Below are 72089 nucleotides of genomic sequence, written 5' to 3'. Positions count from 1 at the left end.
CCAGCAAAGTTAAGTACAATCTTCAATAAAAAAAAAAAGGATATTCGATGAAATGACACTTTGAGGATTTCTTGCAAAAAGACCAGAATTTGGCCTTTGTTTAGCTTCTTGCTAAATCTCAGGCCTGCGGATCTTGCATTAATAAAGCTCCCAATGGCTACAGAGAAGGTCTAAGTGAATTCATTCACATTTTGAACCAGCTCTCCCATCTCTCTCTTCAACATTATGGCTACAAAAACCCGGGAGTCCAAATATTAATTGGACTCGATGGTCTTTTCCTAGCCACAGGGATAAGATGTAAGATCCCTTTTCTTTGCTCTCTCTCCCCCAGACCTTTCTGTTCCCACTGTCTCCCTAGCAGCAAGACCCCTGCAGTGCCCGGACACTGCCAGTGGTGTCTGTAGCTCCACTGACTTTCGGGCAGCCAGTCAGACTGTGGACCTTCATGTAAGGGACGCCCTTGCGCTCGGTTGGTCACATTTTTTTCTCCCCTCTTCCTGGGATGCTGGGAAAAGTAGTGAGAGGCTACTTGGAGACTGCTGGGAAGGGTATTCGGGGAGATCTTAAGGAAAAGCTACTAGTGTTCCACTGTAACACAGTCTGACCTCAATATAATCTAGAAAAGTAATTTGTGAAGGGGATTTCTAAACAAAACAAGCTTAGTAAGAAATCTGATCTCCAAAACGGAAAGAAAAGTCACCTTGCTCTGCTTGAGTGGACTTTTTACCCTGTCTTGTTCCCCCTGCACCTTGGTTTACCCTGTATTGTTCCTTCCCCTCCCCTGTGGAACATTGGGGGAAGTGAGTAGGTGGGCCTCTGCACCTGGTTTTCTTTGCAGGTCCCTGCACTCCAGTTTCATGGTCTCTGTGGCCTGTGTTGCACCCTTCCTCTGGCGGACTTTGGAGGAGGTGGGTCAGTGGGCCTCTGAGCCTGGAACAGCTGCCTAGATGTAAGCCCTCTCCCTTTCTTCCTATCCTTTTCTTCCCCTCCACTGTGGGATATGCATTTTCTAGTCGCTAAGTCTCAAAGGTAAAAGAGACAAGGAACTGCAGCTCCTCTCCAGCCAAGATTGGAAGGCCATGGACTTGGGCAGAACTTCCAAAGCCCTATCTGGTAGGGTAAGTCCAATTCCCTCATTTCTCTCAACACTAGGGAATTGGGAAAACTGTGGGGGTTCCCTTCCCTCTGCCCCCCAATACTCCCTGTCCCCATGCCTATGCCTACAGGATAGCCCTTTTCTCCTGGACTATTAGCCACCAGATCCTGGTAGCTGGACTCAGCAAGACTTCCCTGTGAGTTGCCCCTAGGTTAGCAAAAACATGAATTTATGGATAATAATCTTTTCTTGTAAAGTGCTGAGTATTGGACCTCAAAAATCAAAGTATTACCACTAGTGATTATGAATCCAGATTTGATTTGCTCATTCAACTAAGTTATGGTCATCTGATCAGTAATGAATTGGTTCTGTTTCAAGTTTTAAATACATGCTTGTGGTATGGTTATATTTCTGAATTTTCTTATATTGTGCAATTTGGTATTGCCTATGTTGTTAGAAAAGCAATTTGTCTTATAATCTAGATGTTGTTAGATTAAGAATTGTACAATCAGATTATGAGGTTGTTAACTAAAACAAGGATTTTTGTAACCATCTAGTCATAAATTCTTATCAAGCCTGTACAGTCTTCTGTGTACCAGAATTCCTACTGAGTAGTCATGGAATTCCTAAAGAAGGAACTTGTTTTGATGAGAAGTTGGAAATATATAGAAATGATCTCTACTAATTAGCTTTTGCACCAGGACAAATTTAAAATTTGAGATGTGACTCCTGGTAAATTTTTGTTTAGGGAAACTTGCTATCTGAGGTAAAAGCTCTTGGGATTATAACAAATTATAACGAGCTCTTGGATCTTAAAAAATCCATCAATAACCAATAATCCACCATCTGATAGAAATGCCCCAAGCTACCCAGAGAAAATGTGATTACAAATGGAGATTTTCCTCTAAAACAGCTGAGAGGACAATTCTAACCTCTGCCTAGGATGGGATCCTCCTGGATCAGTTTCTCCATGACATTACCATGATAAAGCCAAGTTTTAACATGTCCTACTGTGGCTGATCACACCAATATGAGCTCAGAATGTTCTACCACAGATTGGGCATAGATAGTCCAAGTGAACATTTGGGGGTGGATACTCCAAATTTGCACAACCTACATTTCCTTTGTGCTGTTTCAATTCTACTTTGCTCATAAAGCACAGCACCCTTTTTGATGGGAGCATGCCATGCTGAGCGATCCTGTGCTCAAAGTTCTTGAGAAAGACCTTGAGAGTATTTTTGTATCACTTCTTCTGACCACCATGTGTTCACCTGCCCCATGTGAGTTCTCCATAAAATAGTCTTTTTGGCCAGCATACATTTTGCATTCCAACAATGTGGCCAGCCCATCAGAGTTGCACTCTCTGAAGCATAGTTTGAATGTTTGGCAGTTTAGTGCAAGCAAGGACCTCAGTGTCAGGTACCTTATCCTGCCAGGTGATCTTCAAAATCTTCCTAAGACATTTCAAATGGAAGCAATTCCATTTCCTTGCATGGTGTTTGTAGACTGTACGTGTTTCACAGGCATACAACAATGAGGTCAGCACAACGGCTCTGTAGACCTCCAGTTTGGTAGTCAGTCTAATACCTCTTCTCTCCCATACTTTTCTTCAGAGCTTCCCAAACACTGACCTAGCTCTGGCAATGCATGTGTCAACCTCACTGTCAATGTGTACATCCCTGGAAAGTATACTACCAAGGTAAGTGAAGTTATCCACAGCATTCAAAACTTCTCCATTTTTACACGTATGGATGGTGTGGTGGTGGCTGATGGAGCACCTGTGTTTTCTTGGTGTTATTATTAGGCCAAAATTAGCACAGACAGCAGAGAATTGATCCATATTTTCTTGTATCTCAGCTTCAGAGACTGCATTGAGTACACAATCATCTGCAAACAAAAAAAAATCATATACCAACACTCCTTTCACTTTGGTCTTGGCTTGTAGCCTTTTCAAATTGAAGAATTTACCATAAAACAGTAGCTGACCTTCATGCCATGTTCATCCTCAGTGAAAGCATTTGACAACATGACTGAAAACATCATGTTAAAAAGCATGGGAGCAAGCACACGTCCTTGTTTCACTCCACTGATAACTGGGAAGGCACGAGAACATTGTCCACTATTCAGAACCCAGGAAAACATGCCATCATGAAATTGATGTACAGTACTGATGACCTTCTCTGGGCAACCAAATTTTGACATAATTTTCCATAAGCCCTCACGACTTACAGTGTCAAAGTTCTTGGTCAGATCTACAAACATGTATACCGATCTCTGTTGTGCCCATGGCCTTTCTCCTGGAGTTGTCAGGAAGCAAACACCATATTGACAATGAAAAGACTTGAACTTATGAAGGAAGATGCTATCCACCTTCAGAGAAACATATGACAAATGGAAATAAGAATAATATGGTCTTACAAAAGTATGTGTTTGAGTGTGTGTGTGTGTGTGTGTATTCTGACTTAATTGTTTCCTTCTGGGCGTGGGGAAAGGGAGGAAGCAGAAAAAATAAAGTAAAAAGTATACTGCAGAGGACAACACAAAACCTACAAGGAAGCAAAGAAAAGATAGACAGCTTTGAAAATAATGCATAATATTTATTATATAGGTTCTCTTGAAATGGAAATTTATTGCTTTATTATATTGAATCCTCTCATGTTCTGCTGTGTACATGGCAATGTTTTTTTTTCTTGCTTTGTATTTAATTTTAAAATAAATGTAAAAACTTTTTTAAAAAGATCTCATTTTATGTTCCCTTCTACATGAAACCTCTCCTGCTCATTGCCAATACCAACCCAGTTACAAGAACTTTCTCTTTAAAGATTCCTTAGTATTTCTTTTGAATGTATTTCACATATAACAATTATCTTTCTATCTATACCACATATGCATATGTACATATGTATCCATACGTAAATCTAAATATATATACATACACATCTACTCAGGGATGTTCTAAGATTCTTGCAGGCAAGTGCTGTTTAACTTTTTTATTTATATCTTCCACTTGTATCCCCAGCGCCCAGCACATAGTAGACAGAATAAATGTTTGACTGATAACTACCTTCTGTCCTTAAACTCTTTCTTCATTGATCAAGGTTATTTCACTTTGCTTGCCTCCCTACCCTGTCTAGAGTTCATAACCAATCATTCTAATGATGAACGCTTACTGACACCTCAGAATCCCATGGCTCCTTCACTTTTTGAAGTACTTATTTATTGCAATAAACAATCTAGTTATCTACAATGTCTCTTTTCTCTTCCAACTCCTCCATGACCAAGGATAAAACTCAAAGAATCATATTAATTGGTTTTATTATGAATTAATGCTATCAAACCTTAACAGATCATTCATTTTTTTCATTCCTTATATTCACATCTTTTTGACTATTTCATTCCTCATACCAACAATGGCAAACTATTATCCTTTCTTTAAGCCTTCTGTATTGTTTTCACCCTCTCCACTTTTTTGTCAACATATGACTTTTACTCCCTAATATGAAATTGAAATCACTTTATATTAGGTATATCCAGTTATTTCAACTTTACTTCAATGTCTTTTTCTATATATTTGTCCACCATCTCTTCCTTTGGTTTTAACTCTTGGGAAGAAGTGTCTGTTCACCTTTTTATGTTAACTAACACCTAACTGAATTCTACACCTCATACTTTTTTGCCTCCTCCAGGACCTAACTCTGACAATCCATCTCTCTAATGCAACTTCAATATCACTCTACCTAATGCTTCCTTCCCCACTGCCTGGGAAAGTGGCAAGAGAGTTGGTCTCAGATTCTGGAAGATGGAGAATTAAGTCCTACCTTCAACATATATAGACCAACACTAAACAACTCATCAAATTTTTCAGTGTTATAAGCGACTCTCTAAGACTAAGCTACAGAGAGGATTCCAGTCTTCATTGTTAGATGATGTTCCTAACTATAGTCTTTCTACACTGATAAAATCACAGATGCAAAAAAAAAAAAAAAGAATTCCTTTTCTTCTACCTTCAAACATATTCTTGTTCTCATTACCTTCTCTCTCCCTAGGTTTTCATATCACTGTTCTTTCTTGCATCTTCTCCTAATCTGTCTGATTACTCCTTACTCTCCCCTGCTTCATCTGTCAGGTCAGGTCACTTGGAGATCTCAACAGTTCTCATGGTTTCAGCAATCACCTCTCTGCAGATGAGTCTCAAATCTGAATGTCTGGACCTAACCTTTCTTCTTGCCTCCAGTCTCACATCTCCACTATCCACTGGATGTTTCAAATTAGCTATCTTAAATTCAACACATCTAAAATGAACCTCATTATCTTTTTCCCAAATCTCCCCCTCTTCTTAACATCTCTATTACTGTTGAGGGTACCCAGGGCTCACAACTTGTTATTCTTGACTCTTTCTCTCTCATTCCTCATACCATAGCCAACCATTTGTCATATCCTGCTTTTTCTACCTCTGATATCAATCTTGAACTCCTCCGACATTGCCACTAATTTGGTTCTGATTGTCATTATCTCATTCCTGGGCTATTGCAATAGCAACAGAGGTTTGTCTCCCTAGCTCAAGTTTCTCCTCACCCTGGATCATCCTTTACTATCAATTTTATATTATGAAAGTGAATGTCTGGGCATGCCACTCTCCTATTCATTAAACTCAAATGGTGATTCACTATTTGCTCCAGAATAAAATTTTGAATGCTCTGGCTTCGTAAACTGACTCCTTTCTACCTTTCCAGTCCTCTTACATCCTTCTCCTCTATACATAATGTACAATCAAATTATGATACTGACCTCCTTGCTGTTCCTCACATAAGATACTCCATCTCCCACTTCTGGGCATTTTCAGTGACTGTCCCTCATGCTTGAATTCTCTTCCACCTCATCTCTGTTGCTTTGTTTCCCTAGTTTCCTCCAAGTCTCAACTATCAGGTATCTCCAAACATCCTCCTCTATTAGCCGTCTACCCAACATGTTGAATGTCTTCATTTAGATTTTTTTAAATTGTGTGGTTACTAAAGAATTTTGCCAGTTACCCATGAATCTATTTCTCTTTCTGTGATTAGAAGTGTACCTGTATACATTATTTTTGTCATTAGCCTACTAAAACTATATTTGCTAAATATGGAATTGGCTCTTCACTGACATAATTGTGGATGGGTTGTGCAAATAATTTATTCTAATGGTATAAAATTGGAGTTCCTAGAGCTAGATGACTTCTTAGAAATAGAGACTAGAGCTGTGGTTTCATTAACATAGAGAACTCACAAGAAACTGCATCTACCAATACCACAGAAACTGGGTTGTTAAGTGACTTACCTAGGGTTACATAGCCATTAAGTGTCAAGTTAGAATTGAACACTAGCCTTTCTCATTCTGAGACCATGTCTCAATCCACTGTGCCATGATGCCTAATTTAGTTCATTTTTAGACATGAGTTGTTTATTTCTTTTAAGATCAGACCTGTGACATTAATTGATATTAGCAAAATTGTACTGAGAAAACTCACTCTCTAATGACTAATTTCTTAAAAATGTTTTCACAGCAAAATTCAAAGTTTTTTTATATAAGAGAACTTATAATCCTTTAAATAATATATTTTATTTGCAAAAATTAAACCATTTATAAAGTTTATAACCTTCTGCTTCAAAAGGGCTGAAGAGTAACAATTAATCTATATTGGGTTTATGAGATAAGTGATACATAACTAAAAATACAACTATGGCAGAGTTCCAGGCAACTGATCCCCTAAATATAAAAAATAGACACTTTGAAAATAAGATCATAAGGTCAGAAATGGAGAGCTGGCACAGACTTTCTAGATGATCTAGTTCAAATCATAGTTTTGTTTTAAAGGAAACTAAGACCCAGAGAAGTTAAATATCATCCCCAAGACCATGTAGATAAAAGTAGAGACAGAGTGCCTTATGTGAGAAATAGCAAAGAGATCAGTTTTGTTCATGGTAAGTACATGGATGGAAAGCAAAGTCTGACAACACTGGAATAGTAGTAGAGGCTAGGTTATGAAGGACTTTTAAAAATCTACCCACAAGTTGAACCAAATTTGGAGGAGTCTACTGTGTCCTTCCTAATTGAAGGTCTTTAACAGAATGCTGATTCAGAATCCTAAATTTTGGAATAGCAAAAATGCATGTCAAATACAATTTATCACATTAATTTCCAGTTTCAGTAAAATAGCCTATGTAAGTAGAATGGGGGAAAGAGATAACATGACATAATAAAACAGTGCAAATTGCAGTCATCCTTTAGTTTCTTGTTTTTTACTTTGAGGACTGATTAATATCATTGGATAGAAAAATGTCCTCCTATGTACACAATTTTTAAATAAAATTAACTAAATAAATCCCCATTGAAAACAAGAAAAATAACACTGATGCCCTTTTCTTATATATTATTTTAATAAACAAAAAGTTTAAAGAACATATGATTACATGTAATGCTGAATCAAACAACTTTAGATTTTGATATTATCTTAAAGAAATTCAAAGAAGACAGTGGGATTCAAAATTTCTCTTTGAAGTGAAAAAAACTCACAAAAATGATCAGATTTTTATCTCTGAGTGATTTTTCTTTTAAAAAAAAGTCACTAGTGCCAATTTTCTTATTAATCTCACATGAATATCAACTGTTAGAAGGACCTTGTTTGGATTTAATCCAACTCAACTCTCCTATTTAGATAAAAAAAAGGAACAAAATTAAACAACAAAAATAAATTTGCTGCCAAAACTAATACTAATTAAAAGATGTCAAAAAATGAACTACCACCTGATCAATCAAAAGCATGCAATTTTGGTTTCTTTCTACTTTGAGACCTACTCATTTCTTTTTTTCTTTTTTGAGATTCTTTCCATCATGCTCAGGCAGAAATGCAACATACACTCATGGGCTTGACCTCACTGCCAATTAGAAGAGAAACTTTTACCTAGTTTATATTTTATCTAGACTAGTTCACTCTTCCTGGTCTTCACCCTCTCTTCTATTCCTTCCTTAATCTCCTCACCCACTTTCCCACCATGACATTCCACCATATTGTTGGCAATCCTTAGGGAAAATGTAGCCCTACTACAACTCAGAATTAATAGTTCAAGTGATCCTCCATTGTCATCCTACCCAAGAACAGAGATTACAAGATTCATTACATGATTCATACATCATACCTGAAAAACCACCTAGCAGAGTTATTCTGCTTTGGTCTAATACCTCCTAAAGAAGAGAAAATAAGGTGGGCTACCTATTTACCCAAGTCTTCTCTCATGACTGCTACATCAATTTCAGGAATGAGGGGACAGATATATTGAAACTTTATTGAATCAGTGAGGGTGTTGGTGTGGAGGTTCTCCCCAATGGCACAGATCACAACACATTCATACAATCCATGAAGTGACAGAGAACTAATAAGTACTTCCAAATGCAGTATAGGAAATACTGCAAGTTATAGTTAGCCACATGGCTAATAAATCATGGAATTTCCTAATTACGTACAATAAAATGAACTTTAGGGGTAGATCATCTAGTCTAACCTCCTAATTAATCCCTTTTATCTAATCCCTTCTTAACTCATCCAGTCTCTAAACATGTTCAGTGATGAGGAACTCACTCTTCTCAAGTTTTTCTATTTTTGAGCATTTCTAAACCACTGGACAGATTTTCCTTACGTTGAGTTGTAATCTCTCTGTTCATCCTAATTCTGCCTCTTGAACAAAGAATAAATCTCTCTTTTACATCACAAATGTTCAGATATTTTAATACATATCATTTATGTACTCCAGTGTAACCATTTCCAGTTTCCTGAAACATTCTACACGTGACACGCTTTTTAAGTTTTTCATGTTCCTGGTTTTCTTCTTCCTAATGGTGCATTCTAGGTTTTAATGCCTCTTTTGAGATATAATAACACCCAGAAATGGACATTGGATAAAAAATGTGGTATTGCCCAAAAAAGAGTACAATGGTCATATGATCATTTTTGTGCTCAATACTGTAGTTTTATTAATATAGCTTTGGACTCAAATAGATGTTTTAGCAGTTGTATCATACCAATGGCTCATATTTAGATTTTTATTAACTACAACCTTTGTTACACTAATTCCTCAAGCTAAGTCTGCTCCTTTTTCTACTTGTTCAACTGAATTTTTAAATAGAGCTTTACTTTTATCTCTTTTAAATTTCATACTGTCAATCAGCCTATATATTCAAAAATCATGTAATCTTAGAGATGGAAGATACCCAGATCCATCTGGCTTAATCTATATCCAAACACTAATCCCAACTGCAACCCTTCCAACAAGTTTTCATCTAGTCTACAATGATGATCTTTAGTGAGGGATCCCATGACTTTCCAGAATAGTCCTTCTTACTCTTGAAAAGCTCTAATTGTTTGGAATATTTCTCTTTACATCTAGGCAAAATATGCCACCCTGAAGCACCTGTCTATTATCCCTAGTTTTTTCTTCTAGGGACAAACAAATTAAATATAATCATTCCTCAAGGTAGAAGCACTTCAGATATTTAGAGACAGTTTTCATGTCCCCTGCAGTAATCTTTCCCATGCTAAACATCCATAGGCCCTTCAACTGATCCTTATATGACATGACCATCATACTGGTGGTGCTCTCAATGTTATACTCCCAGAACTGAAAACAATATTCCATATATAGTCTTTCAAGGGCAACTTCAGAGAGACTTTCACATTAGTGGCTCTGAATATTATGCCTCTCAATATAGTTAGCTTTTTGGCTTAGTGTAAGAAACTTTTGATATTTTGAGGATGTAGTCCATCATCTAGACAATCAAACTCTCTCCAGTCTATTCAAATTCTCTTATATGTTTATTCAAAATTTTATTTTATTTTTCAATTAACAATGTATTTTCTCTAGTAATAAGACCCTTGTAACAAATATGCACAATAAAGCAACACAAATCTTCATATTGTTCTTGCTCAAAAATATATATCTCATTCTTCATCTTAGAATCCATCACTTCTCTTTTAGGATGCAGACAACAGAGATCATGATCAATCATCTGGAACCATGGTTGTTCATTAGATTGATCAGAGATCTTAAGTCTTCCAAAGTATTTTTTTTCAATTTACAATGTTGCTGCTATTATCCAAATAGTTCTCCAGATTCTTCTCACTTCACTTTGCGTTGGTACACACCAGTGTTTCCAGGTTTTTCTCTGACCCCCATCTCTTTTTTAATTTCTTACAGAAAAATAGTGTTTCATCATGGTAATTACCACTTTTATTCAGTTATTCCCAAAATTGATGGATATGTCCTTAATCTCTAGTTATCATTCCAAAAAGAACTATTATAAACTTTATTGGATATTATCTCTTTCTTTGATCTCTCTATGATCGTCAGCAATAACACCTATTTCTGGGTCAAAGAATAAGCAAAATTTTGTGACTTTTGGAGTATAGTTCTAAACTGTTTTCTAGAATGGCTGGACCAATAGCTCAACAGTGTGTTAATGTGCTTAATTTCCCACATCCCTTCCATTATTTGTCATTTCATCTTTTGGGGGAGTTGGGGGAAAAGGGAGTTTCTCTTCAGTTTCTCATCTTTGCCAATTTTTTGCCAAGGTGTGGGGTGGAGCTTCAGAATTGTTTTAATTTGTATTTCTCTCACTATTAGTAATTTGGAGAATTTCTTCTTAAGGTTGTTGACAGTTGTGATGTCTTCCTTTGAAAAATTTCTTTCCATGTACTTAAAATGTTTATTACTTGGAGAATAGATCTTATAGTACAAATGTGAATCGATTTCTCATCTGTCTTAGAAATGGGAACTTTCTGAAAGAAATTTGCTGCAATTTTTTTCTCTATGAATTGTTTCATCATTCCTAATCTTACTGCATTATTTTTTTGTCCAAAATTTTAGTTGATCAAAATTGTGCAACTTATCTCCTTTGATTTTACCTTTCCCTCATTTAGTCATGAATCCTTCCCATAGCCAAAGATCTGAAGGGGAATTTCTTCCTTTTTGGTTTGTTTATGGTGTCAGTTTTTTATACAATAGCAAATAAATAAGTTAGCTTAGGTAACACCATTATTTTTCTATTGACTAGCTGCTCCCTATGAATTATTATTTTTCCTCTAATTATTTAGGTCTATGGTTATTTCCACAAAGAGTATTTGATAATTCTGTTCATGTAGTTCCTTGTGCCTTGGTAAGTAGACTCTCAAGTTTTATTCCTGCCAGTTTTTTGTATTGTATGAATACTTAATAAATAGGCATTTTATTCCCTTTTTTCAAGCCACTGATAAAAATTTTTAAGACAAGAAAGAGAAAAAATGTATTTATTAAATATCTATTATATGCCAGGTACTATGCTAAGTGCTTTACAAATATTTTCTCATTTGATCCTCAGAGTAATTTTGGGAGACTGGCACTATCATTATCCCCATTTTATAGTAGAGAAAACTGAGATGGGTGGGTGAATTGATTCGCCCACGGTCACCCAAGCTAGTGTCTGAAGCTTATTTTTAACTGAGATGTTCTGTGACTTTAGGCTCAGCATTCTGTCCTCTCTGCCATGTAGCTACTAGAGTCAAGTATGAGAGACCTCTGGAATAAAACGATACACTTCTCTCCAGATTGAGAACAATTTTTTATTACATTTTTTGGGATTTGGTTTCTCAGGCAATATCAATAAAAGCCTAACTGCTAGAATGGAGTGTACATTTCTTCATTTTGTCCAAAAGGCTCTTGTGAGAAATTCTGTCCAATGTTTTGCTAAAATAACAATACTCAGGTATTTTCTGGGTATGTTAATCTAATACAATGATGTATCATGCTCTCATTGATGTGAGTATTCCCTCCACTACTGCAGATTTCTATCCACCTGAGCCTACTCATTGTGTGCTTTCCTTATTTTGATAGATCTTACATACACATACGATGTTCTGGATACCATATTGTAGTTCTTTTAATATCCCAAGATATCGGTGCATCAGAGTAAGTGAGGTTGCTGTACTTCATTCTTATTCTATTACTAACCTACAATTTTTTCTGGTTATACGTGTTATTTTTTGTACTACTGCTTAACCCCCTATAATAATTCACAGATCCTGAGAGTTGAAAGAAGCGTTACACAGGCTTTTTAATCCAAATAATAACTAATAATCTCTTCTAAAAACAATTGCCCCCAATTGGTTATCCAACCTTCATTTGAAGACTTTTTAAAGGAAATTCTTTATGTCCTAAGGCATACTACTGTACTTTTAGGAAGCTCAAATTCTCAGGAATTTTTTTCTTTATACCCAACAGATGTCTTCCTCTCTGTGGTTTCTACCCATTTCTAGCTCTTCCCTTTCTTCCCAAATAGAATAAGTTTAAACCTTCTTTCACATGACAGACCTCCAAGCATTGAAGCAAAATATCAGGTCTACTCTAAATCTTTTCTGCTCCAGGATAAACATTTTCATTTCTGCCAGTTGATGCTTACAAGGCATACTGTTCAGGCTCGTTAGCATTCTGGATATCTTTCTTTGAATACTCTCCATCTTTTCAATGTCCTTTCTAAAATGAGGTGCTTAAGATTGAATATTGTAACTATATGTTGTCTAACAAATTTAGGCTGCCATATCAAACTGTTGACTTATGCTAAATTTGAATTTCATTAAAAATGTCAAATCTTTTTCAAATAAACTACTTTCTAGGCATACTATCCTCTTGTATTTGTCAAGTAGTCAAAAAAAAAGCAAGTACAGGATTTTACATTTTCCTTAGTAATTTTTTTCTCTTTGAGTTTAACACTGTCACATTTTGAGATGTTTTTTGGATATTAATTTGTATCCAATGAATTAGTTTTACCTCTCTGCCTTACATCATCTTTAAATTTGAGAGACATGCTATCCATGCCTACATCTAAGTCATTGATTATAATGTAAAATAGCACAGGGTCTAGGGGGGATTCCTGATCTATTTGACTAAAAACATGCTTATAAGAGTACATCGACCTGTTAAGTGCTACTTTTTGAGCCTGATCATTCAACAGATTCCAAAATCATAGTACTAACATTTATTCTATATTCTTCCATATTGTGTACAAAGATGGTAAAAGGAACCATGTCAAATCATTTGTTGAAATCCATGCAGAATATATGTAAAATATATATATATACATAAATATATATATATATATATATATATATTTAAAATACCAGCATAACTTGTTCTTGACAAAGCTATACTAGGTATTAGTAACCACCATTTCTCTTTCTATATGCCCAAAAACACTCATTTACCCATGGAGAATTTTTCTCAAGAAATTGAAATAATTTCTTTGGCTTACATTTTGCAGAGTTCAGGTTTGTTAACAGGACATTGGCCTTTCTTTAATCTTGAAACAATTCTGTCATTCTCCTTGATCTTTGAAATGTAATTGGCAGCATATTGGATTGCATCCAGCAGTTCTGTCACTCTTCTTACCTGAACCTCAGCCTAGTGGCTCAAATACAAATGCTAGCTGTTCTTTATTTTTCTTGGGTCTCAAATTCCCACTATCCATCTTTTTTGTCCTTCCATTTCCAGTGCAAAGATCATTTTTTCTTTGCAAAAAGAAAAATGAATTATTGTCAATATGATATAACGTGCTGACAACCATTATGCTTCTCAGTGACCTACAACTCTAGATTGTTCTGATACTATGATGTTTCATATTCACAGACATAGAACAATTTCAAGAGGGCATTCATATATTTTTAAATTTATTTTTAGAGTTCCAATTTTTCTCCCCATCTCTCCCCTCCCCTTACCCCATAATACCTTGCATTCTGATTACCGCTTCCTTCAATCATACCCCACCCTTCCCTTATCCCTATCTTCTCTCTTTTCTTGTAGGGCAAGATAGATTTCTATACCCCATTACCTATATTTCTTATTTCCCAGTTATATGCAATAATAATTCTCAACATTCATTTCTAATACTTTGAATTCCAACTTCTCTCTCTTCCTTCCTCCTCACCCATCCCCACTAAGAAGGCAAGCAATTCAATATAGGCTATATATGTGTTGTTTTGCAAAAGACTTCCAAAATGATCATGTTGTGTAAGGCTAACTATATTTCCCTCCATCCTACCCCATCCTTCCTTTATTCTATTCTTTCATTTAACCTTGTCCCTTCCCAAAAGTGTATACTCTGAGATACTCCTTTCTCCCATTTGCCCTCCCTTTTATCATCCCCCTCACCCCACTTGTCCCCTTCTCCCCTACTTTCCTGTAGTGTAAGATAGATTTTCATGCCAAATTGAGTGAGCATGTTATTCTCTCCTTAAGCCATATGCGAAGAGAGTAAGCTTCACTTTTCCCCTCTCACCTCCTCCCTTTTCTCCTCCATTGAACAAGATTTTTCTTATCTCTTTTATGAGTAATAATTTGCCCCATTCCATTTCTCCCTTTCTCCTCCCAATATAGTCCTCTCTCACCCTTTAATTTTATTTTTTTTATAAATATAATCCCTTCTGAATCAATTCAACCTGTGCTCTGTGTGTGTGTGTGTGTGTGTGTGTGTGTGTGTGTGTGTGTGTAATCCTTCTACCTACCCAAATACTGAGAAAAGTCTCAAGAGTTACAAATATTATCTTTCTATGTAGGAATGTAAACAGTTCAGCTTTAGAAGGTCCTTTATGATTTCTCTTTCCTGTTTACCTTTTCATGCTTCTCTTGGTTCTTGTGTTCAAAAGTCAAATTTTCTCTTCAGTTCTCATCTTTTCATCAAGAATGCTTGAAAGTCCTCTATATGATTGAATGACCATTTTTTCCCTTGAAATATTATACCTAGTTTTGCTGGGTAGGTGATTCTTGGTTTTAATCCCAGTTCTGTTGACTTCAGGAATATCCTATTCCAAGTCCTTCAATCCCTTAATGTAGAAGCTGCCAGATCCTGTGTTATCCTGATTGTATTTCTACAATACTTGAATTGTTTCTTTATAGCTGCTTGCAATATTTTCTTCCTGACCTGGGAACTCTGAAATTTGGCCACACTATTCCTAGGAGTTTCAGGCCTCTTTCAGGAGGTGATCCATGGAGCCTTTCAATATTTATTTTGTCCTCTGATTCTAGAATATCAGAGCAGTTTTCCTTGATAATTTCATGAAAGATAATGTCTAAGCTCTTTTTTTGATCATGGCTTTCAGGTAGTCCCATAATTTTTAAATTGTCTAACCTGGATCTATTTTCCAGGTCAGTTGTTTTTCCAATGAGATATTTCACATTATCTTCTATTTTTTCATTCTTTTGGTTTTGTTTTGTAATTTCTTGGTTTATCATAAAGTCATTAGCTTTCCTCAGCTCTACTCTCATTTTTAAAGAACTATTTTCTTCAATGAGCTTTTGAACCTCCTTTTTCATTTGCCTAATTCTGATTTTTAAAGGCTTCTTCTCCTCATTGGCTTTTTGGACCTCTTTTTCCAATTGAGTTAGCCTATTTTTAAAGGTGTTACTTTCTTCAGCATTTTTTTGGGTCTCCTTTAGCAAAGTGTTGACTCGCTTTTCAAGCTCTGCTATGGCCTGAGCCCACTGTATATTCATTTTGGAGGTACTGGATGCGGAAGCCTTGACTTCCTCTGACAGTATGCATTGTTCTTCCTCATCTGAAAGGATGCAAGGAAATACCTGTTCACCAAGAAAGTAACCTTCTATAGTCTTTTTTTTTTCCCTTTTTGTCAAGAGGAGAGTCCTAGTGATTCTCCTCACCCCAGGACTGTGCTCAGGACTGAGCTTCAGATCACCAGCTAATTCCCCCGGGGCTTTAGGCTGAGTGCTTCACAGATGGATGCTGCAACTGCCACCACAACTGCCTGGGCCCAGTGTTGGGGGGACCCTGCCCTCCTCTAGCCCAGTTGGGAAAGCCCTCTCACTGACTTTTGAAGCTTTCTTTGGTGCTTGTGGTTTGAGGGATCTGAACCTCCACCCTGCTGGGGATTCTGCCCTGGAGGCCTGTTCTGGTCCTGTTCCTCCCAGTGCTGCACAGCCAGGGCTGGGCTCCACTCTGCTCAGCATCCCATGGGATAGACTTTTCCTGTCGACCTTCCAGGTTACCTTTGGCTGGAAATCTATTTCACTCTGTCATTCTGTGGCTTCTGCTGCTCTAGAATTTGTTGAGAGTCATTTTTTATAGGTATTTTATGGTCTATGGGGGAAGAGCTAGAGTATGTCCATCTTTCTATTCCACCATCTTGGTTCCACCACCCCCCCCCCCATTTTTGTTTTTTAAGTGGGTTTTCATGGCAGGAAGAACCTGAAAAGCATTAAAAGCACTGTTTGCCACCCATCCAACATACCACAATTTGGGACATAAGCATACTTTATTCATGTGTTTTTTTCTGAGTAGATGACTGGATTATTATCTCATGTTGATCCATAAAATTATTTGAATAATACTATCGCTAGAGGAAATAAAGCTAATGCATTTGGCTTATTCAGCAATCTAATGCTGCAAACCAGTGGGGGAAACCTAAAGAACATAAGATGGAAGCAGAGGCAAAGGTGTTATGGACAAAACCATTTTAAGGTCCATGTCTAGATAATCATCCAGAAGGGAGGCACAGACAGTCAAACTAGGTTGCATTATAACATGGATTCAAAAATCAGAATGATGTCTATAATAAAATCTTTTGCTTGTTTTGTATTCATAGTGATTCATCATCATCATCAAGCCCTTCTCACGTAGAAGTATAGTACCAACAATGATTCATTATATCTGTTTCAGTGATGGGCATCACCTACCTAAAATAATTATCCTTAAGCATATATTGGCTCTCATGCCTCATTCCTTCATTCCTAAGAGTTTCATGATGCTTAATAATTTACTCTATTTTTTCCCCTTGGTGTCAACTTTAATTTTAAACATCTATACTTGCTGGAATCCACCATTTCAGAAATTCAGAATGCCATCCACCCATCTCCAATCTTCTGGTACCTCTCACATTCTCTTTCTTTTCTTAAAGATTATTGACAATGTTTTTGTCATTATATCTGCAACATATTTTATCACTCTGCAATATCAGGATATAAAAATGAATTGTGTAAGGATGTTCTCATTTCCTTCTAACTTAAAATTTAAATGTCTATTGGTCTTTATTTTTATCTTTTCAATTTGTACTATTCACTTTGATAGAGAATTCAATCCCCAAAGTGATACTGAGTAATTCTTCTTTCTCAGTTACCTATTAACACTATACCATCTAGTCCATGCATTGGATAGATGATATACTCTTCTGGATTCTTCTTGCTCTGAACATGGATTAAAAAATTCATTTGCGCCTTCTTCAACATGTTCACATGTCTCATCTCATCCTAGACTTTAGATTTGTCATGATTATAGGTACTATTTTCCTTGAGTGATAACTGCTCAACTTTTAGACTCATTTTGACTTTACAGATCCAGTTCTAGAAACCATGTTGAACCATAAAGTATACATGATATCATCTGATATTTTTTTAAGATTGAGGCCTATGCCCTGTGATTTCATTTCAAACAGGCCATCACATATCTGTGTGGGAAAACAAACAAGTTTGAGATCTAATCTGACTTGAGAAAGAGGTCAGAAAACCATATAAAGTTCCCATTGGTCTTGAAAGCAAAAAAAACAACAACAACAACAACAACAAAAAACACAAAAAAACATCAGGAGTGGCTTGTTAGATGAATTTAGCAGCAGGGAAGCCTACAGCTCATCAGCTTTCTGTTCCTCAAAAGCAGGTACTTACTGCAGTCAAGAGGAATTATTGCTGAGGGTTTCTGGGCATGAGGGTGTTTTCATTATTTTTTTTTTTAAAAGTCAGAACAAATCAAAAAAAATCCTCCTGTTTTGTTTCTTTCCAGTAACATTTCATATTGTTTAAATATCTCTACTCCATTTTCCAGTTGCTTAAGATAAAATAATAAATTAGAATAAATCCAAATTATCTTATACAAAAATAGAGAAATTAATCATATCACTAAACTTAGAAGAAGGATTTGCTTTTTTGTGCTTTTATTTGCTTATTTAAGGAATGGGACACTGAGAGAACCCGAGCCTTCTATTGTACTGTAGTGTAGTACATAATAAACATTTAATAAATGTTTGTGAAATGAATTAACTCCAATTTTCTATGTAATGAGTACCCTTAAAGAATCAAAATTAAAAAGAAATTTTATTTTTTTAAATTGTAACATTCATAACTACAAATTTCTTAAAAGAAAAAGAATTGATTAGCTATATTGAGAGGTTGTGATGTAGTACATCAAATACCTCAATCCCTAAGACCAACTTTCTAATTTTAATGTGTTGCAGGGATCCTTTATGCATGTCCTGATCCTTATCATAAGTTTTAGAACTTGAGAGGCATTTCACAAGAGTCAGACAAGCAATAGTTTTTGGGAAACAAGTGCCAAATATAAAGTCAAAGAATCTACATTTGAATTCTGGTTATACAAGTTCCCACTTCTGTGACTTTGGGCAAGTCACTTAATCTCTGCGGTTTCCTACTTAACTGACTCAGTTTCCTCATCCATAAAATTAAATAATGGTACTGAGTAATATCCACTATCCCTTCTAAAGCTAGGACTTTATCATTCTATAATGAGTGACACAAGGGAAATCTATAGGCCTAAAACAAAACACTTGGGGTTGGGAACATGGTAGACAACAGAAAGAACAAGAAAAAAGAGGTTAGGTTACAAAATATGCTAATAAGTCTCAGTCACCAAAGAGCTCAGTGGCTGAAGTTTTGGGTGTTCTTGACTTTAGGCATTTGCAGAAAGAAAAATCAGGGGTCAATAATAATATTACTCTGAGAAGCTCATCCCTTTGTAGTGATGGATTTTTTTAAAAAAAAGAGATGTGAAACTAATAGTATTCTTCCACTAGCACCTCTCCCTCATGAGCTTGAGTGGGAGGAGTCAATAAGACTGCAATAAATATCTAGTCTCTCTCTCTTATTTTATAGGTAGAGAGTCATTTACAGTAGGTTATTACCAATATCAAGTTAATATGCTTAAACAAGAGTGAGGCATGCTTAGAAAGTGTTTATTTCAGGGCAAGAGAGTCAAGAAAGAAAGTAGGGGGGTCTCTGACTCAAAATTATTCTGTCAGACAGATAATCCAAGAGCTGTTTTAGCAAGATGCTTTTACATATTTAAAAAAGAAACAACTACGGCATTCAAGTGAACTCCTGTCCACATTTTTGTAAGTGATACAATAATTTCAATCATTCATTTATTCAACCAAAACAAAATACTGAAAAAAAAAATAGCTCTTATAGATAATAGAGTTGGAACGCATCATACAACCTAACTCTAAGCTGACATATAATATCCTTCTGACCACACTTAAATGGGGAATTCAGTAAAATTCAACTAAACACCTCTAGAATTCTAGAGTAGAAAGAGACCTCAGCAGTCAATTAGTCCTGTTCTTATCCAATAATGAATCTGATAAGTGGTTGTCCAGTCTCTGATTGAAGACCTTCAACAGCCTCTTTCTGATCTATTCCTTAAGTACTCCTGTCCAAAAAGTGGGTGGTGTAGGAATAAGATAGATTAGACCTGACCTGTTTCTGATGAAAACAAGCTATTTCCTTGTAATTACCACTTCCTTGTCATTAGCCATCTCTAAAATAATACATTCTGGAATCTTCCCAGAAATTGAAGTCAAGTTCATTGAGCTGTATAGTTTGAAGATTATGTCCTCTTCCTTTTTTTTCAACTGGGGAAATATTTGACTTCTCCAACTCTACATTGCTTCTCCTATCCTAGAAAATCTTTCAAATATCACTATCAGTTCCTTCCTTGGCCATCATATCCACTATTCTTTGAGTACTTTGTACATGGTAGATGCTTAATAAAAGCTTGATGACTGAATAAGAGATATCTGAGGATTTAGTGCAACTGGACCAGGCAACTTGAATTTATCAAGGGTGACTGATCACCTTATTATCACCCTACTTATCTTGGCAGTCAAGTCCCTGCTGAGCAATTTTTGTTCTGTCACTGACAGTCAAATATCATTTTCTTTACCTATGAAAACTGAATCAAAACAAGATGTGGACAGTCCTGCCCTCTCTGTTTCAGGTATCATTGTACCAACCACAACAAGCAGCTATTCACTCTTGATCTTCCTCTTTCTCCCAAAATATTTTTAAAAGAAAAAAATTGCATTATTCTAGTATTCCTTGTCACCTTAAGTTCATTCTAAGCTTTAGTACAAATGACACCATTTTATAGGACTGTGCCAATTCTAATGAACAGTACAGTTACTGGAGTTTTCTAACTGAGAAGTGGGATGTAAACTAACTTGTCTCTAGCAAACTTACGGTGAGAGAGAAACAGAGAGAGGAGGAGGAGGAGAAGGAGAGAGAGAGAGAGAGAGAGAGAGAGAGAGAGAGAGAGAGAGAGAGAGAGAGAGACTTACTTAGGGTTTCCTCCAACTTGCCTAGCCAATAATCATACTGCTGGGCTTACCCACCCCAGGGAAAGGCTCCACTGAGGTCCAATTAAATTAATTAGAAGCAGATGAATTAGAATCACTGGAGGAATACAGAGGAAAGAAGGGTACAATCACTCTGAGAGTCTACTGAGATTGTCAACACCCTAAAGACACATACTCATTCTTAGGGATAGATAGTACAGATAATTCAGATAGATCCACAATAGTTCACTCATTCTCTTATTTTACACGGAATGCAATTAAAATGAAATGAAATTAAAAATGAAATTAGTAGTAGTAATAGTAGTAATACCATTTATATAGCACTTTAATGTTTATAAAGTACTTTTTCATTTTATCCTCACAACAACCCTGTGAAATAGGTGCTAATATTATCCTCATTTTACAGATGAGGAAACAGGCTGAAACATGTTAAGTGACTTCTCCAGAGTCACATCCTACTAAGCATCTAAGGTAGAATTCAAAAGCAGTTTCCTTCCACTTCTTAGAAATTAGCTGACAAAACAAAAACCAAACTTACCTCTCCTTAAGAGCCATCCATACCAAAGAGTACAGAATAGGGTTTGAATAAAAGATTATATTAATTCCACTGGAAACCAGGATACTCAAAACAGAATAGAAATTGTAATAGTAAATAGAAACAGAAATAAGTATTTTTAATGGACTGAAAAAAGAAAAGAAAAGAAAAAAGAGGGGAAATCCAATGTCTCCAGACACTGTAGAAGTCACTTAGTCTATGTTTTTAGATTTCTGAGCAATGCATCAGTGTTATAATAGGAAAAAGTAAAAATCTATTGCTGAAAATATCAGGTACAAGTTAAATGGAAGCTTTAAGCAGATTGCTAGTATAAGCTATGTCAGGAAGAGGCCCTGGTTGACTAAAAGAGAAAAAAAGTAATCTTGGTAGTGTAAGTGAGCTCTGATAATAAAACATTTTCTATTAGTATGCATGTTATAGAGTAAAAAGAAAAAAAATGAAGATTATTTAGTCTGAACCAAAGTAGGTCTTTATAGGTCTGCAGTAAGCCTTAGAATTGGTACAGGTCAACTTGATGTATTTCATCTCAGCCAGAGAGGGATCAGAAGCTACTTAATATGCTAATATGTTATTGGTCTTGGGAACACAGAATAGAGAAGCTTTTCCCCTCACCCCCTCCCACTGTCCCTGTGGTCAATGTTACTGATGAACTGGGTTAGAGCAAAAATACACAGGGGAGTGAATCTGCGTACTCATTTTATAATGAAATAGTTGTTCAGTTGTTTCAGTCCTGTCTTCATGACCCCATTTAGGATTTTCTTAGCAAAGATATTGAAGTGATTTGACATTTCCTTCTCCAGCTCATTTTATAGATGAGAAAACTGAGGCAAACAGGGTTAAATGATCTGTCCAGGATCTCACAGCTAGTAAGAATCTAAGGCTAGATTTGAACTCAGGAAGATGAGTCTTCCTGACTCCAGGGATGATACTCTATTAACTATGCCACCTAGTTGACCAAATTGAAATAGAATATATTTTAAACATGGGGTCACTCATGAAGAGAGGGAAAATTCAGGACTCCTCTCTATTTGCCTTTACAATATGAAAAACATTATATCATACACTGAGAATACAATTTTTTTTTAAATTTCCTGGCTCAAAGAACTTATCACCTAAAAGAAACAGGGGGTGTGATATTTAAGCAAATAAATATTATACTAAGTATCTCATATTTGGAAGGGCAGGTCCTTTGGCATCCTCTAGTATATCCTATATCCTAACATGAACCCCCTCTCCCACTAAGTATATTTTGATTTTGCACTTGGTGGGTTGCTGCCTTTCTGAGTAGTTCATTTCACTTCTAAAAAATCTGGAACTGTTAAGAAGTCTTTCTTTATATTGAGCCAAAATCTGTTACTCTACAACTTCAACTTAATTACTCTTAGCTCCCTTTCTAGTGAAAAAAGCCTATTCACTCATCACAAAACAATACTTCAAATAGTTGAAAATGACTATCACATCTCCAGGTTAAACATCCTTAATTATTTAAATTGATCATCATAACTTGTGACTTCTAATCATCTCACTATCCTGGTCAGCAACCTCAGAACACATTCTAATTTGTCAATGTCCTCCCTAAAATGTAATTCCCAGAACTGAATACATTATCCAGATGCAATACGTTCAGGGCAAAATACAGTAATTATTACCTCTTCTTCCATCTCACATTCTTAATGTGTTTAATATGCATCTTTTCATGCTGACTAAGAAAAAATGAATTGCTTGAGTTTGATGCCAAACTATTTATTTTCAATTTTTGGTCAATTAAGAAGTCTACTTTTTTAGATTTAATATTATCTAATCTTCATAACTTTCCCAATGTGTAATTGATTGTTTAAACCCATATGTAGGACTTTCCATTGATCTTTGATAAGTCTAATATCAAAATATTGGATTCATTGTTTTAAATTATCAGTATTTTTAATCCTTATTCTGTTATACAAGTTAGATATCTTCCCTAGCTTTGTGCCATTTGTATAATTGCTAAGGATGCCACATAAATCACAATTAATGGGACTAGTAAAAATATAGAAAGAGATTCTCTAGATTCATTTCATAAGAAATTTACATCCAAATTGACATTAATTAGTACTCTATGACCAGTTATTCAACTAGTTTCAAATCTACTTAACTATGCTAACATGGTTTCTAATATCATTAAAACAAATGTGAGATTAAGGAGAGTGAAACTTAGAACTAAAAAGAAATAGATTACTTTCAGAAAAGTTTCCTTATCACAGGTTTCCTGGATTCAGTAGCATCTGAACTGGAACTTGAAGAAAAATAAGCATTTCAACAGGTAGTGATGAAAAACCAGGGTATTTCAGGAATAGAAGACAGACTGTGTTAATGCACAGATATAGGGAAACTCAGGAAACGATTATGGTATTCCAATTTGGATAGAAATAATGTGTGAATGTCATAAATAATATGAAGTAAGGCTAGAAATGTAGATTGGAATCAGATAATAAACGGTCTCAGATTCCAAGTTAGGCAGTTCATATTTCATCATATAAACAATAGGAATGTATTAAAGATTTTTGAGAAAAGGAGTTACATGATCAGACTGGCATTAGAAAGCGTATTTTGACAACATTGTAAAGAGTGGATTGGAGAGGATAGAGAATGTAAAAGAAGACCACTTAGGGGGTAGGGTATGACAATAGTTCAGAGATGAACTGAACTAGGTTATAAACTAAAGTACTTTCAGTGTGGATGGAAAAGATGGAAGGTGGACAATAAATATTACATTGGTAGAATTAAGAAGACCAAAAAAGAAAGGATTGAGAAGGATTCAACATTTTTGTCTTGGATGACAAGGAGGTTGTTGACTTCATTAACAAAAATAGGAAAAGTGGGAACAGCAGCAGTTTTTGAGAGGAATATGAAAATTCAGTTTTAGTCATGTTGTCTGTGAAGTTCCAGAGTATATAGACAGAGATTTTTCAGCATGTAGTTGTACATGTGAGATTAGAGCAGTGGTCCTCAAAGTATACTCCAGGAACTCCTAGAGGTCACTGATACCCTTTTAGTGGGTCTGAAAGGTAAAAATTATTTTCATAATAATATTAAGATTTAAAGTTTTCTAATACGGTAAATACTGATAGATATAATCCATATAAACAAAAGCCTCCCAAGCCCTACAGAGGTAATCATACATAATGTCTAAGAGTGTAAAGGGATCTTGAGATCAAGAAGCTAGAAAAATGCCTTATTTGAAAATGAGGGAAAGATCAGGAATCTATGTATAGATTTGGAAGTCATGTGCGTAGGTTTAATAACTGAAGTCACTATTAAGGATGAGATCACCAAAGAAGAGACTATAGAAAAAAAAGAGAAGAATCACAAGAACCATAGAATCTCAGAGTCTGAAGAGACATTAGAGACCATCTAATTCACTGCATACCTGAAAAGGAACCAGTGGTCATTCAATTTTTCTTGGAAGAACTCTAATAATGGGAAACTAAATCCCTTCAGAGACAGTTCATTCTAATTTCGGATAACACTAATTATTAGAAAGGTGTCCCTTATCCAGAGATAAAAGCAATCTCTCCACAACTTGTAACAGAGCAAGGATAATGCCCCCACATTATAACTCTTTACATACTTGATAATATTTCCTGCCCTTAAGTAGCTTACATTCTAATGGGAAAAGACGCCATGTCATAAAAACTGGTGGGGTGAAGTATGGAATGCAGCTTGGAGAAGAATGAAGAACCAGGTTTAAATAAAGGAACCAGGAGGAATCATCCTATCAGAGGGATTGTAGATACTGTTGTTTTCATTCTCAAAGAGGACTGTCACATCAAGAAGGGGATGCCAAGACTTGCAAGTGAATTGGATTTTAAGTGAGGGGGGGGGCTGTGCAAAGTCACCAGCCTTACTTTCTCCTCCAGAGCCATCTGAGTCCAGTGGCAAGATACAGATCAGGGCAACTAGAGATCACCTTGGATGCAGTGGGAGACCTTGACTTTTTTAAACTAAAGTCTTTGCCAGGTCTTAGTTTGAGGCAGGCAACATCCATTTGGATGTAAGGTAAGAAATGAGGCAAAGAATGACCTCTTTTAGTCCAAAAAGAAAAAAAAAAAGATCAATCTGAGCAAGGAAGACCCTCAGGGTTTCTAACAGAAACAACTGCTATTTACATTCACTCTGAGCAATCAAAGTGTTCCATACAAGACACACCCCATCTCTCTGCTGACAGTACTTTCTTTAGCTTGTCTCCCAAGCCTGGAATCCTCTCCTTTCTCTCCCACTACTGATCTCACTGTATGCCTATAAATCACAACTTAAATCTCACCTTCTACAGAAATACTTCCTTAACCCTCTCAATCCCAGTACCTTTTTCTTTTAATTATTTTCTATTCATCCTGTATATAGCTTACTTTGAATATATTTCTTTGCATGTTCTCTTCCCCATTAGATTGTAAACTCCTTGAGGACAGGTGCTGTATTTTACATCTTTTTGCATCTCCAGCACTTAGCACAGTGCCTGGCACTTAATAAATGTTTGTTAATTGATTGATTTCTTCTCCAGTCTAAAGATTCCCAGTTCTTCAATCAAGCATGATCTCAAGTCTCTTCACCATCGTGGTTACACTATTCTGAAGTCTGTCTAGTTTATCAATGTCATTAGCAAAAATGAGTGACAAGAATGTAAGATTATGTTAAGTTTTGCTTGTTTCTTTTCTCTCCTGTATCACTATATTGAAAAGCTGAGAAGTCAACTGAAAAATAAGCTACTACCTACATCCATCTCCTGCCTCATAAACTAAGTGTCCCATAAGGCTGAGGAGCACCTGGACGCTTCCCTCATTTGTAGTCTTCTCACACCTTACTCCCTTCTATATACTTTGTGATCCAGTGAAATTGGGCTCCCTGCTATTTCTCACATAACACACTTTACCTCCCAAGTCTTGACATTTGCATTTGCTGTCTCACTCATGCCTAGAACTCTGTCCTTCTTCTTGGCTTTCTTGAAGCCATAATTTAAATCCCACTTTCTACAAAAAGCCTCTCCCAATTCTCCTTAGTCTTGGTGTCTTGCCTCTGAGATTACCTTCCATCAACCATACACACACACACACACACACACACACACACACTCACACGTGTATGAATATCTATATCTATGTAGATATAGATACTCATGCACAGAACTGTGTGAGAGTTGTCTCCCTTTTTAGCTCCAATTTCCCTAATATTTTGTTCAGTTCTATATTTTTCCTTTTGTTTATCTTTCTGATGAATTTACCCACCTCTGAGAGAAGAACATTAAAGTCTCCTACTCTTATTTGACTAGTGTATGTTTTCTTGCAATTTAATAATTTCCTTTTATGAAGCTAAATATAATTGCTGAGGTCAGGGAACCATAATGTTGAGGTTTGGGATGCTTAGGACCCCAAAATATCAATACCCTGGGTCCTGCCCAAATGAATTTTACTCAAGCATTTTTTAAGCCAAAGCAAAACAAAGTTTATTAAATACTAGTCATATTGAGTTGACTCTTAAGAAGCCTTACCGTTTGTGATGCTTGTATTAACAATTGGGTCAGATTGAATCTGGGCCAAATTGAATTTGAGTATCTTCATGGAGACAAGAAGCATCTAATATAAAGAAAGACTGTGGGAGGGATCTGGGACTGGGGTAGTAGTCTGGGGTGATGGGAGGAGCAGTTAGGGAGGATCTTGAGGATGAGTCCAAAGAGGATCTTAAGGGGACTAGAGAGTGTGGGATCCCAATGTGACCAAGGGTGTGAAACTACTGGAGGTGGGAAATTTCTGGTGGCAAACAGCTGGAGATAATAGACAATGGAGGGCTGAGGTAGGAAAAGCAGGTGGGGCAATACAGAGGTAACAGACAATGGAGAATCAGGCTAGGTAAAGGGTAACAGATTTGGGTATGAAAAGTCAGAGTAAGTAGGAAGATTCAAGGAGAGTCCAAGGAGGTTCCCAGACTCAGTACCCCAGCATAATGACATTTGCTACCATACTGATGTAATATTAATATTAATGTATTGCTTGTGGTTTCAATATAATCAAATTCCCTTGTATATTACTGTTTATATTGTAAATTTTTGTTTTTTCTTTGTCTGATAATATGATTGAAACTCCTAATTTTTAGATTCATATTGTTTCTAGCCCCTCACTTTTATTCTGTGAGTGACTTCAATTTTAGGTGATTTTCTTATCAGCAATATTTTGTGGAATAATCTTTTGTTGAGATTTTGGGGTGCTAATGCAAGTAGGCCAGACTCTTAAAGAATCTAAGCATTTTAATGGAGGCAAGATGGAGCTTTTATATAGAAGACTGTGGGAATGGAGAAGGGATCTAGATGGAATTAAGGGAATAGAGGTCTGGGGTGGGACTAGGTGCAGGTAATGAAAGGGCAGTTAATTAACTGGGAAGGGTCAGTTGCCCCTTAGGAACACCAGGGACCTGGGCCACGTGGGAAAGTGCAGGGGCTTTTCCTTTCAGGGGTCCAGATCACAAGGATATAGCCTTTTCCTTTTGGGGTTCAGATCTCATCTCCATCACTTTTCCTATCTATTTCTGTCAGTCATATTTTTTATTGGACTGTTTAATTCACTAACATTCAAAGCTGTGAGAGGTTTATATTTCCCTCCATTTCTTTTTCCAGAATTGGAATTTTCCTCTTTTAAAATACTGCTTTGTTGCTATGTTTACATTTGCTTAATCTAGGGTGACTCTATTCCACAGGCTCCCCATTAGTTTTCTTCATTCCCTGACCTCTAATTTGCCAACTTTTCACATAGTTTTTGAGTTTTACTTAACTTATTGATTCATTCTTATGTCTTCCTCCTATATATTTATATTACTCTTCTCCTATTCTTTTTGCTTCTCTCAGTTAAGTGGACAATTCAAAATCATTCCTTTTCTCCTTCCCTGAAACTTCCTTTTTGAATTTTTTTTTAATTTTTGTCTTTGCTTTTGTACCTTTCGTGAAATCTTGTTCTCATTATATCTTATTGTTTTCTTAACTTTAATTTTTTTTGATTCATGAACTTTATACTTGTGTATTCTTTTATTTTCTCTCTTTGTATTCCTCATGAAATAAGCTTGTAAAGTACATAATGAGTTTCCTCTTCTAAATAGTTTTTATGCTATTGTCTTGTAGTTCTCCCTTTGCCACTTCTTCCATTCTGTATCACTGTTTGATATATGTATACCTGTGGCATGTTGTAGACAAAATAACACTGTAGAAATTTCTCTGAATTTCAAATTGATCACATTCTACCACACATAATCTCTCTCTCTCTCTCTCTCTCTCTCTCTCTCTCTCTCTCTCTGTCTCTCTGTCTCTCTGTCTCTGTCTCTGTCTCTCTCTGTCTCTGTCTCTCTCTCTGTCTGTCTCTCTGTCTCTGTCTCTGTCTCTTTCTCTCTCTGCCCCCCCCCACCTCCCTTCTCTCTGGAGGTAATGAACATTAAGTGATTTGCTTAAGTGTCTGAGTCTGGATTTGAACTCAGGTCCTCCTGACTTCAGGGTTGGTTCTCTGTCCACTGTGCAATGTAGCCATCCCCACCTATAATCTTTATGAGCATTTTCTTCTCCATTTGCTGTGCATTTTCCCCTCTGGATTCATGCCCCCATACTCTTCTATATAGTTAGTTTCCTCCAGAAACTCTTACATCCCTTCTCTTGAGCCAAGATATTATCTATGAAACCACAACACCCTATCCATGATATCTGTCCCATTTCAAGGTCCTCATCAGCTTAATACAGAATGTTATCTCTCCCTGATTGAGTGTTGTTCCAGGGTGGGGGAGGCTATCGTACTCTTTCTTTTCATTTTTTCAGTACTTTCTTTTACCACCTCATCCATCCTCCTGAAGTATATTGAGCGGATCTTTAAATCCTACTTCTAGAGTAGAAACAACAGGAGTTATGTTTTCTTTGTTGCTTACCTTAGAATTGATCATGTTACATCACACATGTCTCTCTATCCTTTATCTCCTTCCCTGCTTTTATGTACCTTCCCATTATTCAATTTATTCTCTAAAAATGTATTGATTCACCATTATTCTGTTATTTCTTTAAATTCCACTTTCATCTTTATTCCCTTGTATAGTCTGGAAAAGAAATGTCTTAATGATCACTCCATTACCATTTCTTTTTTTTTTTCTCTGATACAATGTCTTCATATTTCCAGTTTGTTTTTTTCCTTTTAATAGTCTAGAGATGGTATGATTATTTCATTTATATAGAACTTCCTAAATTTTTTTCCTTTATCTTTCTTGTGCTTTTTGGGAGATGGGAGGTGTTTACAAGTCAAATAATCTGTATATGCATATTTTTTCAGAAATATTATAAATACCCCCTTTTTATTGAACATTCATTTTTTTCCGTTATTTGATTCAGGTTTACAGGGGTTTCATCTTGAGTTTCTTTGCTTTATAGTAGATATTATTCCATTGCCTTTTGATATTTCTGGTTGGTATAGAATAGTCTTGTGTTATTTGAATTGTCTTCCTTTTATATTTGAATTCCACATAGGCAGAGTAAGTTAATTATACATAAATCCCTCCACTGGTGTCTATACAGCTTTATGAAAAACTATTTGTAAGATAATAGTGAATATAGACTACAATATAGACTGCCAATGAAATATGGTTTCATTGGCACAAAGAATACTGAGCAAGGAAATTCCTTCCATCAATATAGGTTATCACTTTGTCTACAACAAATAGTCTTAAAGAGTTGCCTGAAGTTAAGTGACTTTCCCAAGGTCACACAACAAATGTGTTCAGCAGTAAGACTTGAACCCAGGTCTTCTTCACTGGCTCTCTAACTACTATGCCTTATTTTGTCTCTAAGGAAAAAATGTAAACTGAAACAGCTTATACTACTTAGATTGGCAGAGATGATAGAAAAGAAATGTCAATTTTTGCAGGGGATGAAGGATAGACACACTAATGCAGTATGGAATCCAATTTGGAATCCTACCCTCTTTGTCACTAAATTGATCTCAAAGAGGTCAAAGAAAGGAATGATCCATATATAAGCTAACATTTATGGTAACACTTTCTCATGTCCAGCACTAACACAACAGAGAATGCCTGAACAAATTGCTACAAGTATATGTTGTCAAATATTATTACACTAAAAGAAATAATGAAGATTCAAAGAAATTTGGGGAAATATACATGAACTGGAAGAGAATGAAAGAAATAGAACTGGAAGAATAGTTTACATTATGTCCACAATAATATAAAAGAAACCATCTTTAAAAGACTTTTGAACTCTTACTGTTGCAATAAAAAGTCATCACCTTAAAAAAAACAATAATGATCTATGCCTCCTGAATCATGGTACAGCAGAGGACATATGCTAAATGAGACATACATTTTTAGACATTATCAATTGTTGATTTGTTATGTTTGACTAATTTGTTACAAAGTGAACCTTTTATTTGAGTAGGTGAGGGATTGAATTAGTAATGCAAAAACAACAAGAAGAAAAAAATTAGAATATTGAAGAGTAAAAATACTCAGAAGAACACAAAAATAAATGCAGCATGAGAATTAAACATAAATGTTGTTTCTACCTTACTAAATTTGATATATACTTTAAAAAACTGTTATAGAAGTTTACAGCTACATATGGAATTTTTTTTTGCATATCAAAGTATTCTTTTCTACTGATTGTTAAGTTTATAATTTTAAAAATAAAATTACAATGATGATTGAGAGAGGAGTCAGATGGAGACTGTGACTAACAAGCTATTCTCATACGCCAAAGCAAGAGGACAGACTCAATGATCTCTAGGGTTCCCTCCTATTCTAACACTGTTTGACTCTAGAGAGGCATGGCTAAAGGAATGAGACCTTTTGACATGTGCTAAAGTGAGGAATTAATAAGCAAGGACATTCTCAAGGAACCAAAGCAAAATAAAACATGTTGGACAGTTGTTACCATTTCCAGTCCCAACAGAATGCAAGTGCTTCAAGGGTTGTAATCAGTTTATTTTTATAATCTAATGAAGCATCTGACATAGTAGGTGCTTAATAAATGTTTGTAGAACTAAACTAATTTCAATTCATACAATAATATTTAAGAACCTTACAAATAATTTTTCTGTACTTTGTAATATATACTTTTCTGTACTTTAGGTTTATAATCTGTGCTAGAGGCCAAGTTTGGTATGTCATCAGAGTTCAGAAGATCTGAGTTCAAATCAGACTAAAGCCAATTCAGAGTCTACACTAAGTAAGTCCAGAATCTATATGATGATCCCGTAAGAGCAAAGAGTCACTACTGCCTGTGGAGGGACAAAACCACTCAGGTGAGAAAAATGTAGTTGGTTAAAGCTTTTGTGCTAATCAATATTACGATTGGGCCCATAAATAAACATTGAACTTCCAGACTGGAGAGATGTGGAGACCCAGCTTAATGAAAAACAAATGAATGAATGGATGAATATATAGGTAAGTGAATTAATGAATAATGAATAAATAAATCTATAGAAAAATAAATAAATGAATTACTCCTATAACATTTGCATAATCCTAAATCTTTAAGTGACAATTCTTGTTCTAATGCAAATGTATATAGCTGTTGCTTATTGTGAGAGCTAATTCTCCTCTTGTTAAAACATGTGTCCCTGAGGAAATGCTATAAATACACTGTTGGTATGTAGTAAGGGTTTGAGTAAGTGATATATTAAAAATTCAGTACAGTAACAATATTTACTAATGTTATTTAAATAAACATCAAAAAAACCACTTTATCAGGATTAAAAGTTAGCTGTTCCTCTTTTAAAAACAGAAAATATATAAACTTCCATGCTGCAAATTGGTATGTAGAAGTTCTGCATATTTGATTTTTACTTGCATATTATGGAAACACTTATACAGGCTACAAGTAATCGAGGAAACAAAAGAACCGTATTTACTAGAAGCCCTGCTTTGGTTTGTTGATAAATTATTTTCTAGAATTCATATTAACAAGCACATTACAGAAGAGCTATTTAGCCTTCCACTATTACAACTCAAGGTAATAAGTGACATATTTGAACATTAAGGAAGGAAACCTCTGGAGTGTCTAGATCTCCACGTTGCTCACTAGAAAGATTACAGGGCCTTTTCTTTCTGTTAAGAATATGCTGTTATCCCTGTAACTTCAGAAGACGCTTATTACATATCCCAGTGAAATTATTCCTATGCATTCCCTTGTTCTACTTACCCTCCTCCTTCCCCTCCCCATTTACTGACTGCTGGCTTGCTGGAGATCTTGAACTTGAGAAAGGTTAGACATCACAATGCTGGAGCAGTTTGTGAGCATCAGCAGATTTAGCTTGTAATTTCATTGATCTATATGGGCTTGCTGTTTGCAAACCAGCTGCTGCACTGTTTCCCCACAGCTACTGATCTGAGTAGCATTGATTTTTTTTTTCCCTTACATTAACATAGCATTACTTCTTTAATGGGCTATAAATGGCTGGATGTAAATACAAACAGGGCTGCAAAAGGAAAACGTCAGACTCCTTTTTAAGGGATTCCATCTATTAATATTTGCCATAAAAATTACAGCAAAAATTATTGACGAAGGTAATGCAATTTTGATTTTTGTGCAATTTGGTTTGTTTGCAGATGTGTAGTGTCTGCCAAATGATTTTCTTTGCCCAATGCATTAGCTGGAACACTACAATAACACTGCATTTATAGATACTGTAAATTCGCACCATTACCTACAGTATGAGAAAATTCAGCTTTTAAAAGACCAAAGGAAACCATACATATGAGTTTTTCCTTTTCTCTAAGTGGATGGTAACTTAATGAAGTCTGAATTTGTGTCAGCCATGGAAAGGACCTACATAGGCTAATATCCTTTACCTTTAATGAAAAGGAAAAAAAAGTATTTTCAGAGCACTGATATTAATATATCCAAATCTATAGCAAAGGCATTAAAAAGACAATGTTACCTTAATTAATGTTCTTAATCCCCTAACGGAAAGAATATGAATGTGGGGTAGGGGGGATGTCTATGCTTATGATGTCAAGAAAATTGGCTATTTCCTCCAAGTTCTATATTCCACCTAATCTATAAAAATGATAATTACAGAATGGGGCATAGAAAAATGAAATTCAAGTTGTTTATTTTTGAACTGCTATTAGTTCATAGTATATATTCAATACTGATGTTTTGTGAAAGAGAGAATGGTGAATACTGTTTAAAATACACTCTTAGGTTTGATTGGTTTCTTAAATTGGTTTATAAAGATCAGGAGCCATTAACCATAGCCAATGTTTAAAATTTCAAGAGATGAAACCAATAATGAATCTTATGGCATGCATTTAAATTTCTCCACCACTGGACTGGTTCAACTTTTAAATTGATATAGTTTTTTTCAAATCTTTTATGTTCATAGGATCATAGATCTGCAATTGGATATACTTTAATTTCTACTTTATCTAACGTCCCAGATGTAAATTTTGAGTACAACTCCCTCATTTTACAAAAGAAATGGAGGCTCAGTGAGATTGTCACTAACTCAACATCACACAGATACTAGCAGAACCAAGATATGAAATATCTTCTTATACAGAGAGCCCTCACTCACTACTGTCCACCAAGACTTTAGGCAGCACTATTTTATACAAAGTATCAAATTCCCCTGTATAACTGGAAATAGTTTCTTGAAACCTTTCTCCTCTTCCCTTGAAAAAAATATAATTTTTACACTTACTATAAAAAGATACTAATACCAATTACTAAAGACTTCCATTTTTAGCTATGACTTTAAATAACTATGTTTCCTTTCACTAAATCTTCTCAATCTTCATGAGCCAAACTTCACCTAAAATGAAAATACCAAGACGCTACCAATGAGAATAAATAATTGTCAATATGTATATTTAGGAAGCATGCTTCTTTTTTAACATGCTCAGAATATTTTCTACCTTGATTAATTTAAAGGCGATGTCACTGGGTATTTTTAATTTAAAAAAAATGTAAATATATCATATCATTTGATCTTCTCAATGTCTTTTGAAGCAGGTTCAATTTAATTCACCATATCTTGAAATAAGGTCCAACAGATCATCATTACATTGTGTATGATAGTCATCTGGATTTCCATCTCATTTTCTATTAGACTAGATTCCAGAGAAGGAACCGTGCATTTTCTAAACTTATTGTCTTCCCCTTTACTCAAAGTTCTTTGCATAGAGCAAATATTTGTTAAGTGTGTATTGAATGAATGAATGAATAAAAGACATTTATTCTCCTCAATTGTTTCTTAGTATTTCTAATAGTTATTTTTTTCATTTGTTTGTTTGGTTTTTTGGTGGAGGTATCTTAGGGGCAGTTAGAACTTGCGATTTCATCGTGATTTCATCCTCCCAGTGAACAATGAGGACTGTGTAACTTATAGAGAATTGCCTATAGAGAGATAAGGGAAGGATGAGTGATTTACCCAGGATTATAGAAGAATTCATTATATATCAGAGAAAGAATTCAGGTCTTCATGTCTCTGAAATTATAAACTATCCAATAAGCCATTTTGCATTTCATAGTCTATCACCATATATATTCTTTTTTATCCAAGAACCTTCCCAATATAATATAAAGCCCATGTTCTCTCTCATGTAGAAAAAAGTCTGATCACCTGATTCAATCATCCATCCAACTCCCAAAGGTAGCATAAGAATATATTGAATATTGCTGTCCATCTTCCTTAGGTTTTGACAAAAGGCTAAAATGTAAATAAAATCAACCTTGAGAGGTAACAAAACCCTCTTCTAATACAATGATCAATGATAGGAGTTTCTGTCAGAGTTAAAGGTCTCAGTCTTTCTTTTGGTTAACTATTGATAAACTGGGTTTTTTTCCCAAAGAATGTACTTTGTGAGATGATTGTATTTAGGTATTTGTTGGTAAGTTTCTATTGTGTCAAAGCAAAATATATTAATATATTTCTGTAATTTTTTAACATGTTACTATTTCCATTTCTTCTAAAACATAGGAAAAAATATAAATTAATCTTTTCTTAATGAACATTACTGTACTATAATGCTTTCACAATCTGTTTAGATATGCAGAGATTTTTTTGTCTATACTCCAAATGACCTCAAGACGCTATGCTTTTAAAGTTCTATTTGAGTTTGTCTGTCACCTTTCTCACTATACAGCTGTTAGCTATAATCTCTTTCCGCCAGCAGTGTGCTTCTGCATATCAGTTACTCTTTGTTCTTCCAATTACCTGTTTCTAATATGCCTGAGAGGTAGCCATGATGCGGTAGATAGAGGGTTGGTCTTTGTAAAACATGGTTCAAGTCTTACCTCTCACACTCTGATTAAGTGATCCTAGGAAGCACTTACCCTCTCAGTGTTCCAAAGTACCCCTCAAAGAAAATATACAAACTGTATAACAAATGTTAATCTGTGCTGGAGTTTCCTGTGCCAGTGTAATCATAGGTCTGGTAAAAAGAAAAAAAAACCATACACATAAATATGTGTAAGTCAAATCAATAATCATTTATTAAGCACTTACTATGTGCCAGGCACCCTGATAAGGAATAGCGATAGCAGCAGCTAGATGAGGTAGAGTTAGATAGAGATAGATGAGCTAGTGGATAGAGTGCTGGGCCTGGAATTTGGAACACCTGAGTTCAAATCTGGCCTCAGACACTTACAACTATGTGACCTTAGGCACGTCATTTAATGTGAAAGTTGTTGAACACAAAGAGTTTATGATAATAAGTTAATACAACATCCTGTTCTAGATATCCAACAGGCAGTTAAAGATGAGAGATTGGAGGTCAGGAAAGAAGTTAGGGCTGGATAAATAGACATGAGAATTATCTGTAAAAAGATGATCAGTTGAAAACCCCTGGATGCTGACGAGATCACCAATAGAAATAGTAAAGAAGAAAAAGAAATGGGCCCAGGACATAGCCTTGGGGCACATTCATAGGCATGGTTTGGAAGAAGATCCAACAAATGAAACTGGGGATCAGTTAAACAAGCAGGAGAATCAAGAAAAACTAGGGCCATGGAAACTTAGAGAGAAGAAGGTATCTACATGAAAAGGCTGACTGACAGCGCTAATATACATTCATATAACATGCATAGATGGTATATTGTGTGTACACATACATGTCACATGCACATGTGTATATGATGTTCATAGGTGGTACATGCATACATGTGACCATGTGCATATACAGTCTTTATACATTGCATAGATACAAGCACAAATAGATTATTGTTGCTGGGTTCGTCCTTTACTTTTGAAGAAGACCATGACATCAGAGAAATGAGGACATGACTTGCACCAGACTTTGTTTTGAGGGAGGAAGGAAGGACTAAGCCATCTGAATACAGTGACCAGATATTCATCAGGATGGGATTATATGTATATGTACTCTATACATGTACATATATTCTATACATGTATGTATAATACCTTGTAATATGTGTGCATAATATAGTATACATTGTGTAATATATTATATTCATAGAAGCCTGTTGGATTAGAAATGAGATAACATCTGTCTTGACTTTTTGGGAAGATTTTTTTGGTTTCCTTCATTTTCTCAGTTGTTTTTCCATATTGATTTTATTTACATCATTGTACCATTGTGTAGGTTGGTCTTAGGCTCTGTTTTCATTACTCAATAATTTATACATTATTACATTTGTTAGAACTGGTTAATAATCTTTTTTCTTCCCTTACATATGAGACATTTGAATTTTAGTGATTTTTAGACCTATTTGATACTCAATTTTTTGATATCCAAATTATATTTCCAATTTAGCATTTGATCTTCAGTAAGGCTCTTATATGTATATGCATATTTTAATTAAAGTAGGTTTCATATGTATCCCTATTCTACTTTCACCTTCCAACTTGCTATTAATAAGTTTACTTTGCAAATAGTTCTATAAAACACCCGCATTTTTATTATCTCTCTGCTATCCAGCAAGTGTCTCAGAATTATCTTCCTATAAATTATTTTTATTTCTTTGAAAACTAGAAACGTAGAATAACTAGTGAAGCCATCAGTAATCCCTAAAAAGTATAGCCAACTGTATAAAAAGTATATCCATGTACAGATGAATAGCATACTTGACCAGCTTCTGACAGTCTAACTTTGTTACTGCATTTGTAAACATGCCCTTTAACTCATTCATTCACCAATTTTTTTTTTTGCCTTCTGTGCCTTGGTGTCCTTGTTGGCAAAATGGGAACAATGAAACCATAATATCTATCCCCATGCACCACAAAGGCATGCAGGGAGAATGAATAGCCATAAAGTACTTCAAAGCTTGGTGAGAAAAGGCACTTTAGAGTATAAACACCATCCAATTATTCTCATTACTATTAGTGAGAAAAAAATGCTGCAAAGAAATAGCATGATTATAGTAGTCTGCATTCAACCAAATAAGAAAGCAGACTAGTGGTGAATCCCATCAAAGATAAGAATTACTTCGACCACTCCTTCTTTCCCTCCAGCCACTGAAAGAAATTGTTTCTATCCCCATGTTTAAATAGGCTTTCTACCTTACTTTCATTTTGTTTAAAATCCACAGTGCAGTGTTGTGCTTAAATGAAATTCCCATCTGCTTTTACATATTAAGAAAAAAGAAGCGCATTTTAATGCACAGATTGGACATTAAATCATTTTTTGCTGGAGGTTAGCTCAAATAAATAGTGATTGTAAAAATAGACTGGGGGATGCAGATGAAACAAAATGAGAATAGACTGTTAACAGCTCACATCAGATATCCTAATCATTTTTAATAATAATTCAACTAAAAGAAGTCCTTTTATAATGATGGGCAAGACGATCTCACCCATTAATATTCACACTTAGGCATGTTTTAGGTAGTACACTGCCTGTGACTATTCTCGTAAAATAAAAATGAATAAATAAATGAAATGAACATGGCATTAAATACTGTTTGAAAACTCTCTTTTCATTGGTTTGACAATCACCTCTCCATTCACAATTTTCAGACACCCATCTCATTGAGAAATCCAAGATAATTTAGGCAAAAGATTATGATTCCATCAATTGGATGTTTCAGAAAATAGCCATTTATTTGTGAGACAAAAAATAAAATGAAATGAAATGAAAAACACAGGACTGATGAAGTTACCTTCCTGAACAAGCTACCCTCCCTTTATACAAACCCAAGAATGCTGCTTCTTATTTGGTACACTGTATTTTTTTTAATATGTTTGACATTGTCTTTGGTCTCAACTTTGAAACCTCTAATTCTGGTTTATACTGTGAAAATGGGAGCTAAACCCCTGAAAATGCAAATCAAAATAATTAGGCACTTGGAAAGAGATTACAGAAAATCTCAGGGTTCAGCTTATTTGAAAAGAGGAAACAATAGCAGGGCAGCCTGGGAAGTTGCATCGTGGAAGCCCAGTTGTTGTACAGCAGGTGCAAAGATACAGCCTATAGTGTCACTGCTGGGCTTGCATTGCCCCCTATGGTTGCTAGGTGTCAGTTCTGGGGAGAACAGGAACAATATGCTATGCCAGTTACTCATCCCTGCACTCAGCTGCAGCTCATTTCTTCGGAGATATCCTTTCAAAGAGCTAGAGGATCCATTCAGATTTTGCAGCGGTGGAACTATAAATGCCTGGTTGTCCATACATATTAAATTGGTATATAAATGTTCCTGCTTTTATCATATGTACAGAAACGCCTTTGCATAAGTACATATATAAGCACAGGGCAACACGATATGAGTGATCTGTATAAGCAGAATGCTAAAAATTCTTTCCAATTACAAGGATTCTGATAGTGGCTTTAGAGGACCAGTTCTTAACCTAGGCTCCACCTACACTAAAAGGTCCATGGATAGATTTCAGTGGGTCTTTGAACTTGGGGAAAAATTACATCTTTATTTTCACTAACCTCTAGCTTTTAATATTTCCTTCTATTACTATTTTCTTTAAAATAATTATTCAAAGGAGGAATCCATAGGTCTTACCACCCTGCCAAATGGATTCATCACACACACACACACACACACACACACACACACACACACACACACACACACACACACTTAAGAATCCCTGCTTAGAGTTTGTAAATATCTGAGGAAAATGATCTCTCTCCTTTCTCTGAATTTACATTTTTCTTGTCCTCTTTTCAGAAGTTTTATCATTTAAATAAAATATTCTCTTTTAAATTATGTGTGCATTTTATCTAGAGCCAGGCCAAGACATTTATGTATCAGATTTTAAAAGTTGTCTTCATCAGAAAATTGTGTCCTCTCTCTGGTACTTTCCACTAGAAGCTTTGAGACCTATATGTAGTACATTGTCATTTGATCTTGCAAATGAATATCCAGACACAAGTAGTATGCGTTAGCAATAAAAACATGTATATTTACAAAAATCAGTATTTAAAAGTGTTACTTCTCGCAGCTTCCTCTGTGCAACACCTTAAATGCTTAAAGGATTTAAATCTGAAACAGACATTAGGTATCATCCAGTGCTATCCCCTTAACTTTGTGGATGAGGAAATGGAGGCCTGGGGAGCTGAGGTGGGTTACCCATATCATTTAGATAGTATGTGGCAGGAGATCCAAAACTAGCAGGTCTGGCACCCGGGATCAACTTTACAGAAGTGAGGCAAGAGAAAATAGTGTGAAATATATGCTAAAACAAACTTTTTTTCAAAAGAAAAATCCATTAAGGGGTTCGAGGCAGCAGCTAGGTAGCACAGTGGATAGAGTGCTGGTCCTGGAGTCAGGAAGACCAGAGTTCAAATAAAAGACCTCAGATACTTCCTAGTGGTGTGAGCTTGGGCAACCACACTATTTGCCACAGTTTCCTCAACTCTAAAATGGGGATCATAATAGCACCTGCCTCCCAGGATTGTTGTAAAGATCACATGAGATATTTGTAAAGCACTTAGCACAGTACCTGCCTTAAAGTTGGGACCACATAAACACTAGTATTATTATTATTATTATATCATCATATTATTCTGATTTTTCCTGTTATTATCATGACCACCATCAATATTGTTATATTGTGATTATCAGGATACAAGGATCCAATAGAGTAGAGACCCTGAAATGATGGCCCAAATGGAGGAGATATCGACCAGTGACTTCTTCCCCTGGGGGACATTGCCTGCCTGAGTGGGTGTGTTTGCAGGTGGGGGGATCCAGTGGTTTAGATAGGAAAGAATTTATCTGGGGTGTGGCCACCAGAGGGAAGAAGTGGGTAGTTTCCTATTTCAAGGAATTATTCTTGCTAGCTTATATCTAGACTACTTAAGAAAAAAAAAAATATTGTTATGCCTAAACTCTAATGACCTGGAGAAAAGCCCTCATTACATTGCCTTAGCTATAGTTCTGAGTGGCCAAGACTGTTATCAGAAACTTGAATTTCTCCCTCCAAATCCAGTGTTTTCCCAATTGTGAGCCTTAGGCTATTGCTTTCCTTACTTTGTGCCTAATCCTGAAGTCATTCTTGTCTATTGAGCTAAAAGTGTGGAGAGATGAGAACACAGGTATAAGGTAGGCTGTCCAAGAGCTAACTGATTGATTGATACATTCCTGAGTACTCATTTTAATTAGTAATTGTTAGTAATACTATTGCCCTTGAGTTTAACATCCTTTGACAGAGCATCTCAGAGCATCTATTTTATTTGAAAATAAGTTATTTTATTTTTGCCAAAGGCTGGGATTAAATATAAAATCCTCAGTCTAACATTTTTGATTCTCCACAAACTGACTCACATACATTCCCAGTCTTATGGGTGCATATATGTACATGTACATGTTTGTATGTGTGTATGCGTATATATGCATGTATGTGTTACTTCCCTTCACATAGTTTTCCTTTTAGCTACACAGTCCTGCTAGCTGTTTCCCATTCATAATATTCTATTTCCCACCACTGTACCTTTTGCTGAAGTGGTCTCACTAGTTTGAAACATACTTAATTCTCATGTTAACCTCTTAGAATCACCAAATTCTTTGAATATCCTGCTCAGATGCTACCTTCCACAGGAGTACTTTTCAAATAAGCCTGTTGTTAATTCATTCTGTGTGTGTAGGTGTGCACATGTCTCCTTTCCTTCCCTCCTCCCTTTTCCGATATATACTCACTAAAGACAGTGGGCTGTACTAGATAGTAGGTCAGCATCAGGATCGATAGGACCTGGATTCAAGTCCTACTACTGACATATATTGGTTGTACGAACATGGCACTTGCTTCTTCATACCTCAGGCATTGCTAAATTTCAGAACAGTTGCTCATCTGTGTCAGCTAGGGGAGTTCCTACATTGGTAGTTCTTATAAAATAACAGATCCAGATCATGCATTGTATATATTTATCTGTGTATATGTCATGCCACCACAGTAAAATTCAAGTTCTATGAGGGCAGGTACTGTTTCATTTTTATGTTTATAACCCTACCTCTTAGCAAAGTGGGTGGCATATGGCACAAATATCTGTCTAATTGAATTAGATATTTTGTATATAATTATCCCTATTATAATAAAGAAGAAAATGTGACCAAAGATTGTAGAGGAAGCAATGATATTTCCACTGGGAGAACTAAGGTCTCCTACAAGACATCAGACAGTACAACCAAAGTTGATAACACCTAGTATTCATGACCAAGATCAAAAAGATCAATTTTTTTAACATGGGGTTCAACAATATTTTATAGTAGAAAGAGTATTGGATTTGGAGTCAAAAGATCTGGATTCAGTTCTATCTTTGATATTTAACTGTCTATATAACCCTGGGTCAAAGCACTAAGTTTTTGTTGTTTTAAATCTGTAAAGTGAGAAGATTGAACTAGGACAGTTCTCAATGTGTGGTCAATAGATCTCTGGGCTCCCTGAGTCTCTTTCACAGGGTCTTTGAGGTCAAATCTATTTTCATACTAAGATGTAGTTGCTGCTGTTTTTTGACTTTCATTTTCAAAGAGGACAGATAACTTCACAGAGGAATGTCCCGACTTGAGCATGAATTGGATTTATGTGAGGCACAGTTGCCCAACGTTGTCAGCCTCACTTTGTCTTTCAGAGTTGTTGAAGTCCAGTGACAAGATAAAAGTCAGGATTACTGGCGATGGGCTGAGGATGCAGTGAATTACCTTGGAGTCTTTGATGTCTGACCAGGCTCTAAGTGCTCTACAGCACCTGATTCAGTCTCACCTTCATGGCAATTGGAACAAACCGTTCTCATTTGCCCTTTCCCCTTGGAGAAAAATCTTCACATGCTTGGGGTAGAAATCCCCCTAACTCATCAATGGGTTTGAAGCCTCTTAGTTATGCTCAACCTGTTTAGCCTGTCTGTCAGTATGGTTTTATGAGGGTGTGGTCATTATGCCTTCTATTAGCTTCTTGGAGCACAGGTGGTTGGACACCAAAGGTAGATGAGCAGTCCTGAGACGGCTGGCAAGTCCTCACACCAGATGTGCTTGTCCTCCCTTAACACCCCATACAGCTCACTAAGATTATTTGCTTATTAAAATACTCTGCCCTTAAGAGGTAATCAGAATGCATGCCATCTCAGGGTAGGGGAGAGGGGAGAAATGGGGAGAAAAATTGGAACTCAAAATCTTGTGGAAATGAATGTTGATAACTAAAAAGTAAATACTTTTTAAAAAATAAATAAATAAAGATACTCCTCCCTTTTCCAACCACCTATCTGCATAAGGCTAGATTTTCTTTAACCAAAAAAAAAAATCCTATCACAATATATGAAACAGGGAAACAGAACTGGAAATTCAACACTCATCTATTAAGCTAGACAATAAAGAGATTTGCAAAAATATGTAAAGTAATGCTGTTGTCACTAATTTTGTTGCTGTTGCTGTTTCAGAGAATATAGCCCTTCAACACAGGTTTTCCTAAATGAATCTGTCTCTCTGTCCGTTAAATCATATTGTTTCCGTTACATAGGGAAGCATAAATCATTGTAATACACACACGCGCCCCCCCCCCCCACACACACACACACTCTTCCCTAAGTAAATGACCGCTTTTAAAAGTATTCGGTAATCAAAGTTAGCTTCCAGCTTAACACTAACACCATTCTGCTTCATGCTAGTAGACTCTTCAAAAGATTAAGAAAGATCCTTGGGAAAACTGATGAAACCCTTGCACTACAATGACCCTCTTTATGACTGTGCTAACCAAGTCTAAGGTAAATTAAAGGATGTCTTAATTGTGCTATCCTACAATGTTCAAAAACACATTTCTAAAAAAACAAACAAAAAAACTGATTCATTTTTGTTCCTTCTAAGAATTAGAGCCTAGTTACCATTATAACTCATTATTTGTTAAGTATCATAAAAATAAACTTTTCATGATTTTTAGTTTCATTTTTCTAGATTCAATACCAATCAAATCTTTTATTCACTATTTATTTACTATGAAATGTTGGTTCCTGTTTTAAGTGGATTCACTGTAAGTGGCCTTTTCCCTGTACCAATTATCCTTAGATAATGAGGGCCTTTTATAGTTAGGTCTGGGGTACTTGGGTTGACAGGTCACAAGTCTGTATTATAATAAACTATGTTAATGTGTGCTAATAATTCCTCTACACAGAGGGAGTTACTCATTTTTTTCATATTCTACATGCTTCTATTTCTTTTTTCCTCCTTGCTTTCTAATATAATGTTCCTTCCCAACTTCTCAATGATCATTATTTCTAGAAACTAGTGAGTTTCCAACCAATGTTGGTGTTTGATACATTAAAAATAACCCTACTCTCCCACAAGATATTGAAGTTTTCTCTGGTTTTCCTTAAAATGTTGGCGATAGCATAGAATTTGGATTACTATAAAATCCCTTTAGATATTCTGATTTTATTCACTATCTGGAAAGGCCCTTCACTTTGAGATTTACTCCTTTTATACTGAACATTCAAATGCCTCAAATTCTATCCTTCCTTTAAAATCTAATATTGAATCTTGGCAAAACAAGGTGAGGAAGTTTAGGGAATGCCTAATATGGAGGAGGGAGAAGAGAGAGCTAAAACACTAATATATCACTATAACAATTTGTTTCCCTATAGAACAGAACGCAATTAAAAATCATTTTGTTTCAAGTTAATATCTGTTTTCATGTATCCTTGCATATAGTTGTTCTCATGCTCCACCATCTCAGGACCCCTCTATACTTACAAAAATTATTGAGGACCCTAAAGCTATTTTATGTGGGTCGTCAGTCAATATTTATCATGTTAGAAATTAAAATGTTTTATTATTATTATGAAAAAAATTTGGCTTCATGCACCCTGAAGGCATCTCCAGATCATGCTTTCAGAATTATTGATCTACTAAGTTCTAAAAAGAAAATGCTTATTTTTCCATTTTTTCATTTCTATCTCCAACTTCTGGTACAATATTTTTCACATAGTAGGTGCTTAACAAATATTTGTTGAATCAAACTGAATTTAGCAGTATTTAGTTACAAAAGTGTAAAAAGCCTGGAAAGTTAGAATATTGTAGTTGACAGGTATATTAATGGACATTCAGTTCAACTCCATGCCCTACAGAGAACTATCCACCCAAAACTTCCTGATAAATGTGTATTCAATCTCTTCTTGAGTATTTCCACAGATGTAGAATTCACTGTCTAACAAGATGGGCCATTTCATGTGTGAATACCTTTAATAGTGTAAAATTGAAAATTGATTTTAATTCTATTTTGCTATTACAAGTTAAAGTTAATATTCCTTTTTGCAGTTCCTTCCCCAAGTAAACTTCACCCATCCTCATCCTGGAGTGACTTGCCTAAAGGTCAAGCTTTTGTCTTGTAATTATCTCCACCTTTGTAACCCCACCCATCAGTCACTTTTCAGAAAAACTTGATTAACCTAAAAGGTCAAATCTCATCAATTTAAACTATGACACCAACTCTCCTTGCCTGAGAACCTCTATCATGTGTTTTAACTGTGGTTGCAGAAGAGGAGATCCAAGTGATGTGATCTGAATTCTGGCTCTCTCACCTACAGCTAATCAGTAGAAGACATACCTGTGTTTCTCTAGATTTTGCTCTGCCATCTTGTTAGTTGTTGTAAAAGATTCTGTAAACTCAAGTAGCCATTGTCCACATTTATTGGTAATTATCAGCTTTACTAATAAATGGATCATGCTTGGAACTTTGTCTCTCAGGTTTACCTTTATTTCTACCATACCAGTAGTTTGACAATTATTCCATATCCTGAATGGAAATCTATTTGCCCTGAGTTTCCACTCATTAACCCTAGTTTTGCTCTCTGGCATAACAGAGAGGTCCAATTGCTCTTCCAAATGAAACCTTTGTAAATATTTGAAAACAGTTACTATCCCCATTCTTCTCCAACCTAAAAGATCTCAGTTCTTTTAACCTTTATTTTCCAGATCCTTCAGAATCCTGGGAAATCTCTTCTGAATGCTTTTATTTGTCAATATCCCCCTGAAAATGTGGGAGCCAAAAATAAACATAATGCTCAATATTTTGTCTGACTAGTCTAAATATGATACTGTTTCCTCCTTTCCTAGAAATACCATTTGTCTATTAATGCAGCATAAGACTGCATTCATATTTTTGGCAACCATGCCATAATATTGGTTCATTTTGAGGATTTTATGAACTAAATCCTCTAGATCTTTTTCACATGAAATTCTACTAAGCAAAAGTTCTTCATCTCAATATTTGTATGCTTCATTATATATAAAGATATATGAAAGTAAAATTTCACCCTGTTAGTTTTACTTCATTATTCAAACCTGTCTTGATCATTTTGAATTCTGATCCTATCATCCAGTACGTTAGCTATCTCTCTAACTCTTGTGTCATCTAGAAGTGAAGTCAAAGAATCTTACAGTGAAAGGACAAGGAAATCAAATAGTCTGATGCCCTCATCTTCAACAGATGAGGAAACACGTCCTGAGAAGTCAAGCAATTTGACAAAAATCACATAATTAGATATTAGCAAGAGAAGAATTAGAACTCAGGCCTCTAACTTACAGTCCTATATGCTGTATTGTTTAATAAGTATGCCTTCAATGTCATTATATCATTAATGAATATATTTAAAAGGACATAGCCAAGTATAGAGCTCTGAGGCCCACCACAGGAAACCTTTTTGCAGACTGACTTTGATCTATTATTAATCAGTTCTCTTTTCCATAGTCATTCAACCAATTCTGAACCTATCTGTATTATCTTCTACAAGAGGCTGTCAACTTCTTTCCTGTAATATAGTCATAATTTTCAATAAATTCTCCTGCTTCCCAGCTTTCTTCTTGACAGTTTATTTGTTGCATGACAAGAAACCATACCCAGAAAACTTTACTACAAAACCAATAGAAATTCCCATGTTGGATGTCTGTCCTCACTGGTGGCTGAATCAGTCACCTACTACATGTAGGTCCACACTCCACCCATACTTCATTGTACTCCCTGACTTTCTTGTCCTCAGATGCCTCACTGCCAGGACCAGAACCTATGCCTGAAAAGGCTTTGCTTCAAAAGGCCTGAAATTTCCAACCTAGAGACTCACTGGACTGATGGGTGGTTGCTTCAGTTCTCTGCTACATCTAGACCTGTTTCATTCCACTCCTAGGCCTTCTTTACCACCTGCCTTGCCACCCACACTTATACCCCCTTTCAATATATCCCCTACCTTTTCCAGTTCTTGAACCATAATCATAAGCTCATAGGATCATAATCAAATTAAAAGCCATCATACTCCTCCATTTCTCCACTTACCATCTATCACTTTCAAAAAATGTCCCTCCCTGTCCACTACTCCTGTCTATTTGTTGTCTCTCCTAATTAGAATGCCAACTCTAGTGCTTAGAAGAGTACTTGGCACATAATACCTGCTAAAAATATAAGCTTAAAAAATGTCAACATTTCTGAAACTGAAGTCATTATCCCCATACCATCTTTCCTATGACCCAGACTCATAATTTAACCTCATGTTTAATTCATCCTTATCACCCCACCAAAACCAATCAGTTGCCAAGTTCCATTGTCTCTAATATCACAATGTCACATTCATCCCTTGGTGACCTTAACCATGTTAAGTCACTGTAGTTCTCTCAAAATCCTAAATTTTTATATCTATAAACATGCTGTTTCCTTCTAGTTAAATGTTAAGTCAAAGAGGGCAAGAGTACCTAAATTCTGTACCTTTATCTAGCATAGGTAGATAGATAGATAGATAGACAGATAGATAGATAGATAGATAGACAGATAAGTAAATATATATCTATATTTATATAGATATATATCTATGTTTATATAGAGAGATAAATACATATATAATATATATATGTTATAATTATAATATAATATATCTATATTTATCCAGCATATATAAATATATAACATATATATCACATAACATATATCCTGGCACATATTAGGCATTTAGGAAGTGCATGTTGATTGATTGACTCAATTATAAATTACATGCATTAAATTCTGCTTGGTTAACAAACTTATTTCCCCATCAAATAGCAATATCCTTTAGCCTCTGTGTCATCTCTATCTTTGATACCCCCAGCACCTAGCATAATGCATTTAGTAGGTATTTAACATTTGTTGAATTAAATTGAATTTATTGACTCAATGCCTATAGTACGTAGAGCACCGAATGAAGCACTAGGGGATATATCAAGTTTAGATATGAAATTAGTTCTTACTATGACAGAGCATACAGTTCAACAGGGAAGAAAGGCATATATAGAGATAACTATAAAAAATAAAAAAGAAGTACATGAGGGAGTTGCTGAACAAAACACTAGGTTAGGTTCAAAAAAAAGAACTGTTTATCAACAAGGAAGTCAGGGAATGCTTCATAGAGGATGTTGGCATCTCCTTTGTTAGCACTTTAAGCTACCAGAGTAATATATCTATCCAAAAAAAAAAAAAGGAATGAAACACAGTTGATAGATAAAGCATATGTTAAGCATTCACTATGTGCCACACACTCTGCTAAGCACCAGAGCTAGAAATAAAAATCAAAAAAGATATCCTTTACCCTTGAGGAGCTTATATTCTGATAGAAGAAGAAAACACATAAAAGGGAATTTAAAAGAGGATGAAGAACGACCTGGTCTCTTCATGTAATAGTGGTACTAGATAGACTAAAGTGTAACAGAATGGTACCGTATTTTATTTATACATGGAGGGAAATCTTATCTCCCAAAGAATCATTCATTGCTTGCTTGGGAGAGAAATCTACGAGAATTACATGGTGTAATCCATAACTTTCTTGCCCATGCAGCCCAAAATTCCTAAGACAAGACTTCTATACCCTCAGGAAATTACAGTCATTCCCCCAAATGACAGAGGTGCTGCAGAAGTAAAGTGAATAAGCAGATATTTTCTTGCCCATGTGTTCCCAGGTGAGTTTTTGAGAAATGGTTCTGGGCTCTATAATCTGGTAAAAGGAAGATATATATTGATTTCCATCTAATATAATCTCAGGATCTACTCTTCCTAGTCAGAAAAGAGAGATACAGCACCAAGTCATTGGAATTGACTCACAGGTAATCTCACATTTGAGGTTCTCAGAATCTGAGCTTTTAGTCAGAGAAGGAAAATTTCATTTACAACATGATTCCAAAATCTAGACTAAAGGAGGGAAATTTCTTGGGCAGTGCCAGCCTTGGGATTTGCCTTGAGGCCACATGATGTTCAGATTCAGTGAAACAGCCACATTTGAGGACCCACATGTGTCCTTGAGGTTTCAGGCTCCTCACACCTGGCCTAGAGAGCATCTCCAAGTTCAAGAGTTCACAGACAGCTTTCTTGAGAGAAGAGGAATACCTTTGGCTAGCAGTACAGCATGGACAAGAAATCAGGATATTGTCATCCTATAACACTAAGATATTCAGACAGTGAAGATCTCTTAGGAAGGGAATCACCTTTGTAGAAACTCCAAAGTATGTTTGTCTTTCAGCGGAAGGCCAAATCACAACAGAATAAGACTGTGCACAACTGTGTTGAACCATCTGGGTGAGCTTTGGATTCAACCACATACTGGAGAAATGAGTTTGGTTTCTTCCAAATGGAACTACCCTGAGTATTTTATGTGATTTCCTTATTGGGCTTCTATAAGTCATTTCCCCTTTTTTATTCTGTATCTGTGGGCTTCTCTGAGAACTTGACATCCTCTATATTTTCTATCCTGGGCCTAAGATGCATTTGCTACCTTGAGGGTTTATCCAAGAGCTGAATTTCACTTATTATAAATATGACCACATTTGGAGATTTTCTTAGAGAAAATTCTGGTTAAGAGCAGTAAGTCAAAAAAGAAAAATGATCCTATGGGATCTGCCCCCAACATCAAACCTGAACTGTGAGAATACAGGGTCATTGTAAGGTGCTAGAAGATAGGTTATACCTTATGGCCTCATTTGAAAGCATGTTCTCTAACAAACCATACTTTGTATGGCTAGAAAGTCAGATTCTAAAATCCTTGATCTTATGACTATTCATAAGGCAAGTTTTCAGGCTTGTGCTTTCCAGGAAAAAAAAAACACCTCATTTCTTTGGTTTCAATTTTCACATTATTATACTGCCCAGGAAATAAAATTCCCTTCCTGCCCCCAAATAAGAGCATAGACTGGAGAATATTTTATCCACAAGGCAGCAAGTTTATGCAGTGGATAAAGCATTGGTCCTAGCAGGAAGACCTGAGTTCAAATCTGACTTCACACACTTACAAGCTATGTGACCCTGGGCAAGTGCCTTACCCTTAGCTTGTTTCAGTTTCCTCAACTTAAAATGGGGATAAAGTAAAATAGAAAGAAAACTGGGGGAAGTAGTATAGGTTTATAGCCATAAGTTCAAGGGCTTTAGATCTCAAACAAATCTTACAGATTATGTAGCCCAATCCCCTGATATTACAAATTAACAAATTAAAATCTAGAAAGGTGAAGTGATTGCCCATTATCACAAGGAGCAAAGCCAGGATTTTAATTCAGGTCCTCTGACATAAAATTTGATAAGCTGGCAATACCATGTTACTAATGGTGACTGCATTACATAGAGGGTAAAGATATTGAGCAAGTATGAATAGACAGTGAGGATTAGTCATGTAATAAGAATAAAAGACAACAGAAATTCAACGTAGGTAACCTTAAGATAATTAAAGCGGTCTTCAGTACAACTAGTTGATACCCCTATGGATAAGTTACAGGAAAATACTGAAAAAAAAATCATACAGAGAAAAAAATCAGAGAGGAATTTCCATATCCATTGAAGGAAAACCACAGTAATAAAATCATGAGAGCTTCAAGGCATCAACATAAAGCAACCTCTTACGAGCTCTTGATGAAACTCAGAAATTCCATTATTAATCTGTACTTGACCTGCCATCATTTTCTTAACTACACCTATTACAAAGTTGTTCAATTCTCCTCAAGGTCTGAATCCCACCCAAGACACTGATTCTTTGCAGATGATCATAAATCTTTAATGACTGAAATTAAGGCTGGCCAACAAGAATATCCCTTAACTTCCTTTCCACCTTGAAATGTTACTTAGCCATCTCTTCTAGTAACAGTATCAGAATAAAACTTATGCCTTTAATTAGTGTTAAACTTTCCATTCATCTTGTCCATTCCCGGTGAACTCCTTTGAGCTTCTCCAAAACTTTTAAAACATAAATTATAGTTTCCCTATAAATTGTATTCTTATTCTCTCTCTCTCTCTCTCTCTCTCTCTCTCTCTCTCTCTCTCTCTCTCTCTCTCTCTCTCTCTCTCTCTCTCTCTCTCTCTCCCTCCCTCCCTCCCTCCCTCCCTCCTCCTCTCCTGTCTCATCTCTTCTCTCTTTCTTCCTCCCTCCCTCTCCCTCTCTCTATCTTCCTCTCTCTCTTCTCTCCACCCTCACTGCACTCTATGGATTCTCTTTTTCCCACTCTAAAAATTCCTCTGGTCCCACTTTTTTTGTTCTATACCCACTTAAGTGTTGACCTTCTTGAATTATGCCTTTAGGTCTTTTCACCTATCCCTCTACTTTTTCCCTCTCCATCCAGTTTCACAACTTCCATTTTCACTTTTATGAAGACGATTGTCATTTCGGTATCTCTAGCACAGACCTCTCTTCTGATTCCTGGTCCTAGCATTATGCAAATGCTTTGCTCAGATCTCAGCATAGTAGGTATTTGGCACCTCCCTGATGGACCAGCCTAGAAGCCTTGTCAAAAAGGAAATCTTTCTATCTTGACACTATCTTTCACATCCATCTCTTTCTATTCATTTCTGCTGACATCACTCAATCGTCTTTCTCAGTACATCTTGCCTAGACTATTACAATAGCTTCTAAATGTCCCCCTCCATTCTCTCTCCTGTCCAATCAGTCCCACACAGTGCTGCCAGATTAATATTTCTGAAGTATATAGCTCTGATCATGTCATCTCTTATTCAGAAACTTTCAAGATTCCTTCCTCTTATATTCAGACCTGCTACTGTCTGGTCTCAAACTATATTTTCAGCCTTATCTCTCATTTTCTATGATGATTCCAAATTAGACACTTGCTTTTCTCTGATTGAGTCCTGGGTTTTCTAACTCTGTACCTTTGCTTTAGACTCCTCCATGAATGATCTTTCAACTCTAGTTCTATATATTCAATTCCTGTCTATACTTCTTGGCCCTGTAAGAATGTCCTCATTTTTTTTTTATGAAGGCTTTCCTCATGACCCCTGACCCTGCCTCTTACTGTACTTTTATTTAATCCTTGTATGAGCAGAAGCATGCTATAGTATAAATAGTGTTTGATTTGGAGTCAGGATCTCTGGATTCAAATACAATTAGGTCACTTATTAGTTATGTCATCTTAAGCAAACCACTGAACCTCTCTTTCCTCATTTAAAAAACAGGGATAAAGAATGATAGTAGTTATCACATAGTGTTATTATGAGAAAACTCATGGGTAAAATCTTGAAGTGTGGTATTTAAATTAAGAGCTTCAATTACTATATTCATTTGTTTTTACATGTCTTATCTCCTTTGCTGGAATGGAAACTCTGTGAGGACAGGAACTATGTGTAATTCTTATTTTTATCTTCTGCAGTTTTTTGGGTTTTTTGCTAGGGCATAGTACCTTGTACAGAGTAGTGATGTGTTGAAAAAAGGAACCATTGCAATTAGCCAAATAAGCTTCAACATTATGGTGAACTGATTCTCAGTCAACAAAACAGGAATAACTTTCTAGGAGAAAGAAGCAACACTTAATGAAGACTGGCTAACGTGGATTTATCAGAAAACTTTCTAGCTCAAGACAAATGTAAATTATATCCACTCTCACTCTCTCTTCCAGAGTTATCAAAGTCCAGCGGCAAGGCCAAAGTCAAGACTACTGGTGATCGCCCAGGGTTCAGCGGTTGATCTTGGCTTCTTTGATGTCTGACAAAGCTCTAAGTGCTCCACAGAATGTGCTTCAGCTGCCTTGATGGCCACAGGAACAAATTGCTCTCATCTGCCCATTCTCCCCAAGGGAGTCTTCACATATTTGGGATAGACAACTCCCTAAGTTACAAAGAGGTGTGAGACCTGTTGGTTACCCTCACTTGATATAGCCTATCTACTAAAATCGTTATACTGGGGTGTGGCTGTTGTGCATGCTCAGTTTCTTGGAGATGGGTGAGTGAGAGTTGGGTGTCAGGTGGACACCAAAGGTGAATGAGCAACTCTGAAAAGGGGTCAGCAAACCCTCACCCCAGAGGTGCTAGTTCTCTTTGAATAATCCATATACCCCTGCTGTAAGGCAACCAGGTGTCAATTAATAATTTTTAAAGTGGGGATCATATAAAGCACAATTAGTATTTTGTTACTATTGACACTGCTTTAGATCTGTAATCAGGTAATCTTACTAGTCCTCAGTTTCCTCATCTGTAAAAGGCATTTGGACTACATAACATCTGAGATCCCTAGATCTCTTTTCCTAAGATATTGAGTTGTACATCACACTTGTTAAGTGACAGTTCACTGGGTCAGTAAACCAAGAACACCAGAAAAGTTTTTCCTTCTACATCTCTTATGTGGTAAAATTTCAAGTATATATACTTTTTGTAAAAATCATAGAATCAAAAAATGTTTCAAGGTAGAAGAATCCTTAGAGATTATTGTAGCAGTTCGCAGACATATAGTGCTTTAAAGTTTAGCAGTTATACTACCTGTGTGATGTTAAGTCTGGGCTTCCTCCTTGGTAAAATTAAGCCTTGGATTAGGCTTGGGACTTTAGTACTTAGTACTTTTTAGGCTGGAAATCATGAATCTATGACCCTATATTTTGCTTCTGTGATTTTCTACCCATCTATGTTAAAAAAAAAAAAAAGAACCATATAGAGGAACTCTTTATTTGACAATGGCTGCCTGGGAAAAGGGGAAAGTAGTTTGGTATTAATTATAAAAATAAAATCTCTGAGCATTTACTTCATATCCATAAAATTAGGAAAGATAAAAAAAGATGAAGATAGTTGGTGTATAATGGCTTGTGGAAAGATAGATACACTGTTGGTGAAGCTACAAATTGATCTATTCTGGAAAACAGGTTAGACTATGTAAAGTGACTAAAAACATTCATACTTTTTTTTACTCATATACCCTAAAAATTCCAAAGATAAAAAGAAAAACAGCTATAGATATTTCATCTTCTCCATTTATTACCCCATGGATCCACATAAAATCCTTATGATTCTGACATGTAAGTTGCCTCGGTCAAAGCTCTGATCACCACTCTCTGCTCCTCCATACCTATCTTGTTAGCCCCTTACTAATCAACATCCCTTATCCCTCTTTTCTTCTTTTCACTGATGCCATCTAAGACTCCTTTTATGTTATTAACTCCTTGAGGGAAAAGAATATTTCACTTTGTTTTTGTATTCTTAGATTCTAGCACAGAGTTGGTACTTTCTAATAATGCTGGTTGAATTGAATTGGAAGTTTAGACGGAACTTTCAATACCTGAAATATGGAAGAAGGGGTTCAATTAACCATAACATTGCCAAAAGTCTCATATTTCGTTATGTAATTATTTATGAGTTTTTCATACTGATATAGTCACATATGCTTATTTAGAGTTATCCAATTCATTCTCCACCCAACAAACTAGTAAGCACTAATTCACAACAAAGGAACTAGATATTGTCCACTACTTCTCTACTCATTAAGAAAAAATGTGTTTGTTACCAGCCGGGTTATCACAGTTACATAGGACACGCTGCAATTATTTCTGACTTTTCTATTCATTCTCCACATTAGAAATATGAACTTTATTTTCCTAATTTCCAACACCAGACTTGCTGCCCCAGTATAGTATTGGTCTATGGAATTAAAAATGTTTAAACATTATTGTACTACCATTTTTCTCTATACTTTTTCTCTGTCTTTACCTTCTAAACTTTTCCTTCTGCTATTTTAATTATCTTAAGCTTCTATCTCCATTCTCCTCTGTGTCCTATTTCTACAAAACACTGAATATTTCCAATTTCTAACATTTTTTGACTTCTCTTAATTTTGCCATTTATCATTTTCATAACATTTTGTGTAAATAGAGGTAAGTACATAATCCCATAGTGCATCCTAAATCTCATAGACAGTGTAATGCTCCCACAAAGATCTCAGAGTTGGAGTTGACCCACGATTATTCAAAGCTATTACTATTCATCCTTAGTGTGTGGGTTCAACCTAGACAAATGAGATATGTCTGAATACTGTTCAAATATGAAATAAGTTCTCAGTTACTGAAAAGCAATATCTCTAAGTATGATTGCTTATATCATCCTTATATGAGGATGCTTACATATAGACAAAATTTTGAAGTTTTAGTCTTGGCTGATATTTTTCTTAGATAAGCATTAGACTTTCAGATTATACTAAAAATCAAAGGGATTAGTAATTACTCACTTTCTAGTGATGATATCACTTCAAAAGTTTACTAAGTATCTCTGTGACACCAACTGTCAAAAACTGAGTTTATAAGCAGGCATGTGTACTGCGTTAAAACATGAAAAAATAATATTTCTTGAAAACGCCAAAGGACTATCTATTTTTGAAGATCATACCAGTTCCCATTGCGTAGGCCAACAAGGGTCATTAAACACCAATGGTTCTCTGAGTCCTTCTTCAGAGTCAATGACATTGTAGACTTCACTTGGGATCTCATTTTCTTCTTGCACAAGGTCTGCAGGGCAAAGAAGGCAAATGAACTATGAAAAACATAATCACTGCTTTTTACAGTTGCTTTTTTTGTCATAAAAATTCCATTTATTTAAATTCCATTAAAAAGCACATTTGGCTGCCGAGAGCATAAATATACACTTGTATGATACTTAGCATTTTTCATTTTTTAAAAATCCTGACATTTGTTTAGATAAAACTGTTAAAAATATTTTCTGTCCTACCTGTTTTAGCAGCTAACCATTTTCTACATGTTTGATGCACACAAAGATTCTTGAAAACAAGTGATTTGAAATGCAATGCAAATCCAAGTGCACACTTGGCATCAGAAGCGATTAACTTACAGTGATTGTTATCTTCAAGGTGTCATTTGTTTGCTACTTATAAAAATTCCTAAAATACATCTCTTACAAAAGGTGATTTAAACAGTCATTTGGGCTGCATTGAAGTGCATTTTAAACAAATCTTAGGAAACCGATAATATTAATGTAGTTAATAAATCATTAAATAGAAAGGTCCTGGTACTCTAGTAAGTTACAAAACATGCTTTGATTTGTAACTCATCCATGTATAAATGTTAGCACTAGTGGGAGATTTTGTAATAATAAATATTAGGAACAAACAAGACCTATTAAAGAAATTCCTTAAATAGAAGTGTGAAACTTCTGATTTCTGGTTAGGATGGAGATGGAATAAACACACCCCAGATGAGAGCCATCACCCATTAAGGGGCATTTTTTAAACTAGAAGTCTCTCTCAATTCTATGGAAAAGTCCTTGAGGCCAAAGATTCTGTACATTTCTATACATCACCATGGCACCTAGCTGAATGTTTTGTACAAAAGCAATTAATAAATATTAGTTGATTGATACCATAACTTACCTTGCAAAAAATTCAGAAAATAAGGGAGTGTGAACTAGTGAAAAGAATATAAGGCTGAGATTTGGAAAGCAAAAATGAAACTGTGAAGGCTGCCACTTAGACTTGTAATTTGTAGAATCAGTTTGATCACACTGAATAAAGTTTAAACTTGTTCATGTAAATAGGCACTGAATTGTAAGTTATTCAGTCAATCATTGATCCTCTCTGGCCCTGAATTCATTGTATTATAGAAATTACAACTCAAAAATAACAACACAGCCAATATTTATACAGCACTTTCCTCCTAGCAACCCTTGGAAACACAAAGTGGTAGGTATTATTATTATCATTTAGTAGACATGGCAAGTAATACTCTGGAGAAGATAATGGCAAACCCGTCTAATTTGCCAAGAAAATCCCCTAAACAGTGGGGTCACAAAGGATCTGACAAGACAAACAACTTAAAAACAGCTAAGGCTCAGAAAGTTTAAAGTCATATAGCTAATTAAACAGAAGAGTAAGAACTTGAAACAAGTCTCCTAAATATAGGGTGAGTGCTTCTGTTGACTGTACCACCTTGCCCTGCCGTACTGTGTAAGCTAAAGTATGAAAGTTTTTAGAATTGACTTTACATAAAGCAAGGTATTTTAATTGAAAATGAATATGCAATCATAAATACCTGAAATTAATAGAGAATATTTAGAATAATGGATGTGCTTAGAATAGTGTATTTCTATAAAGATATAAACACTATCATCCATATTAAAGCCTATTGGTGCACTACTGGAAACCAGAGACTTTTTGAGTTGTTCAAGTATTTAGTCAATTGGCATTCGTTAAGTGCCTACTATGTGTCAAATATATTGAATGCTAGGGATAAAAAGACAAAAATGTCTTTAATCTGAAGGAGCTTACATTTATCAGAGAAAGAAGCAATACATATAGAAACATATGCCAAATGCATATAAAATAATTACATGATAATAATGATTTATTATTAACAGTGAGAGCAGGTCTCCCTTATGAGGGCCTTAACTTGTAGTAGTACAATGTCATTTGTATAAATATGTCCTGGAAGTCCTCCTCAACATCTTAAGTGACTCCCACCCTCACCCCCCACCCAAAGTAATGTCTTTCCATGTCTCAGATTCATAGCTTTTCACATTTGTTTCATAGTATCCTGGGATCATAGATTTAGAGCTTTAAGGAAACTTGGATGTCATATTCAATCTTCTCCTTTTATAAATAAATGCTGAGACATGTTAAATGAGTTGTCTAAGGTCACACAGCTAGCAAGTATCAGAGATGGAGTTTGAAATCTAGTCTTCCTGTCTCCAAATTTAGCATTCTAACCAAACTAGATTTATCAAGCATGGTGGTCATTACACAGGTGATTTATGAAGCAGCAAATATTATTGATGGGAACCTATATAGCATTCCTAGAGAGACATTGATGACTTCATTGTTTACATGTAATTGTTTTCTGGACTTACTTCTTATTTTCCCAACCCTTGAGTTCCTGAAGATCTCTGATGTTCCTCCCACCTACTGTATTCTTTTATTATTTAAATAAACTCCTCCCCTCCCTTTCTGGATTTTAAACTCTCTTCATCTTCAATTAGTCTCTACAATTCTTTCTGCCATCACCCATTTCAAAGTCCCCTCTTTCCTACTCCCCATCTATCAGCGTAATAGCTTTCCCATTGTGTCACACTTGATAGAACACTGGACTTGGGGTAAGGGAGGCCTGTGTTCAAACCTTCCCTCAACCACTTATTAGCTGTATGACCCTGAGCAAGTCACTTAATTTCCCTGGACTTCAGTTTCCTCATCTATAAAATAAGAGCAGTTGAACTTAATGACTTTTTAGATAACTTTGAAATCTTCCATATTTTATTTTATTCATCTAAAAATATTATTTTAAGAATTTGTAGGCATCACCAGAGTTCCAAGAGAGCCAGGACATGAAAATTGTTAAGAACGCCTGATCTTGTCCAACCTTCCCAGTTTACAGTCCCAGAAAGATGAAATAATTCTCAAGTGATAACTCAAGGTCACATGCATGCAGTAAGTGTTAGAAATATATCAGCTTCCAGTACATAATCCACCCCTCCCAAATACTCATGTGGCATGTACAGCATAGGCAGGTATAACATAGCAAGAATAGGGGTAGAAATGACCAGTGATTCCTAAGAATTCAAGAAAAGAGTTGGAAATTCAAGTCATGGTCTCAGATGTCTCAAATGCATGAAGTATAAATAAAAGAAACTCAAACAAAAAGTCAGAGTGAGAAGAAGGTAGGAAAGTAGGGTTTGTTTTTTTTTTGCATATCCATTCATAGTCATATTCCAATCATAAATCTCATCCTTATTAGCTTACTACCTTCATTGATACTTGGGACTTATCTCCTTGCCTAAAGATCTCTAGTTCAACTTACCCATCATAACACCTACACACACACACGTATGCACATATATACATACATACTATATATATGTGTATATATATATATACACATATATATATATACACACACACAATGAACCTTTAACATGAACCACAGTAATGATGCAACTAATAAACATGACAGTAATTTCATCAAAGTACTAAAAGAAATATATAGAGATACAAAAAACCACAATATATCTCAAGAGATGAACTCAACTGGATAAACAATTCATTCAATAAAATGAAGGAAAAAAATAACAATACTAAGAAAATAACAAAATAAAAGAAGAGGTTAAAAAGGGAAGGAGAAATCATAGGAAGAAATTAAGCAAACATAAAAGATACACAAAAAAGGATCAAAAGGAAATATTAATGAAATCATCAATATAGAAAATAAAATTGAAAATCTTGAAAGAAAAATCATAGAAGCAACTATCAAAATACAAGTGATAAGCAATGTCAATTTGAGCTCTTTAGGGTACAGAGATACATCCTGATTCATAAGTATCAGAGAAAATGTGGAATTCCTATATGAAATATAACTATGAAATAACATAATAAGATCAATATTTTGATTAGGGATATTACCATATGCATGTTTCCTATACTGGTGTAAATTACAACATATCCATAATTTTTTTCTTCTATGGAACTCTTGCTAGTGTATTTCAATGTTCCTACAGGATCTATACCATGAACATTTTCCTCTAAGAGTCTTTACCCCTTTTTATGTCATAGGCCCCCTTGGAAGTTTGGTGAAGCCTACAGTCCCCTTTTCAAAGTAATATTTTTAAAGGAATTAAATAAAATAAGTAGGATTACAAATGAAACCAATTATGTGGAGAAAAATAATGTATTTTTCCCTCCAAGTTCATGGACACTTTGACATCTACCTATAAGCCCTTTAAATGCCCCTGTTCCTCAGGTTAAGGCTTTGCTCTAGGTCTTGTTGCATTTTATGGAAAATAGAGGCTGTCGAGTTATTTCACACTTCCATCTCATGACTTGACTATCTCCTTTTAAAACCATACATTTCTTTGATCATTTCTTTTATGTAACTTTTTGCACAAGTGGAATTTTGGTAATACGTGGTAATGTGCTATATCTAGAACACTTGTGTTTTTCTCCATTTTTTACTTAGGTCAATTAAATTTATTTCTTTGATTATGATATGCAATGATTTAAAAACATATGATATGAAATGAAAAGTGGTGTTTAAAAATCACTTCCTGTATCAATGAGTTTTTGGCAATAATTGAGAGTACTCAATAGTTTTATTACTCAATATCTGTAACTGTTTATTATCCAATTATGCCTGTTCATTATGCATCAGTGCACTAAATCCATGAAATATCTATGTCAGTATATGTCATAATCTATACAATAGGCAGATATAATATACTTTTTTCCAGTGTAGATTATTAAAACTTTCTTTATGAGTGGATCTAGGTTTTATTGAGAAATTTTTGCAATTTGATTCAATAAGCATGATGATATCAAACACAGAGTATTTAGACTACAACACAATCTACAGGGAACTGATCTTCCCTCTATGCCGGAACCTTCTAGATTGCTATTAAACGCTGTTGGCAAATATACTTCTTGTTTTGTGTTTAGGATACTGAACATCAGAAAATCCATGAGCAATGCCATCTATATAAATACATCTGTCAGAGGATCTTGTATAATCTTATGAAAAAAGGACTTTTAAGGTTAAATTCATCTCCACTTAGCCAAAGGATGGGGATATGCAATGACAGTTTTTCACGTTTCTAAAGTGACTTAGTTGTATCATCTCATTTGAACCTCACAATAACCCTGTGAGGTTTTTGTTGCTGTTGCTGTTGCTTTTTACATTCTACATATGAAGAAACTAAGAGAGATCATGATTTGCCAGGGTCACTCAGATAATAAGTGTTTGAAGACAGAGTCAAACTTAGGGCTGACTCCAAGTCCAACACTTTTACTCACTATGACAAGAAAGATGTTGTGTCATCAACAAACAATAAAAACATTGTTTCTTCTGTCCAAACTGGACAGAATTCTTAAATTTATCATTTAAAGTGTCATTTCAATTTTCAATATATTAGGAAATATATTTTGGATTTGGTACTAAGGTGCTGAATTTCAAAATGTGATGGCTGCAGTGTCATCAATGATGAAAAATAACTACTCTACAAACTAATTTATTATTCTGCACATAATTTCATTTATAAAATCTTGTGAGGTGATACAGCTTAATCAGTGGTCTAGTTTTTTCCAAGTCCATTTTTTTCTTTACTGCTTTTTAGTGGCTCTTAAGGTTGTCATTGGTCATAATATTCCACTATCTTCTTCTATAATATTCTATAAATGTGTACTCTAACGTGATATTGTCATTGCCTACTGTGTTTCTCCTCTTAGTAAGAATAGCGGGGGGGCGGAGCCAAGATGGCAAAGTAGAAAGACGCACATACACATAGCTCCGAACCCACAAAACACAGAACGGCAGAGGGGACTAACCCAGGGTGAATTCTGCACCCAGAGACCACGGAATATTGGAGCGAGGGAGATTTCTGTTCCGGAGAGACCTGCAAACATCTCGCGGGGGGTCCTTCGTGCTGCGGACTGGGCGCCGGGGCGAGAAGCAGAGAGCAGCCCTACCGCGGCAGCGACAACGTGGGAAGAAGATCCGAGAGGGCTGCGAGACGGGATCTCCAGCAGCCACGCGGGTCCCCCCACCCACAGAGGGACCTGCAAACCTCTCGCAAAAGGTCCGTCGCGCTGCAGACTCGGCGCCCAGCCCGGACCCGCGGCGCCCGCGGCTCTGAGAGGCACAGTTCTAAGAGGGCTCCAGAGGCGGGATCTTCAGGAGCGTCACGGGCCCCCCCACCAACAGGTGACTGACGGGGGTAGGTGAGAGAGTCTCTTTGGCGGGTTGAGAGGGGAGTGAGGTGCCCCCATGGCTCGGGCCCCCCCGGGAGGTGGGGACTGAGAGGCGGCTGTGGATGGCGGATCCCCAAGCGGGTGGGAGCCTGGATCCGTTGTGGAAGGTCTGTGCATAAACCGCCTGAGGGAATTGAGCCAGAGAGGCGGCCCTGCCCCTGACCACCTGAACTTAATTTAACACTGAATAACAGCCCTGCCCCCGCCAAAAATCCTAAGGCGGGAAGCAGCATTTGAATCTCAGTCCCCAAACGCTGGCTGGGAGGACCAGGAGGAGAGGTGGGTGTGAGGAGAACATTCAGAGTTCAGGCCACTAGGTGGAGAATATGCCAAGAAAAGGGAAAAGAAATAAAACTATTGAAGGGTACTTTATCGGAGAGAAAAAAACACTTCCTCCCCTCCTTTCTGATGGGGAGGAACAATGCTTGCCATCAGGCAAAGACACAGAAATCGAGGATTATGTGTCCCAGCCCACCCAATGGGCTCGGGCCATGGAAGAGCTCAAGAGGAATTTTGAAAATCAAGTTAGAGAGGTGGAGGAAAGACTGGGAAGGGAAATGAGAGGGATGAGGGAGAAGCATGAAAAGCAGATCAGCTCCCTGCTAAAGGAGAACCAAAAAAATCTTGAAGAAATTGGCACCTTGAGAACTAGCCTAACTCAGCTGGCAAGGGAGGTGCAAGGGGCCAATGAGGAGAAGAATGCTTTCAAAAGCAGAATTAACCAAATGGAAAAGGAGATTCAAAAGCTCACTGAAGAAAATAGATCTTTCAAAACTGGAATGGTACGGATGGACGCTAAGGACTTTATGAGAAAGACAGATATCTCAGAACATACAGCGCAGATTCGAAAATTGGAAGATAATGTGAAATATCTTATTGGAAAAACAACTGACCTGGAAAATAGAATCAGGAGAAACAATGTAAAAATTCTGGGACTACCTGAAAACCATGATCAAAAGAAGAGCCTAGACATCATCTTCCATGAAATTATCAAGGAAAACTGCCCTGAGATTCTAGAACCAGAAGGCAAAATAAATATTCAAGGAATCCGCAGAACACCGCATGAAAGAGATCCAAAAAGAGAAACTCCTAGGAGCATTGTGGCCAAATTCCAGAATTCCCAGGTGAAAGAGAAAATATTGCAAGCAGCTAGAAAGAAACAATTCAAGTATTGTGGAAATACAATCAGGATAGTACAAGATCTGGCACCTTCTACATTGAGGGACAGAAGGGAATGGAATAGGATATTCCAGAAGTCAAAGGAAATAGGACTGAAGCCAAGAATCACCTACCCAGCAAAACTGAGTATAATACTTCAGGAAAAAAAATGTTCTTTCAATGAAATAGAAGACTTTCAAATTTTCCTGATGAAAAGACCAGAACTGGAAAGAAAATTTGACTTTCTAACACAAGAATGAAGAGAACCATGAAAAGGCGAACAGCAAAGAGAAATCATAAGGGACTTACTAAAGCTGAACTGTTTACATTCCTACATGGAAAGACAATATTTATAACTCTTGAAACATTTCAGTATCTGGGCACTGGGTGGGAGTACACACACACACACACACATGCACACACGCACACATACATAGAGACAGAGTGCACAGAGTGAATTGAAGAGGATGGGATCACATACTAAAAAAAAAAAATGAAATCAAGCAGTGAGAGAGAAATATTGGGAGGAGAAAGGGAGAAGTTATATGGGGCAAATTATCTCTCATAAAAGAGGCAAGCAAAAGACTTATTAATGGTGGGATAAAGAGGGGAGGCAAGAGAAAAACATGAGGTCTACTCTCATCACAATCCACTAAAGGAAAGAATATAATGCACACTCATTTTGATAGGAAAACCTATCTCATAATACAGGAGAGTGGGGGACAGGGGCACAAGCAGGATGGGGGGGAGGATAGAGGGGAGGGCAGGGGGAGGAGAATGCAATACGAGGTCGACACTCATGGGGAGGGAAAGGACCATAAGAAAATAGAAGTAATGGGGGACAGGACAGGATGGAGGGAAATATAGTTAGTCCTATACAACACAACTAGTATGGAAATCATTTGCAAAACTAAACAGATATGGCCTATATTGAACTGCCTGTCTTCCAAGGGGAAGGGGTAGAGAGGGAGGGAGCCAAAGAAGTTGGAACTCAAAGTGTTAGGACCAAATGTAATGTTATTACCACCGGGTAACAAGAAATACAGGTTAAGGGGTCAAGAAAGCTATCCGGCCCTACAGGACAAAAGAGAAGACGGAGACAAGGGAAGGGAGGGAGGATAGAGGAGAGAGAAGATAGGTCACAGGGGCAATTAGAAAGCTGGGATCTGGGGGGGGGAGGGGAAAAAAGGGGAGAAAATTTGTAACCCAAAAATGTATGAAAATAAATGTTAAAAGTTTAATAAAAAAAAGAATAGCAAGGATTTCCTGGCTAAAGTGGTTCTGGCCAGTTTTTGTCTATTGGCTTCCTTATGGTGATTGCTAATTTTTGTTACTTAAATTTCTCTAAAAATTCATAGTAATCCATGTTAATGTCCTTATATTTATCCATGTTCTACTTTTCAAATTCATTGTTTGGATTGGAACTGTTGTTTTGTTTATCCTTTGTTTTCAAAGAGGACCATGACATCAAGGAAATAATGACATGACTTGCAGTAGTAACCTTTGATTTGAGTGAGTGAGGACTGTGCAAGGTCACCAACCTCACTTTCTCCTCCAGAGTTATCTGGGTTGGAACTACAATCATTTCATACATCCCTTGCTCATCTTTCTCCTGTCTCAAGACTGATTTTGATTGTGAACCCTGCTTTAACTATTTAATAGTTGGATTTCAAACCTGTAAGTGACTCAGAAATGATTCCCCTATAAGAAATCAGCCATTTCCTGACTATGAAATTAAGATTAAGATATAATTGAGATTTTTATTATTAAGATATAGTCAATTGTGATTTTTATGATGTTAATAGTTTTGTGGTGCCATGGACTTTCCAAGTCTCTTATTAAAGAAAATAATCAAGAAAAAACAGTATGATTCTTCTGAGAAATACAAAAGTCTTTGACCTCTTATTGGTCTTGATCATGAGCCAAATTTTTCTAACTTTTTTTTTTGCTATTCTCACCAGCTCATTCTTTTGTATTAAAGTCATCAAATATCAAGGCATAAGCAGTCTTGGTTTGAAATATCTGTCAAATTATTCACAAACTTTCCCTATTCTTTTATCTTTCACAACTCATGTAGACACATAAGCTACAATTATCTTGACAGTGGTCTTTCTAAAATTTATGTTCTTTATAAGCACTGCAAAGGATATGAGCATACAAAGCTAAATAAGCTACTTTTACCTAACAGAAGGCATTGAGCTTTGTTATCAATCATAGGGACCAAGAAGAAAAGATCTAGGTACACTACACTGGGGTAGAGTTAGAGTTTTGAGTTTTGTTTGCTGTAATGGTAATTTAAATATGAAGATCTTTCCTATTCATTAATAGGCCCTTGTAACCTGCTTAAATCACATGGAAGCCTAAGTCAAATGTGGTGGGAGGAACTTGCTAAATGGATGGAACAGGAAGGGTAGAGCAGAGCTGAAAGGAAGTTGATGAGAGCAGTTGGGGCACAGGAGATAGGATGCAGGCAGGTACAGCTAAGCTTGTGAGTGTTTGTTTGTGGGAAGGCATGTGGGGGTGGGGGGAGGTGGAGAGTTCAGGTTTGGGAATGGCTTTGTCCCCTGCCATGCTAACTTATATTGACTTCTTGGTTACTATGATGGATTTAGCTTTCTGGTGTTGGGTCTGGTATCTAAAGAAATGTTTTTCTTCTGCCTTCTATATGAACAGTTTGTTATACTTTGTGATTCAGAACTACTCCAGCATATTTATAGTTGCCCTCAGGGCTGTGACTATTGCCTGGGTGATACATTTGCTCAGTGTGGCAGCAATTACTAAAAAAGTCCAGCCTTCTCATATGATAAAGAAGTTCTAGCTAGAATTCTCTAGCAGAGTAAAGCTGCAATGGTTTGGCTGGCCCTGAAGAGATGAACCCAGAATATGGGAGCAATGCTTAGAGAGGTCAATGTAATAAAACACTAGCAGATCTACATGTTCAGAGACTACTGGTAAGCAAACACTATATGACCAGTCCAGAAGAATAATATATTCAGCAGAAATGTCACATCTGATAGGAAAAATGTCCAGTGAACTCAGTGAAACATTAAGTAGGTCCATTGAGAGCAGCACAATGGCATCATTAAAAGATATCTAGAGTTCCATAGCATCAAAGGTATGAATTAGTCTTCCATGGGCATTCCCATGTATGATCCTTATCTATCTATCTATCTGTCTGTCTGTTTGTGTAGCATCTACTATAGATAGATAAAGAGATAGATAGAAATAGAGAGAGAGATAGAAAGATAGAGATAAATAATAGGGTAGCCAGAAAAAATGCACACATGCACAAAAATATTCCAAATAGGCTTAGAAAATACACCAGACTGATATTTTTTTGGGGGGGCAAAGTACTTTATTTCTATGTTAAGTCAAAGAACAAGGAAAAAAATTATAACTTTGTTTTGCAAGTTTTTTCTCTAAAGACTGAATCTTGATGGGGAAACACAGAAAAAAGCACCACTGTTGTTTGATGAGTGATTAAACAAGGATAAACCACTTATATTCAGATATGAGGAGATGATACATGTGTCCCCTCTGATCTCTATCATCATTAGAGGTTATAGGGGAAGTCTAATTATATAAGGCCTGAGAGTGGTTCTCTTATCTCTTGATGATCTAAGAGAAGAATGGAAAGAGAAGCAAAGGGGAATACTCTGGAGGGAGAGGGGGAAGAAAAGTTCAAGAAAATTGTCTCACATAATTAAGTTGCACAAGTAGACAACTACATGGACAAAATGGAAGGAGAAGCAGAAACAGCTGATACTTCAATATCACTGTCATCTGCACTGGTTAAAGAAAGGAAGAATACACACATATTAAGTACAGATGTACATTTCATTCAACATGGAAATAAGAAGGAAAGAGGAGCAGGGAGTGGGAAAATTAGAGGGAGAGTATGTTAAGGAAGGAATTAGTCCTAAGCAAAACAAACATTAAGGATGTACAAAAATATCTATAGTTCTTTTGAAGAGGCAAAGCAGTGTCCATAAAAAAGTTATGTTATATAAATGTAACAGAATATTATTGTGTTGTCAGAAATGATGAAGAAGATGGCTTCAGAGAAACATGGGAAGGCTTGTAGGGTCTGATACAGAGTGAAGTAAACAGAATCAGGAAAACAATTTATACAATGAAAGCAAGGTAATAAAGGAAAACAACTTTGAAAGAATAAGGAACTCTTATCAGGTCATTTACATTTTTTACATTCTACATATGAAGAAACTAAGACAGAGAGAATATGATTTGCCTGGGTCACTCAGATAATAAGTATTTGAATATAGAGTCAAACTTAGGGTTGACTCTAAGTCCAACACTTTTACTCACTATGACAAGACCCAAATCTTCTTCATAGTTTATCATACAAGTGAATATCCATGAAGCATGTAATGATTCCAAATGCACAAGGTGACATATTTTTTAAAATAAATATCATTGATAGCTTTTGTGTTGACATTATCACTGTTCCCAACGAATATTTCCTCCCTCCCACTTGGAGGACAACTGAATTAAAAAAAAATACAGTTCAGAAAAACTAACCAACACAATCAAATCAAAGAGTGTGGCAATGTTTATATCATTTCACACCCATAGTGCATCACTTTACAAAAGCATTTTTTTGAGTCCAAACTTAGCTGTTACAATTTCATAGCATTCAGTTTCAATTGTTTCATTTTTTTACAAATTCTTTCCATTTACACTGATGGAGTCAGTGTATATATTGTGTTCTTGGCCCTACTTAATTCCTCTTATATTAGTTGATATAGCTTCACATGCTTTCTATATTTATCATATTCATTGTTTCTTATAGCACAGTAATCACAAAAATAGAGCATCACAGAATTTGAGAGTTGTAAGGGACCTGAGCAGCTGTCTAGTCCAACCTATAAAGCTAGGTGGTGCAGTGGACAGGGTGCAAGACCTGAAGTCAGGAAGACAATTTCCTAAGTTTAAATCTGGCCTCAGACACATGCTATCTGTGTGACCCTGGGCAAGTCACTTAACCCTGTTTTTCTAAGTTTCCTCATCTGTAAAAGAAGCTGGAGAAGTAAATGGTAAACCACTCTGATATCTTTGCCAAGAAAACTATAGATGAAGTCATAAAGAGTTTGACATGACTGAAAAATAACAACAAAATATACAAAAAGAATCCTCATTATAACATGTTCAACTAGTGACCATCTAGGCTACCTGAAGACTACCAAAGAACAGAAGTCTACATCCTCTCACATCTCCTTCAGGCAGGTTATTCCATTTTTGGAGATCCAATTAACAACTTTTTAATATTTCCCTTAATATTCCACTTAATCAATGTACCAAAATTTGTTTGGCTATAACCCAGTCAATGTGCATCTACTGTCTCCAATTCTCTGATATTATTTTTGTGCCTCTCAACTACTCAGTACTGCTAGAGCCACACTAAAGAGCAGGGTTGAACACTTCCATAGTGTTCTCAATAGACCATCATCAAACAATGTTCAAGTCATTAACCATATATTTCAGGTTGAAGTCAATCTCTCTCTAGTCAAACTTCCAACTAAAGAAGAGGTTTTGAATGTCATTAGCCTTCTCTCATGTAGAGGACATTCAATTACATGTAGGAATTTAATGCATTCTTGAGGAAATATGAGTGCTAAACAGATAAATTAACTTTCAAATACAAGACTCCAGAGAAGCCTGAAAAGGTAAACAAGAAAGAGAACTCATAAAGGACTTATTAAAATTGAATTGCTTACATTCTTACATGGAAAGATGTTATTTGTAACCCATGAGACTTTTCTCATTATTAGGGTAGTTGGAGGGAATATATATAGACAGAAGACAGAGGGTAAATTGAATATGAAGGGATGATGATATCTAAAAAACAAAAGTAAGGGGGGAGAGAGGAATGTACTCAGAAAAGGAGAAAGGGATAGGTAGAATGGAGTAAATTATCTCATGTAAAAGAGTCAATAAAAAGCTTTTACAGTGGAAGAGGGGGGAGGAGCAAGGGAATGAGTGAACATTACTCTCATTGGATTTAGCTTAAGGAGGCAATAACATACATACTGAATTGGCTATGGAAATCTATCTTACTCTACAGGAAAGTAGGGGAGAAGGGGATAAGAGAGGGGAAGAATAGAAGGGAGGACAGATTGGGGGAGGCAGTAATTAAAAGCAAACACTTTTGAGGAGGAACAGGATCAAAGAAGAGAATAGAATAAACAGAGGGTGGGATAGGATGAAGGGAAATATAGTTAGTCCTTCACAACATGACTATTATGAAAGTGTTTTGCATGACTACACATGTATAACCGATATCAAATTGCTTGCCTTCTCAATGAGATTGGTTGGGGAGAGAGAAAGAGGGAGAATTTGGAACTCAAAGTTTTAAAAACAAATGTTAAAAATTGTTTTTACATGCAACCCGGAAATAGGATACACAGGTAATGGGTATAGAAATCTATCTTACCCTATAGGAAAATAGAAGGGGAAGGGGATAAGAGAAAAGGATGGGGGAGATAGAAAGGAAGGCAGATTGAGGGAAGGAATAACCAGAATGTATGCTGTCCAGTGAAAGATGGGGAGAAAATTTGGAACTCAAAATCTTATGGAAATGAATGTTGAAAACTAGAAATAAGTAAACTTTTTTTAAAAAAAGAGATTGACAGAAATCTTCCAGATTATATGGCAAAAGGAGGTTGTCCCCCAAGAGATCAAGGATGCCTCCATTGTCTAATTCTATAAAGGAAAATGAAATAGGTTGTCCTGTGACAATTGTGGGGGAGGGGGGAGGCAGGGGGAAGTGTCTCTCTCTCTGTCTCTCTCTCTGTCTCTCTCTCTCTGTCTCTCTCTGTCTCTCTCTGTCTCTCTCTGTCTCTCTCTGTCTCTCTCTCTCTCTCTCTCTCTCTCTCTCTCTCTCTCTCTCTCTCTCTCTCTCTCTCTCTCTTTTAATCATTGCAAGCAAAATTCTTGCCAGAGTCCTCCTTAATTGGCTGATCTTTCAACTGGAAGATTGTCATCTACCCAAAAGGTACATCAGAAAGGGCTGAGGAATGATTGACATGTTGCTTGCTGCATGACAACTGCAGGACAAATGAAAGGAGCAGAACAGAGGTCTGTACACAACATTTATGGATCTGACCAAGGCCTTTGATACTGTCAGTCATAAGGGCTTGTGGAAGATCATGGCAAAATTTAGTTGCCTGGAAAAGTTCATCAGTATTGTATGCTACTTTCATGATGGAATATTTGCACAGTTTCTGGATAATGGATGATGCTCTCATGCTTTCCCAGGCAACAATGGAGCAAAGCAGGGCTATGAGCTTGCTTTCATGTTTTTTAGCATGATACTTTCTGCAATGTTATCAGATCAACAAGGACAAAAATAGCATCAAGGTCAGCTACCACATGGATGGTAAATTATTTACCTTAAAATAAAAGACTAAAGTGGAAGGACAGTTGGTGCACAACTTTCTGTTTGCAGATGATTATGCACTCAATGCAGCCTGTGGAGCTGAAATGCAATAGAATATGAATTCATCATCTTTTTTGGCTTGACAATTAACACCAAGAAAAACACAGGAAAACTTGTGTTAGATTTTCCACTAGCCAGCACCACACCATCCATCTGTGTAACCATTACTTACAGCAAATGGAGAAATTTTGAATACTGAGGATAAGTTTATTTACTTTGGCTATAATACTTTCCAGGGATGTATATAAGTGATGAGGTTGATGCCTGCATGACCAGAGCTAGCTCAGTGCTTGGGAGGGTCAAAGGAAAGTGTAGGAGAGAAGAGGTATTGGGCTGCCTACCAAACTGAAGGTCTACAGAGCTTTGTGCTGACCTCATTACTATATACCTGTGAAACCTGAACAGTATACCAGCATCATGCCAGTAAACTAAATCGCTTCTGTTTGAATTGTCTTAGGAAGATTCTGAAGAATACCAGACAAGAGAAGGTACCAAGACACTGTGGTTCTTTCTTGACCTGAGCTGCAAAACATCCAAATTCTACTTCAAAGAGCATAATAATTTTGATGGGCTGGCCATATTGTTAGAATACCAAATATGTATTTGCCTAAAAGACTATTTAAAGAAGATTTCACACAAGGTAAGTATTCACAAAAATGTCAATAGAAAAATACAATGACATTCTCAAGGTCTCTCTGAAGAACTCTGGTAATGATTGTGAGACAATGGAGGCACTAGCACAGGACTGCCCAGCGTAGCACTCTCACATCAAAGAAAGCACTATGTTCTATGAGCAAACCAGAATTGTAGTAGCTCAAAAGAAACAGGATGTGCCAATTAAGAAATATCTCCATCCCGAATGTCTAAATGGACTTTTTGTGCTGAACTTGTGGTAGAGCTTTCTAAGCTAGAATTGATCTGATCAGCCACAGATGGATGCATTTTATTTTACCCAGACATGGTAATGTCATTTTGGTCCTCTTTGAGAACAAAGGATAACAATGAACAAGCTACTGCAACAAGTGCTGGTGTAAATATGTTCATCTACATAGAACTATTCTTTTTGTCTTTGACATTCTTGGAGTACATGTCTGCCAGTAAAATCTTTCAATCAGAGGATTTGGATATTTTAGAAAATTTCTTCATATAATTCCCAGCTGCTTTATAAAATGGTTCCAGGGGTAGGGAACCTGTGACTTTGAGGCCAAGTGTGACCCTTTGACTAAATCCAAAGTTCTGTGAAGTCAAAAGGTCACACTTGAGGACCTAGAGGGCCATATGTGGCCTCAGGGTCACAGGGTCCTCACCCCTAATAGGCTAATTCATAACTCCACCAAAAGTAAATTTATGTGCCCTACTTTGTACCCTCTCTCCACTGAGTACTTCCATCTTTGTCATCTTTGCCAATTTCCTGAATGGGAAGTGAAACCTTAAAATTGCTTTGAATTGTATCTCCTATATCAATGACTTTTTTAAAATGTGTGACAATTAAAATGTAAGTTAACTTGAATATAATTATTCAGAAATTCAAATAATTATCTATAGTCATTCTTAAATCAATCTTAAGTTGAAGATTTCTTTAAATTAACCCATTATATCATACTTAGCAAAATATTTCTTAATAGTTTATAATTCTTATTGTATTATTTATTTATTCATATTATTTGATAATTTACCTTTTAGAAACTGATTTTTGTCCTTTTACATTTTTACATTTGCCTTTCTCAGAAATCAAATCTTTATCAGATATTTAATATCAATTATCAATTTTTTAAGAAATCAATCAACTTCTTCCTTTCTTATCCTAGTTCAATTAACGTTGTTCATGTAAAAGTTTTTCATTTTCACGTAATCAAAATAATCTATTTCGTATTTTATATGACCTGTTTGGCCAAGAATTCATTTCCTACACATAAGTGTAAATGGTATATGAACTGCTTCCCTCTTCCTTTTTCCTTCTTTGTTTCCTTCCTTGCTTCCTTCCTTCTTTCCTTCCTTCTTTCATTCC

This window comes from Notamacropus eugenii, chromosome 2 (genome assembly GCF_028372415.1).
Source record: "Notamacropus eugenii isolate mMacEug1 chromosome 2, mMacEug1.pri_v2, whole genome shotgun sequence".
NCBI lineage: Eukaryota > Metazoa > Chordata > Mammalia > Diprotodontia > Macropodidae > Notamacropus > Notamacropus eugenii.
Note: the sequence above shows the minus strand (reverse complement) of the source record.